This window comes from Chiloscyllium punctatum, chromosome 7 (assembly GCF_047496795.1).
Source record: "Chiloscyllium punctatum isolate Juve2018m chromosome 7, sChiPun1.3, whole genome shotgun sequence".
Lineage (NCBI taxonomy): Eukaryota > Metazoa > Chordata > Chondrichthyes > Orectolobiformes > Hemiscylliidae > Chiloscyllium > Chiloscyllium punctatum.
The window spans coordinates 54,837,003-54,902,756 of NC_092745.1; the positions used below are offsets into that span (position 1 = coordinate 54,837,003).

General features: G+C 40.3%; 1 protein-coding gene across 2 annotated transcripts; it reads right to left on the reverse strand.

Annotated features, from left to right (window-relative positions):
• Positions 1-30,280: 30,280 nt before the first annotated feature.
• Positions 30,281-57,006, reverse strand: LOC140479659 (3-keto-steroid reductase/17-beta-hydroxysteroid dehydrogenase 7-like). 2 transcript variants are annotated; one of them, XM_072573600.1, is made up of 9 exons: positions 56,816-57,006; positions 52,497-52,700; positions 48,570-48,662; positions 47,287-47,401; positions 40,699-40,893; positions 39,437-39,541; positions 39,287-39,343; positions 35,273-35,371; positions 30,281-34,906 (listed from the first exon to the last, which is right to left on the reverse strand). In XM_072573600.1, the coding sequence occupies exons 1-9, from the start codon at positions 56,854-56,856 to the stop codon at positions 34,805-34,807; spliced, it is 1,011 nt and encodes a 336-aa protein (XP_072429701.1). In that variant the 5' UTR covers positions 56,857-57,006; the 3' UTR covers positions 30,281-34,804. The 2 variants fall into 2 exon arrangements, with proteins under 2 accessions (XP_072429701.1, XP_072429702.1); XM_072573601.1 differs by lacking the exon at positions 30,281-34,906 and adding an exon at positions 34,965-35,101.
• Positions 57,007-65,754: the final 8,748 nt, after the last annotated feature.

Consider the following 65,754-nt stretch of genomic DNA (forward strand, 5'->3'; position numbering starts at 1 on the left):
AAATGATATTGGGGTTTACATTTTCAGGTGTGGGGAACCAATTTTTGACTAATACAGAGTTCAGAAATAGTATGTATACCTAGGGTGGGGTGCAGGATGCGGTGAGTGGGGGATCAGGGTAGTAGAAGGAGGAACTGTGTAAACTACAGCTGGAATGCTGTCAACACAGTTACTGTGACTGTATTATAAGAGAGACACCTCCAGCACTTGGACACAATTATATTATACAATAAAAATCTCGACATTGATTGAGGTAAAATTAGTCAGTAAATGACCATGTTTGAAAATTTAAAATGTTAATTGATTGGCACAATCAGCAAATTTAATATTCTGCTACAGCACAAATGGCTGGACTGCAGGGAGAGCCTATGAGCCCTCAGGGATCTACAGTTAGAGGGGAGCAGTCTGAGCTTGGCAACAAATTGTGGATTTCCTGGTCACTTTAGGAGGCATATATTGGTCCAGGTGTTTGTGCTGAGGAGGATTACAAGAAATGATAGCTGGGTTCCAAGGGTTAAACTGGAGCCAAATATTTCAGGAATCAAATTAAGAACCAGTTCCACATGAAAAAGATGGTAGAAGTTTAAACCCCTCTTCTGCAAATGGGAATTGGTGCTGGATCAGTTGTTAATTTTCAATCTGTGATTGATAGACATTTATTATCTAAAGATATTAAGGGCTTTATTGTGGGTTTTAATAAGGTTGCAGATCAGCAGTGATAGTTCCAACAGTCAAATTAATGTCTCTAACCCCTCTCTGTCTCTCTGCATCTTAACATATTTTGATCCAGCACTCTTGAAAGTGTAAATTAACCCCGGGCCAACTTGTAGTTGCTGTGGTCTCTAAACTTGCTGGAACTTGTAGCATTAAGTGATATTTATCTTGTGGCATCTTTTCAAGACGAAAATCAATCATTCACTGGCCGTTGCATTTCCTGATGAAGGCTGATATCTGACATTACAATTGTACTTATTGGGTTACAATCAGTTGTGATGTCACAGAGACGTAATTCTTTTTTATGAGTCATGAAAGGTTTTCAGCCATAATGACTTGTTATGAGTCAAAGTTAAAAATCTCGCAACACCAGGTTATAGTCCAACAGGTTTAATTGGAAGCACTAGCTTTTGGAGCACGAAACCTGTTGGACTATAACCTGGCGTTGTGTGATTTTTAATTTTGTACACCCCAGTCCAACACCGGCATCTCCAAATCATGATTGTTATGAGTCATTAATGTCACAGAAGACATGATAGCACGGTTTGGTCAAGTATTAAAAACCTCTTCCCTTGTCTCTTCTCTCTGATCACCCTATTCTTTTTCCTCATTCTTCTCTCCGTGAATGGCCATGTCAGCACTTAAAATGTGTAACATGCCATCGCAAGATGGGAGTAGGAGCCTGTTCCAATACCAATCATAACTGATCTGCAACCTAACTAATACTGCCTTTGCACCCTAAATCCTTTAATACCTTTGCAAATCTCACCACAACAGGTTATAGTCCAACAGGTTAATTGGAAGCACTAGCTTTCGGATCCCTGCTCCTTCATCAGGTGGTTGTCATCAGCTAGTGCTTCCAATTAAACCTGTTGGACTATAACCTGGTGTCATGTGATTTTTAACTTTGTACATTCCAGTCCAACACTGGCATCTCCAAATCATTTGTGAAACTCATATCAATCGATCTCAGATACAAAATTAACAATTGATCTGGTACCAATTGTCATTGGTGAAAGAAAGGTCTAAATTTCCACCATGTTTTTCATGTTGAAATATTTACAAAATTCATTCCTGAAAGACTTGGCTCTAATATTTAAACTATGCCTCTTTCTACTCAATCTCTTCCCCTCAATATCTTGAAAACTGATCAAATCACAAATAATCTTCTAAATTCCAGGAAATACATTCCGAGCTTGTATAATCTCTCTTCGTAATTTAACCTGTGGAATCCAGCTATTACTGTTGTCGCCCTCCCCTGCACAGTTTCCAAAGTTAACACGTCCTTCCTAATGAGTGGTAACCAGAATTGTTAACAGTACTCCTGGTGTGGTTTAATCAGGGCTCTGTAAGCAGAAGCATGATTTCTTAGCCTGACTAAAATTTACACAAGCGCCAAATTAAAAGCAAGTGTATGGATTATAAATGAATGACACCCATACAACATTACAATTGCCAATCACGGTCCTTCTAACAAAAAAAACCTGGAAATCCAGGGCAGAAAACAGGAGAACCTGGAACTGTACGGCATCTCAATCAGCAGCTGAAAATAAAACTACTTTAGTATTTTGGAGATGAGAAATGGAATTGCAAGTAATTCTGTCACTTTGGTGCTGAGCGATTTGTTCAGCAATCATTGCATTGTATTTTTTTATTTATACTGTCTCTGATATATTACATTGTGTTGTCTCCATTGTTCTGTTCTTCAATATTGTGCCTGCATTGAATTGTGCTAACATATAACAGTATATAAGCAGGCTGTTGGCATATTGAGTCTGTGCCAATTCTTTCAAACTACCATCTAGCTCGTCCTTTTTACTTTTTTCTAGATCCTGATTACTTTTTTTTCCTGTTTATTTATCCAATTTTCTTGTTAAGTTTTCAATTGTATCTGATTGCACCTTCCTATTTGGCATTACATTCCAAAACCTAAAGACATCTTTGATAGACACATGTGTGAAATTCTTTACCCAACAATGTAGATAGTTTTTGGTTAAAGGAGACAGAATTAAAAAGCACTTTACAGAAACACACCAGGCACTCAAAGAAATTAACTGCATTAATATAGAAAGAGCATTATCATGATACGAGTGGACAGGTGGAAAATGGTCAATACCTTTATCAACTGATCTGTGATGATGACTACTCTGTTAGGATTAGGTTTAGGTTTGAATTACAATTATAATTAGAGTCACAGTTACAATTACAGTTAGCAGTAGGATTCAGATTACTTTATTTGTTACTATTTGGTGACCAGAATATATACAACTATTAGCTATTACAAATGTTACTGTGACTGAATTGTAAGAGAAACAGCTCAAGCACTTGGACACAATTATACAATAAAAATTTCGGCATTGGTTGAGGTAAAATTAGTCAATAATGACCATGATTCAGAATTTAACGTGTAATTGGTTAGCATGATCAGCCAATTGAACATTCTGCTGCCACACACATGGCTGGACTGCAGAGAGAGCCTATGAGGATCTACAGACAGGGGAGCAGTCTGAGCCTGCATAGCAACAAACTGTGGATCTCCTGGCCACTTTCTGAACTTTCACTGCAGGAGTAAGAGATTGGGTGACTTCTCGTGCTGCAGTAGAAGCTAAGTAAACAACCTCCCAATGCTCCATTACAGTTGGATCAGCTCAAGCTGCCATAAAACAGGCCATCACTTGCTGGTGGGAAGTAACTCTGCAGAATGCCCCCTGCCACACTGCAGCCTGCAGACGTACACACTCCGTGGCAATGCCAGACTGGAACCTACCAGCATCTTAGCTTGAATGCGCATCAGCAATCTCCTATGGGTCAAGAGTTGGTGCTTCCTCATGAAATGGTGTGAGTTTTTTTTCTCTCACTCTCTCCATCATGTGTGTGGCAAGCCATGTGACAGGCTTTGGGTTTCTGAAAGCAGAAAAGCCTACAGAGGAGGGTTGTGGTGGGGACTAGAGACTGGGGTGAAAACTGAGGAGGATCATAAGGCAATAGCATGCCATAATCAAGAATATTCTCAATGATGCAAGATACCACACCTACATTGCAGCTGGCCTGTTGATTCTCAGCACGATCGGACTCCATAGATGAATGCATGCCTGATCGCACTCCATTTGGGTAATGTGACTACCGTAGTTGAATGGCTTTAGGAATGTGGAAGCAAATATGTGGAAGGTAGGTGTGAAGCTGGGAATCAGTGAAAAATCTGCAAGGGTGAGGAGAATTTTATGAATAAAGATGTGAGTCCTGATTTCTAGGGACTGCTGGTTGTTGAGTGGTTGTGGGTCTGGCCAGTTGAACCCAGCCAGAGTTTTGCGATGTAATAGATGGGAGACTTCATGTGAAGATGCATTCGCTGACCTTGATCCCAACTCAATAAGGTCATTTGAAATTCTTGCAGCATCGTTCTGTCATTCCCTCTGAGAATTCACCTCCTCGACCAGCTGCTCCCAATCTCTTCGAAAGATTTTTCTTGAGGGTCTCCTGTTTACTCCTGCATCTCTCCTCCTGCCCACCTCCATAACAAGATCAACCAGCACTGCAAATGGTGAATCATAGAGCCCTCACTATCTGGTTTGCTCTTGGTTGCAATCACAGAAATAGAGTTCAACAGCAGCCTTGTGTGCTTCTCTTTCAGAGAGATGGACAGTCTTTAGGAGCTGGAGACTATCAAGGTGGAACATACACTAACCTCATGCATTAATAACATCCAGCCACTGTTGTGTACGTAACCAGCTGGCAGTGCAGGTTATACTGAGCCGAATGATTAAATCACTTAGGTGAGGAGGTAGCATTAGATTGCTGTCTGCTTCAAGAAGCAGAAGCACAGGCAGGGTGGGAATTGCAACCCCTGCCCCCAAACCTCCAACCTACCACTCTGCCCACAAGCTCCTATCCAGATTCCAAAACATGTGCAAACTACAGTTTCCTCTGAAGAAATTTATATCTCAGCAGAAACAATTTTGAACAATGTTTAGCATTAAGGAACAGGCTGATAATTAACACAGTGGAAAAATGGACTCTTAATAGTGGGTGTCTCATGGAAGTGTTCCTTGAATCAATTATTTTTAATTTGTGGGCAGCTCATTTATGTAGTCTGATGAGAGTTGTGGAAATATAGCTGTAGGCTAGGAAACTATTGAAGTTTGGATGACCTTTTAATCAGACCATATTTCACTAAAACAATAAAGCCATTTGGTTCTGCATCTCCTAATATCCTTGCTTAAAAATAACATCAATCCCAGTTTCAAACTTTCTGTTGATCCCCAAACTCAATAGTTTTGATTCAGATTTCTACCATCTTTCCTTTTGTGCAAAGAAATACTCCGTAATGTTTAGTGTAATTTTATCCACATTGTCTTGTTTCTGTTTCAGCAAGTTATGTCTTCCCTTCTTCTCTCATCCCTGTCTTTGCAGGACTTATACTTCGTTCCCATTTTTGTCACCCTGGGCTCCATTCTCTTTTTCCATCTCCTTTTTCATCTGAAGCAGTATCGATTTTCCCTGACCTTTTGATGCCTTTTTTACTCTGTAATAAATGTGGCGCGTATGTATTCATTAGTTTGAATCTATAGAAGTATCTCTACCACGTTAACAAAAATTCATCTAATATCATGGATCGGGCTCATTATTTTAAATAGAGTAATTCAACTCAATGGAAAATAGCCACTGAATGGTTACTCATTCTTTATCTTTGCCAACATTAATATTTCGATTAAAATGCTAAATTACTGAAAGATTAGCTTGCATGTAATGTGACTAGCGTATCCAACCTATGCTGCATAATCTTTAAGTAACTTTTAAAACAAAGTAACTTCATTGTTCTAAGGGAGATATGATACCATTCATTATGTAAGAACTTTCAGATCCCAGTGTTCTTTCACCAGGTTAGGAAGGCAATTATTAGTTCACTCTATTTAATTTTGAAGCAGGCTGTGCAGGGAAGATTTTCAGTCTAACAATTAAGATCATAATTTAGCTGGTTAACAAAATACAGAAAAGGACTGTTAGTTTATTTACCAGTAACTTGAGATGTGCTTGTTCATCACCTGGCTAATGGAATCCATTAACGTTTAATGATACTTTTCTCTGACAGTCTGCTGTGAGAGAGGGAACAAACTCTGTCCAGATTTCCTCTAATCTTTTAAACAAATTGAATTGTGATCCGGATCTGAAGTGAGATGGAAGGTGTAAACAGGAAACTCCATGATCCCAAGCATTCATCTTGATCATTTTAGTTGCAAACATTTGAATGTGGCAATCCAAGATATTTCCATTAATGAGTGTCAAATCCAAAGGAAGCTGTGATGAGGCAAGCGATAAGGAAACAGATACTGATCAAAGGAAGAGCACTATGCATTTCTCACACTTGAAAGGATCTTCTTTTGCTTTGGATAATGGAGACAAGCTAGCTAGTTCTCATGGCAACCATACATTAGCTTTAACCCACAGCTTGTCTTCTAGCTCAACTACTGTACAGGTCAATCCATCACCAACATCCCAGTTAAAACGTTGTTGGATACCAATTTCAGCCAGTGAGAGGTCCAACGGAGAACGGGCAATGGGCCACATGACAACAACTTCAGTTTTTGACGTTACACCACAACCATTACTCCATGACTGCACCAACTGGAATGGGAATTTGACCAGTTCAGCCTGTGCATCTGATCCATCAAACAAAGGTAATTTAGTTACACAGATAATTTTGTATCTGGAGTGTGACATGCTTATCGACTGGCTAGCTGGAGGCAGAGCTGAAAATGTGTTGCTGGAAAAGCACAGCAGGTCAGGCAGCATCCAAGGAACAGGAGAATCGACGTTTCGGGCATCAGCCCTTCTTCAGGATGATGCCCGAAACGTCGATTCTCCTCTTCCTTGGATGCTGCCTGACCTGCTGCGCTTTTCCAGCAACACATTTTCAGCTCTGATCTCCAGCATCTGCAGTCCTCACTTTCTCCTAGCTGGAGGCAGAACCAGGATGGCAAAAATAATTTCAGAGTAGTTTATAAATTACCTGGAGTCATTAGGACCAGCAAAAAGACATGGGGGTTTGTAAGAATTGGGACTGTGCTGCTGTTCAGCTCAGGAAAGCTTAGAAAGTGGGATGAAATACATTTTATATCATGGGAGCCTTTTTCTAAAGATTTGCTTGGAGATCTCTGACATGTGCTTGGGTTTATTGGAGAATATAAATTTCTAAGAGACAATAACTCTTGAATACAAAATGTAGTGCATTGTAAGTCTGTCCCACAAAATGACACACCTAATTGACAACAATGTGTGAACAATGTCAGCACAGAACCTTGGAAAATCAGTCCATTCAGCTATATAGATGTTCAATATTCTGTTTCCTATTTATTTGTTTCCCACACAATTTAACTAATGCTGAATATTGTGAGTCATATTAATTATGAATTCTTAAAAGATGCTTCGTGAGATATTTCTGATTCTTTAAAGATTCCTGTTCAATTTGTGGCCACTAATTTCACCAAAATTACTTTCTGGTCATGAAGCTCTCCACTGAACATGAGTAAGAATAAACTATATGGTGCATTAAACTTTGACATCAACTCCTCATACCAACCTTATTTTAATGTTCCTTGATTCCCTTAATGCCCAAAAATCCATTGATCTCAATCTTGAATATTCTTAAGCACTAAATTTCTACAGCTCGTTGATATAGAGAATTCCACAGACACTGGACATCTGAGCAAATAGAATTAAGGTGAATCCAAAGGGTTTTTACAAATGTATTAAGGACAAAAGGGTAACGAAGGAGAGAATAGGGCCCCTCAATGATCAGCAAGGTGGCCTTTGTGTGAAGCCGCAGAAAATGGGGGAGATACTAAATGAATATTTTGCATCAGTATTTACAGTGAAAAAAGGTATGGCAGATATGGACTGCAGGGAAATAGATGGTGACATCTTGCAAAATGTCCAGATTACAGAGGAGGAAGTGCTGGATGTCTTGAAATGGGTAAAGGTGGATGATTCCCAGGCCCTGATCAGGTGTACCCGAGAACTCTATGGGAAGCCAGAGAAGTGATTGCTGGGCCTCTTGCTGAGATATTTGCATCATCGATAGTCACAGGTGAGGTGCTGGAAGACTGGAGGTTGGCAAACGTGCCACTGTTTAAGAAGGGCGGTAAGGACAAGCCAGGGAACTATAGACTGGTAAGCCTGACCTCAGTGGTGGGCAGGCTGTTGGAGGGAATCCTGAGGGACAGGATGTACATGTATTTGGAAAGGCAATGACTGATTCAGGATAGTCAACATGGCTTTGTGCGTGGGAAATCATGTCTCACAAACTTGATTGGGTTTTTGAAGAAGTAACAAAGAGGATTGATGAGGGCAGAGCAGTAGATGTGATCTATATGGACTTCAGTAAGGCGTTCGACAAGGTTCCCCATGGGAGACTGATTAGCAAGGTTAAATCTCATAGAATACAGGGAGAACTAACCATTTTGTATACAGAACTGGCTCAAAGGTAGAAGACAGAGGGTGGTGGTGGAGGGTTGCTTTTCAGACTGGAGGTCTGTGACCAGTGGAGTGCCACAAGAATCGGTGCTGGGTCCTCTACTTTTTGTCATTTACATAAATAGTTTGGATGCGAGCATAAGAGGTACAGTTAGTAAGTTTGCAGATGACACCAAAATTGGAGGTGTAGTGGACAGTGAAGAGGGTTACCTCAGATTACAACAGGACCTTGACCAGGTGGGCCAATGGGCTGAGAAGTGGCAGATGGAGTTTAATCCAGATGAATGCGAAGTGCTACATTTTGGGAAAGCAAATCTTAGCAGGACTTATACAAGTAATGGAAAGGTCCTAGGGTATGTTGCTGAACAAAGAGACCTTGGAGTGTAGGTTCATAGCTCCTTGAAAATGGAGTCACAGGTAGATAGGATAGTGAAGAAGGTGTTTGGTATGCTTTCCTTTATTGGTCAGAGTATTGAGTACAGGAGTTGGGAGGTCATGTTGCGGCTGTACAGGACATTGGTTAGGCCACTGTTGGAATATTGCGTGCAATTCAGGTCTCCTTCCTCTCAGAAAGATGCTGTGAAACTTGAAAGGGTTCAGAAAAGATTTACAAGGATGTTGCCAGGGTTGGAGGATTTGAGCTATAGGGAGAGGCTGAACAGGCTGGGTTTATTTTCCCTGGAATGTCGGAGGCTGAGGGATGACCTTATAGAGGTTTACAAAATTATGAGGGGCATGGATAGGATAAATAGGCAAAGTCTTTTCCCTGGGGTTGGGAGTCCAGAACTAGAGGGCATAGGTTTAGTGTGAGAGGGGAAAGATATTAAAGAGACCTCAGGGGCAACTTTTTCACACAGAGGGTGGGTACATGTATGGAATGAGCTGCCAGAGGAAGTGGTGGAGACTGGTACAATTGCAACATTTAAGAGGCATTTCCATGGGTATATGAATAGGAAGGGTTTGGAGGGATATGGGCCGATTGCTGGCAGGTGGGACTAGATTGGGTTGGGATATCTGGTCGGTATGGACAGGTTGGACCGAAGGACCTGTTTCCAAGCTGTACATCTCTATGACTCTATCTATGACTCTATAACATGGAATCCTAAATCACCAACCCTTTAGCCTGAAACAGTGGTCCTTAGTTTTAGATTCTTCAATCGATTCAAACATATCTCAGGCTCTACCCTGACAAGCCATTGAAAAATTCTTTGTTTCAATTAAACATATCTCATTCTTCAAGACTCCAGAGAGTATAGGCCCATTCCACTCACACTACCTTCATAGAGAGCTGTTTCATTCTAAAATTAATCTAATGGACCTTCATCATACCTGTCTCAGACTGAAGGTTCTCATTCCTTATGTACAGAAATTTAAAACTATACAGAGTACTCTCAACAAAGTCCTGAGTGATTGCAGGTAGTCTTCCTTACTTTTCTTCTATAAAAGTTAATGTATCATTTGCCTTGCAGTACCTACATGTAACTCTCTGTGATTAGGTGTATATGGAGACCAATATCTCTCTGACTACCAACATTGACTGATTCCTTACAGTTTAGAAATATTCTGAGACCTTGGGGTGCAGGTTCTTAGTTTCTTGAAAGTGGAGTGCAGGTAGACAGGATAGTGAAGAAAGCATTTGGTATGCTTACTTTTATTGGTCAATCCATGAGAATAGGAATTGGGAGGTCATGTTGCTGCTGTGCAGGACATTAATTAGGCCACTTTTGGAATACTGTGTTCTATTCTGGTCTCCCTGCTATATGAAGGGTGTTGTGAAACTTGAAAGGGGTCAGAAAAGATTGACAAGGAATGTTGCCAGGATTTGGAGGGTTTGAGCTATCGGGAGAAGCTGAATATGCTGGGACTATTTTCCCTGGAATGTCCGAGGCTGAGGGTGAACTTACAGAAGATTATAAAATCATGAGTGGCATGGATATGATGACTAGTCAAGGTGTTTTCCCTGAGGTAGGGGGGGTACTAAACTAGAGGACATAGGTTTTCAGTGAGAGGGGAAGAGTTAAAAGGGACTTAAGGGGCAACTTTTTCATGCAGAGGATGGTACATGTATGGAATGAGCTGCCAGAGGAAGCGATGGAGGCTGGTACAATTGCAACATTTATAAGCCATCTGGATGGGTATATGAATAGGAAGGGTTCAGAGGCATATGGGGCAAATGCTGGAAAATGGGACCCAATTAATTTAGGATGTCTAGTCAATTTGGATGAGTTGGACAGAAAGGTCTGTTTTCATGCTGTACAGCTCTATAACTCTATTGAAGGGTGAATAGGATCTGATAAATATGAGGAAATTAAGCAAAATAATATTAAATTTTAAAGAAAGGGTATGGAAGGAATCAATGATATTAAAAGCTGAGAAATCCCCAGATGTGGCTTTCTACACCCATTATTTGTACATATTATGTACCTGATCATTAATTTCACTAACTCTCCAAATTATCAATGCAGAAATTCCCAAACTGAGTTATCTTGCATACTTCTGCTTGTTCTTTTATATGTTTTTCTTCTTTTCCTTTTCTGCCTCTTCTTTTTTCTTTCTTTCAGTCTCTAATGTGATGATGACATATTCAAGACAAAGTCACCATTATCTTACTAGACCACAGTGATGCTCTCTCATTAGATCCACCGCCCCCCCCCCCCCCCCATTTATCTCTCCATCCCGGAGGCTCCCTGCCTCATTCCTGATGAAGTGCTTTTGCCCAAAACGTTGATATCCCTGCTTTTTGGATGCTGCCTGACCTGCTGTGCTTTTCCAGCACCACTCTAATCTTGACTCTGATCCTCAGCATCTACAGTCCTCACTTTCACCTATTAAGAGAATGACAACAGGTGGTGGTTTAGCCTGAAGGTCACTTTGCCTCAGGCAAGGGGAGATCACAAGAAGGAGAGTCTATCATGGTTGCGCAGGAATTAGACCCACACTATTGGTACCACTCTGCATTGCAAACCGGCTAACCAGCTCACGGAGCTAACCAGTCTTTATCTGACTAATTAATTCTTCGCTGTATTACAGAACTGTAAAAATTGCAGAAGGAAGACATTCACCTCCATTGTATCTGTACCAGCCTTCTGGGTATTTTAATTTAGTGCTAACCTCCTGCCTTTTTCCCATGCCATTACACATTATTCAATCATAAACACTCATCCAATGCCCTCTTGAATGCCTCAACTGAACTTGATTGCACCACACTTTCAGGCAGTGCATTCCACACTCACTGCAGGAAAAGTTTTTTTCTCCCCTTGCATTAGACACTCTGAAACTGTGCTCTCTGGTTCTCAATCCATCTAGTGTCTCCCTAGCTACTCTGGCTAGGCCCCTCATGATTCTGAAAACTTTTATCAAATCTCCTCTTAGCCTTCCAATCTCAATGAAAATAATTCCAATTTCCACAATATTTCCTCATTACTGAAGTATCTCATCTTGCAACTGTTCTTATAAATTGTGTTTGCACTCTATCCAATACATTCACATCCTTCCTATTGTATGGCATTCAGAACCACATACAGTACTCCAGCTGAGGTCCAACAAGTGTCTTAGTGTTAGTTCATTGTAACCTCTGTGCTCTTTTACTCTATGCCTCTAGTTATAAAGCCTAGAATAGGGCATACATTATTAGTAGCTCTCTCTACTTGTCCTGACACCATTAATAACTTATGTATATGTACACCCAGATCTTTCTGCTCCTGCACACCATTTAGAATCGTATCTTTTGTTCGATACTCTCTTCATGTTCTTTGTGCTAAAATGCATCACCTTAAACTTCTCTGCATTTACCTTCAATGTCCAGCTATCTACTCATTGACCAATGTGCCGATATCCTTTTGAAATTCCACACTGCCTTTCTCAGTTCTCAATTCTGCCTAGTTTTGTGTCATCTCCAAACTTTATAACTGTCCCTTGCACCAAGATCGAGATCATTTATAAGGGACCCAAATACCAATTTCTGGGGAACACCACTACATACATTCTACCAGCCTGAAAAGTGTTAGTTATGCATTTTTTGTGTTTCTCAGTCAATCTTGATATTCACATTGCTTCCACGACCTAAATCCTTCCTCACAGGTCTGTTGTGTGACACTGTATTGAATACCTTTTGGAAGTCCAAATACACCATATCCACAGCTTTCTCTTCAAAAAACACCAGCAAGTTAGATAGACTCGATTTACCCTTATCAATCCTAAAGTTAACTCTTCAAAATCAATCCACATTTTTCCATGTGACGTCATTAACATGATGCACTACTATTGTATCTTGTTCTTACTTTCATTGTTCAGCAGTTCTGGAGAACTAGCAGAGCTTGTTATAATTATTTCTTGGCTGTTGAACTTATGTTTGCAGAACAATGAAAGTAAGAACAAGACACCATGGTAGTGTATCATGTTAATAATGAATGACATCTAATATCTGCAATTTTACAGAAAGGTTTATTCTGACACACTGTCTCCCTATCAAACATATGCATCTTCATCAATTACCAAATCAAACAATCTGAATTCTTTCTTGCAGTCAGCTGGATTATGTACTCATTTGATGGCGTTGAGACAAAAGTCAAGTTTAATGTTAGCCAGTTCAAAAAAGTTATTTACCTATGCCACATTTATGTAATTTAAAAGGAGAAGATGAAATATATACTAAAAGCAAGCATGTCTTGAAATTACAGGGTCATGGAATAATACAAACCAGCCAACCATAGCCCCATGTCATTTTTGGTTTCTTACTCTGCTTGCAGTTTTTCAAAATTGTATCTGTAACTGCAACAAGGTATTCCTGTTTTATTCAATCATTACTAAGTCCACACTTCTTCTAACTAGGCTATTTAAATATTTATGGCTCATTTCTTTGTTTCTCTGTTTTCTGATCCTCTATTGTGGTTTAAACATTTAGTGGTTAACATGTTTTAGCTCATTCATTCCTTCTACTATCCATTTCAAGGGTCTATCCTCCCAAACAAATTCTGCCTTTGCCTTTCACCAATTCTCAGACAAATCTATCTCATCAACCAAGTGCCACATACTTGAACACATAATCCAGGCCAGGACCTCAACTCCATTGTGGAAGTCATGTTGCATTGATGGAGCTGCCATCTTTCAAGTGTGGCTAAAACCTGAGGCACTATTTACCCTCTCACATTGATGTTAAAAAAAAAGCATTATTTCAAAGAAAAGTGATGAAGTTCTCGTGGGTGTCCTGGACAAGACTAATCCCTCAATCAATATGATTAAAACAGGCTATTTGGCATGACCATATTCTTGCTTCTGGGGCCTTGTTGGATTTTTACATCAAAACAATGAACACATATCCTTTTAGATCATCCCGAGCTTTTGAATGGCATTGAATAAAAACAAGATCGTTCTGACATAAGAAGCTTAATCATCCCCCATTTTCATTTAAATTGGTTAACACAGACATTTTGGACTAAATGGCAGCCTAACTGGATCTTTCTAAACCATATGAATAAACAATTGATTTTTCTTTAGTTTACAATTCAGCTGAACAATTAATTATCTAAACATCTTGCTAGATTTTGGTTAATAGCTACAAAATGTTCAATCCTGAATTAATATTGAAATACATTTTAAGTGACTGTTATTAAAGATTGCAGGAAGCTAAAATGCATTTGTTGAAAATTTTATCAGTAAGTCATTTAAATATCTAACAGCAATTATTAAAATGCAAATGACTGAGAATATTTCCTTGGCAGGCAGGTTGCTTGGACACTTTGCTATCAATCTTCCTTGAACTCTTTGAGAACCACTCTCCCTCCCCTTCGATATGATTAATACAAATATATATTTGGCGATGTAAATTTTGTAGGAGTAAGCCACACAGGCCCTTGACCATGCTCTGTCATTCAATAAGATCACTGACCTGATTACTCCACTTTCCCACATATCCACAATAATCAGCCAAGTGTATTCCTGTCAAGAATCTATCTAAATCTAAATATTCAAGGACTTTCTTTCCACCTCATTTTGACTCACAATCCTTTGTATGCAAAAACAAAATTCTCCTATCTTTGGTCTCAAATGTTTCCCATTTTTAAACAGTGACTCCTACTTTTGGATTTGCCTGCAGTAGGAACCAGCCTTTCCACATGAACCCTCTCTCAAGACTGTTCAGGATCTTTCACGTTTCAATCAAGTTGCCTCTTGCTGTTTTAAAGTCCAGTGATTATAAAGCTAGATTGCCCAACCTTTGCTGATAAGACAATTCACCCCTTCTAGATATTAGTTTCGTAAACCTTCTCTGAACTGCTTCCAATGCATTTACATCTTGCTTTACATAAGGAGACCAATGCTATACACAGATGTGGTCCCAAGAATGCCTTGTATTACTGCCCAACTTTTGTACCTAATTCACCTCACTGTACAAAGTAAGTTAAAAATTGCACAATGTCAGGTTATAGTCCAGCAGGTTTAATTGGAAGCATTAGCTTTCAGAGCGCTGCTCTTTCATCCGACTATAACCTGGTGTAGTGTGATTTTTAACTTTGTCCATCCCAATTCAACACTAGCCTCTCCATATTCTGCAAAGTAACATTGTATTAGTTTTTCTAATTTCTTGCTGTTCACGCATACTAACTTCTAACGATTCATACACTAAGACACCCAGATCCCTCCATGTCTCAGAGTTCTGTAATCCCTCGCCATTTAGATAATATGCTTTCTTATTTACTGCTTCTGACAAAATAGACAATTACAAAGTTTCCCATGTTATACTCCATTTGCCAAATCTTTGCACCCTCATTTAACATCAATTAAGCTGCACTCACCTGAGGTATGAGAAAGATCTTTACCACAAATGTATTCAAAAAGCCCCCATCAAATCAAATCAAGTTATCACCCAGGATAGGTTATAAAATTGTTTCACAGTTCACCATTACTACCTGAATGGCAATAGTCCATTGCTATTGGCAATGACTGTGTCCAGTTCTGGTCACCCAGCTATCGAAGGACAGTATCTGGCTGGAGAGGATTCAGAAGAGATTTAACAGGATGTTGCCAAATATGGAAGGTTTGAATTATAAAGAAAGGCTGGATAGGCTGGGACATTTTTCACTGGAGAGTAGGAGGTTGAGAGATGATCAGATAGAAGTTTATAAAATCATGAGGGGTATAGATAGAGTTGATGGTATTTGGCTTTTCCCTAGGATAGGTGATTTCAAGATGAGGGAGCACATCTTTAAGGTGAGAGCAGAGACATGAGGCAAAGTTTTACAGAGAGGGTGGTTCACATATGGAATAAACTTCCTGAAAAAGTTGTGGATGTGGGTACAATTATAACGTTTAAAAGACATTTGGAGAGATTCATGATTAGGAAAGATTTGAAGAGATAGGGGCCAGGAGCAGGCAGGTGAGATTAGTTTAATTTGGATTATGTTCGGCATGGACTGGTTGGACCGAAGGGTTTGTTTGTCACTGAGTGACTCTATGACTCTATGGCTATATCATTAGCTTTATATATAATACATAAAATGTCTTTTCTTTGAAAGGTATGAACCTACAGCGAAAACATATTACAACACTAAAAATCTTTGTTTTTATAGTATTTAAATATAATTCAAAGAAGGCAGATTTACGCATTGTTGGTAGATAATGCTGCCTGTATAACTCATGGATCAACTATTTAACAACAGAAATTAAATTGTCAGCAGTACATATTGAATGGTTGGTAGTGTAAAAACCCATAACACAGGCAAATGATGATTCCAGCATCTGCAGTTTTTTTATATCTCTAACTGTTAATACTTGTCAATGTAAATATTTAACTTCTGTTCAGTATTTTCTTGAACTGAGAGAGGAATTTAGATGGAAATGGAGCTCTATCAAAGGGTCCCCAAAAGTCAATAGGATTCCCAAGCAGGTGGAAATGGGCAGGCTGACTGCAATCAAACCATTCATTGTACCAGACCATTTGTACACCCAGAATCTGACCTGACAGTCCCCCTGGATGCATTCCCTCTTCCCCCATTCTACATCTGTAACCCAACCCACTTCCTCCGCTTGTGGACTCAGCACCCTCTTAGAGTCATAGAGATGTGCAGCACGGAAACAGACCTTCAGTCCAACTTGACAATGCCAACCAGATATCCTAACCTAATCTAGTCCCATTTACTAGCACTTGGCCCATATCCCATTAAACCCTTCCTATTCACATACCCATCTAAATGCCTTTTAAATGTTATAACTGTACTAGCCTCCACCACTTCCTCTGGCAGCTCATTCCATGCACGCACTACTCTCTATGTGAAAAAGTTGTCCCTTACGTCCCTTTTATGTCTTTCCCCTCTCACCCTAAACCTATGCCCTCCAGTTATGGACTACCCCACCCCAGGGAAAAGACCTTGTCTATCTTATCCATGCCCGTCATGATTTTATAAACCTCCATATGGTCACCCCTCAACCTCCGACGCTCCAGGGAAAACAGCCCCAGCCTATTCAACCTCTTCCTATAGCTCATATCCTCCAACCCTGGCAACATCATTTCTGAACCCTTTCAAATTTCACAACATCCTTCCGACTGGAAGGAGACCAGAATTGCATGCAATATTCCAACAGTGGCCTAACCAATGTCCTGTGCAGCCGCAACATGACCTCCCAACTCCTATACTCAATTTGGGATATGCTGAGGTTATGGTAGGCATCATGTAAATCCAAGTCTTTCTTTAATTAGATGTATCCCAACCCTATCAACCCCTACCATGAACTCATTCCAAACCTATCCACCCCTACCTTGAACATATTTCAACCCTATCCACCCCTACCATGAACACATTGCACCCCTGCACCAATTGCCCCCTTAAAGGCAAAAGGTAATCCATTTGGGAGGCAGGCAGAAAACCTGCTCCAAGTTCCTTGGGTTTCTCATGCCATTTAATTAATACTTAACTGGCATCCTACTCCTAACTTCACTCTTATTTAGAGTCATAGAGTTATAGACCTGTACAGCATAGAGACAGACCCTTTGGTCCAACACACCCATGCCGACCAGATATCTAAATTAATCTAGTCCCATTTGCCAGAACTTGGCCCATATCCCTCTAAATCCTTCCTATTCATATCCCCACCAGATACCTTTTAAATGCTGTAATTGTACCAGCCTCCACCACTTCCTCTGGCAACTTATTCCATGCACATACCACCCTCTGCGTGAAAAAGTTGCTCCTTAGGTCTCTTTTATATCTTTCCTCTCTCATCTTAAACCTATGCCCTCTAGTTTTAGACTTCCCTACCCCAGGGAAAAGACCTTGTCTATTTACTCTATCCATGCCCCTCATGATTTTATGAACTTCCTCAGCCTCCAACACTCCAGTGAGAATAGCCCCAGCCTATTCATCCTCTTCCTGTAGCTCAAATCCTCCAACCTTGGCAACATTCTTGTCAATCTTTTCTGAACCTTTTCAAGTTTCACAACATCCTTCCTATAGGAGGAAGACTAGAATTGCATACAATATTTCAAAAGTGGCATAACGAATGTCCTGTACAACTGCAACATGACCTCCTAACTCCTATACTCACTGCACTGACCGATAAAGGCGTTTATATAGCACCGTACCACCTACCCCATTGGCTATCTTCCCCTGCCTCCCCTGCCCTTTATCAAGCTGGCATCATAGTCCCTTCCCGTTGGCATCCTCCATCCCTGGTGTTTTATGTAACCAGCTGGAACTCTGGCACCCTACAACCAGGCAACCTACCTACCTGGCAAACTGGCCCCCACTCAGCCACAATCCTAACATCATATTTATTTCATGTACTAATGGGTTGGCAGCAACTGTCAAAGTGGCTGTCAAGACCTTTAAGTGTCAGAATACAGCAGCTGTCTGCTGTTAAAAAGGGGTGTGCTTTGCTCCCCAACAGGTCTGCACTTCTGAAGGAGCCTTGAATGGAGTCTCCTCTCGGAAACGCGGTGCTCCCTTCTTTTGTAAAGTGGTGAGAGGTTGCTATTCCTCTGTAGTGTTTGTGGAAAGAACAGCACCAATCGTGTTCTGTACCAGGCTACTAGAAGATTACTCTGAGTAAAAAATGATGTGATTATAATCTATAAATTTGTTTTGCTCTGGGATCATTTTTATGGTATGTATTTCAGGCTCTAGTGTCAAAGAGGTCATGCTGTACTAGGACTAATTTGACAAAACGTAGTTGTAGTGAATTGTGAGACCATTTTAGAACAGCCAGCCTTGGGTAATATTTCAATTTGAGGGCATTGCCTGGGACACATTTGCAGCAGACATCATTCTTATACATTAGGTAAGTTTAGGTACCACCTCCGGATTTGACATTCCATTCCGTTCCACTCAGACTACTCCATCAGGCATTCCCCACTTTGGTCTGTCCACCTCAGATTGCAACTTTGTGAAACCTTTCTGTCTGTGACATTTCTGGAGAGGAGAATATGCCATCAATCTCTTTCCTTTGATTTAATCAGTTCAGGGTGGTAGGGGATCAACCAATATTGAGTCTTAATAAGAGGCTCTTGTTTTCTTATCAAGATGTAGTTTATTGCATGAGAATAATTAGGTGCAGTTCTGTTATCTAATTAGATATTGTTACTAAGACTATGATCACACGTAGGATGTAGACTGAGCTCTTTAAAATTCAAGTCAGTAAATAATCATCATAGAATTTAGAATAGTACAGCACAGGAATGGGCATTTCAGCCCATGATGTTATGCTGAACATGATGTCAAATTTAACTAATCCCTTCTGTCAGTTCTTGGTGCAGTGCCTCCATTCCTTGCATATTCATGTGCTTATCTAAAAGTCCCTTAAATGTCCCTATTGTATCTACCTCCACCACCACCCACCCAGACTCCCACCACACTGTTTAAAAAGCATGCCCCTCACATCTCCTTCAAAATTTTCCCCTCTCACCTTAAATGCATGCCCCCCAGTATTAGACATTTCAACTCTGGGAAAAAGATTTTGACTGTCAACCATATCTATGCACCTCATAATTTTATAGACTTCTATCCAGTCTCCCCTCAGCATTTGCCACTCCAGAGAAAACAGCCCAAGTTTTTCTAGCATCCCCTTATAGCTCATAATCCAGGGAGCATCCTGGTAAACCTCTTCTGCATTCTCTCCAAAGCCTCCAAATCTTTCCAATAATGTGGTGACCAAAATTGAATGGAAAACTCTAAGCATGGCCTACCCAAAGTCTTATAAAGCTGCAATCATGACTCTTGTACTCAATCCCCCAACCAATAAAGGCAAGCATGCCATATACCTTCTTTACCACCCTATCTACTTGTGTGGTCACTTTCAGGGAGCTGAAATAATCAGATATGGTGGAGCTTGATGTAGTCTCCACCATTAATACTCTCAGAATCATTATTTAACACTTCCTTCCTACCAAAGATTAGGACAAAAAATCTGCAGATGCTGGAATTCAAAATGGACAGGCGGGAGGCTAGAAGAACACAGCAAATCAGGCAGCAGGTGGAGGTGTAGAAATTGACGTTTCAATTGTCACCCTTCTTCAGGACCAGGGGTTGGTTTGGGGAGAGCTGCAGATCAAAGGGGGTGGCAGGGCAGATTGGTGGTGGGGATAGGTGAAGACAGATAGAGGGTATGACCTGGTTGGTCAATGAGAGGAATGGAGGGGAAGGGAGGTTCTAACCAGGTTTACTGCTTGGTGTGCTCCCGGTGTGGTCTTCTCCACATCACGGAGACCGAACATAAACTTAGGGAACAGTTTGGCAAAGATCACAGCTGGGTCTGCAGGGTCACCGCCCAAGACAATTCCCCTTCCCACTCCCTTTCTGACATGACCATCCTCGGCCTCCTCCATTGCCACAATAAACCACACCACAAATTGGAGGAACAACACCTCATCTTCCGCCTGGGCAGCCTACAGCCTGGAGGACTCAACATTGAGTTCTCCAATTTCAATAACCTCCACTTCCATTCCACTGCTCCCTGCCACCAACTGGATTCATTCCTTCCATTGACCAACCAGATCATACCCTCTACCTGTCTTCATCTATCCCCACTTCACGAACCTGCCAGTCACCACTCCCTTTATCTTCAGCTCCCCCCCCATACCCATCCCCAGTTATGAAGAATGATTACATTCAAAATGTCGACCTCCTGATTTTGCCTGGCTTGCTGTATCCTTCCAGCCTCCTGCCTGTCTATTTCCTGTGAAAGATGGCAACAAAATAACTGAATTTCCACCTACCAGTTCAACACAGCCACCTTTCACATCCCTCCTCAAAATTTGCTTTGGTGGGTTGAAAACTAAGTTCAGCCCCGAAATTTGATTTTGAGGTTTTTCGTGGAGTTGTTGTCCAGCATTAGGCATGTGTGAAAAATCAATCCATGTTGTTGTGGTTTTCTCAAACCCTTTCGATTGTAACAAAAAAAGTTCAAGACATTTTTTTGTTTTATTAAACAATAGAATTTACAAAACAATTAACATTAACAGCTGTATACAGCAATTTACAAGGGAGAGGAGTGGCAAAGCCAGGCCCCAAACCTCACCATTTAACCAGTTTTCAGGGAAATGAGGACAAACCTCAAATCCCACTTTCAGTCGTCACAAAACAGTAACAGATACATATAAGACAGTCCAATTAGATTAAAAAAAATGAAGACTTTTTAAAATCTGTGCTTTTAATTTGCAGTGGGAGACTGAAGTATGGAGATGGTAAGCTCCATATCAAACAGCAATTATTTTTAATCTACTCAGGAATGAAGTCTCACCGAAATGGCAAGAACAAAGACATCTGCGATGCTGCATATGGGGTATGAATCTTTGAACAAGTCTTTTAAAAATCTAATATGAGTTTACATGGAAATACAATTTCAAGGAACTAGTCTCTGGGATGAGAGAATAATTTCTTTTTCAGGTAATAGTGGATTCCAGACATCCAAGTTTAGCTGTACAAGCACTGAGGTGTCCAATCTGCCACACCATCATGACAAAGATTTCACAAGTCTCTTCTGGCCTTGATTGTGTGGACAGAATCTCTCAAGGAAGTGCTTTGCACGTGTCAAATCCTGAAATGAATGAACAGCTACATGTGAACAATGTTCAACAGTTTAGGTTCAGAGCCAAAGGAAACATAAGACCATTTAGAAGAATATTAACCTTGTACACAAGGTTAACTCAATATACAAACTCTTGGCTCATTTTATGGACTACAGGAGGCTTATGTCATCATTGCTATGTTATCACTTTAATATGTTGCCTAACAATTATTATTGTATTGATCCTAGTTCTCATCACTCAAATTATTTTCAGGTAATGCCTGATAAATACTGAAGAACTTATTTAATATAATTGTGCAATTTACAGAACCTTAGTTGAAGTGATGAAATGCCAACTTAATTTAAGCATTACATAATACAATGGACAGATACAACCTGATTGTGAATAATTAGTGGTTTATTTTCAAGTACCAATGTAGTTTATGAATTGCAGTTCTCAATTGTGTAGCAACTCTGATTTCATTGATGAAAAGCATCAGTCCCACTAGTCTGGAAATGGGAAGAAACAAATCCTGAATTTCCAGTGACAGAGTGATTTGTTATTACTCCCATTAAAGTCAGCTATCTGGAAGGTCTCTAAGGTTCTTTAAGTGCAAGATGTTTGTCGTTCAATAAATCTGTTCATGATATGTATGTTTTCCAGAGTTTTGGTTTTAAGATGAATGAGCTCCATCTCAAACATTGATACTTCCTTAACAGTTAAGGTATGGGAAGAGGGCACAAGGGAGCTAGTCAGTGGGATCACACAAGTCGCCTACAATGGGATTAAGGTTGAGACCCATTGCAGATCTGCAGAAACAATAGGAAACTTCAAGAAATGTACAAAGATAGGAGGAAAAATAAACTGAAGAGGATGAATAGAGTCGCAAGAGAACCAAGAACAAATTTGAAACAGAAAGACTAATTAGAGAAACAATAAAGAGAAAATATTCAGAGTTAAAATAAAACTATCAAAATGGAGGAATCTGTGTTGCTATGTTCCCAATTTAATGATTTTCTTAACATTGATTTCTTTGAAGTAAGATGCAATGAATGGAAGAGCATTAGAAATGGAAGCAAGAATGCACCATAAGGAGGGTTATACCTGAAATGTTGACTTCTCCACCTCCTGATGCTGCCTGGCTTTACTATGTTCTTCCAGCCTCCTGTCTGTCCATATGTCCCTTCAAGCTTATTCCATTATTCAATATAATCATGGCTGATGTTTCACCCCAATACTACTTTCCCACCTGCTTTCCCTATCCCTGAGACCAAAAATCTGTCGATGTCATTGTTAAATATACTCAAAAATGAGCTTCCACAAACCTCGGGTACAGCATTCCCATGCATCATAATCCTCTGTGTGACTAAATGTCTCCTTGTCCGAAAAGATCACCCCTTATCCTGCAAATGTGCTGAAAAGTTCGAGATAACATCATCTCAGTGTTTGGTCTGACAAGTCCTTTCGGAATCTTCAATAAAATCATCTCCTGCAGTATTAAATTCTAGTGTTTACTCAATTTACTCAGCCTTATGTTATTAGACAACCCTTATCCCAGAAACCAATCTATTGAACCTTCATGGCACAATCTTCATGGCAAATATATCTTCCCTTCCTGAGATATGAAGACCAATTTGAAAGATAATACTCACTAGAACCTTATATAATTGAAGTTAGACTTCCTTAATCTTTTATTCCAGTCACTTTGCAATAAATGCCAATTTTCCACTTGCCTTTCTAATTGCTTGTTGTATCCACTTACTAACTCTTGGTGATAAAGTCAGAAAGTGCTGGAAAAATTCAGCATCTTTTGAGTGAGAGACAGAGTTCATGTTTGGAGTCCAATAGTTTTCATCAGAACTCAGTACTAATTTTCTGCAACTATTCTCTGAACATCAACATTTCAAAGCTTGACACCATTTAAAAATATTTTCACTTTCAACTTTTACTACCAAAGTGAATAATCTCACACTTCCTACATCATACTCCATCTGCCACCTTGGAGTTAACCTGTCCATATTACGTTTCAGCCCCATACCTTACATTTCCTTTTCTCTACCAGAAGGCAAATCCATAAGACCATAAAACATAGGAATAGAAATTAGGCCATTCAGCCCATCAAGTCTTCTCCACCATTCAATCATGGCTAATAAATTTCTCAACCCCATTCTACTACTTTCTCACTGTAACACTAGATCCCCTTGATACTCAAGAACTGATCTATCGCTCTCTTAAATATACTCAATGACCTGGCCTCCACAGCCTTCTGTGGCAATGAATTCCGTAGATTCATCACTCTCTGACTGAAGAAGTTTCTCCTTATCTCCATTCTAAAAGGTCTTCCCTTTACTCTAAGGTTATGCCCTTGGATCCTCGTCTCTCCTACTAACGGAAACATCTTCCCAACATCTACTCTGTCCAGGCATTCAGTATTCTGTATGTTTCAATTAGATCCCACCTCATCCTTCTAAACTCTGTCAAGTATAAACCCAGAGACCTCAAATATTCCTCATATGTTAAGCTTTTCATTCCTGGGACCATTCTTGTGAACCTCCTCTGGACACGCTTCAGGGCCAGTACATCCTTCCTGAAATATGGGACCCAAAACTGTGCACAACACTCCAAATGTGGCCTGACCAGAGACTTATTGAGCATTAGAGGTAATCCCTGCTTTTATATTCAAGTCCTCTCAAAATAAATGCCATCGTTGCATTTGCCTTCCTAACTACTGACTCAACTTGCAAGTTTACCTTGAGAGAATCCTGGACTACAACTCCCAAGTCTGTTTGCACTTCAGACTTTTGATTTTTCTCCCCATTTAGATAATAGTTGATGCCTCTATTCTTCCTACCAAAGTGCATGACCTCACAATTTCCACATTGTACTCCATCTGCCACTTTGCTCACTCTCCTAACCTGTTCAAATCCATCTTCAGCCTCCCTGTCTCTTCAATGCTATCTGTCCCTTTTCCTATCTTTGTATCATCTGCAAAATAAGCCAGAATGCCCTCAGTTCTTTCATTTAGATCGTTAATGTAGAAAGTGAAAAGTTGTGGTCACAACACTGAGCCTTGTGGAATCCTGAGAAGGACCCTTTTATTCCTACGCTTTGCTTTCTGCCAGACAGCCAAGCTTCTATCCATGCTAGCACCTTACCACTGACACTATGGGTCCTTATCTTACTCAGTAGCCTGATGTGCGGCATCTTTTCAAAGGCCTTCTTGAAGTTCAGGTTGATAACATCATTGGCTCTTCATGGTCTAAACTGCTCACTACTTCTCAAAGAATCCTAGCAGATTTGTCAGGCATGATCTGCCCTTGTTGAAACCATGCTGACTTTGCCTGATTTTACCATACACTTCCAAGTATTCAGAAATCTCATCCTTCACAATGGATTCCAGGATCTTACCCACGACTGAGGTTAGGCTAATCGGCCTGTAATTTTCCATCTTTTGCCTTATTCACTTTTTAAACAAGGATGTCACATTAGCGATTTTCCAGTCCTCTGGGACCCTCCCTGATTCTAGTGATTCCTGAAAGATTACCCCTAATGCCTCCACTATCTCTTCAGCTATCTCCCTTAGAACTCTGGGCTGTAGTCCAAGTGGTCCAGGTGGTTTATCCACCTTCAGGCCATTCAATTTTTCTAGCACCTTCTCTTTGGTGATAGCCACCATACTCAGCTCTGCCCCTCACTCTTTAATTTTTGAGATATTACTTGTGTCTTCTACCATGAAGACTGATGTGAACTAATTATTCAGTTTCTCAGCCACTTCCTTGTTCCCCACTAGTATCTCTCCAGTGCCATTTTCCAGTGGCCCAATGTTCACTTTTGCCTCTCTTTTGCTCTTTATATATCTAAAGAAACTCTTACAATCTTCCTTTATATTACTGGCTAGCTTGCCCTCATACTTAATCTTCTCCATCCTTATTTATTTTCTTTGTTACCCTTTATTGGTCTTTGTAAGCATCCCAATTCTCTGGGCTCCCACTGCCCTTCGCCATATTATATGCTTTCTCTTTTGACTTTAATGCTATCCCTAACTTCCCTAGACAGCCATGGTTGCCTCAATCTCCCTGTACCATGCTCTATTTCCTCGGGATGAATCTCTGCTGTGTCTCCTGAATTACTCCCAGAAGCTCCTGCCATTGCTGTTCCACCGTCTTTCTTGCTAAGCACCTTTCCCTGTCAATTCTACCGAGCTCCTCCATTATGCCTTTATTCAGCTGTAATACTGTTACCTCTGATTCTATATTCTTCCTCTAAAACATTGCAGAGTAAATTCAATCATATTATGATCACTGCTTCCTAAGGGTTGCACAATATCAGGTTATTGTCCAACAGGTTTATTTGGAAGTAATGGTTTTTGGAGTGCTGCTCCTTTGTCAGGTAGCTAGAGGGGCAGGAGCATAAGACACAGAATCTACAGCACAAGATCATAGTGTCATGCAACTGATACAATATATTGAACAAACCTAGACTGCTGTTAAGTCTTTCATCTTTTAGAATGGGTTGCAGGTTTCAATTCATTAATATGTAAATCTGAGAACTTTCTCAAGTTACATTCCGGAGATAACTTAAGGTTTTATATTAAAAAAATCTCAGCTCAGACAATGCATTAAAGGTGTGAGGTTAGAGTCTGTCTGCATTCCAATCTTGAGTCAGACTGGTTCTAATTCCAAAGCAGGAATTTATAAAATGTCTCATGGATTGACTGCCTGCCCTAGTACTACTTCCAAATAAACGTGTTGGACCTGGTGTTGTGTGATTTTAACTTTGTCCACCTCAGTCCAACATCCAGCACCTCTTCAACCTAAGGGCTCCTTCATCTTAAGCTCTCTTGTCAAGTCTGCCTCATTGCACAACACTGAATCCAGTTTTGCCTGTTCCCTAGTGGACTCTACCATAAGCTGCTCCAAAAAACCATCTCCTAGACATTCCACAAATTCCTTTTCTTGCAATCCAGTGATTTTCCCAGTCCACCACCAAGTGTATGGCAGGGAAGGATGTCCTGAATCCATCCCACCAGAATGGAGATTGAACATTGTGTTGGTGGTGGCTCCAATCCAATTTTTTTTTACACTTTGTTTACGTGACATGGCTGCCTATAAATCTCTCCCGCCCTTTCTGCCTGCTATTGGCATGTATTGAAAGGATTTACAAGTTGATATTCACCCTATTTTTGGCTGACTGATTAACAGACACATCTTCCTCAAATCTTGGGGTGGGACTTGATCCTGAAGCTTCTGACTCAGAGGGAGGGAATGCTACCCACTGCTCCAAAAGACCTCAAGCTTGCACAAGGTTCCAGCATAAACAGAAAATTCCCTTACCATTTGTATGACCCCAGTTTGGGTTATACATTCCTAGATTTTTATCTGAATCTCAAGATGGATGATATCACATCATTGCATCACTACTGTTAAGTATTTGAAAACATTACAAGGCCAAATTGATCACCTTTTCCTCAAACTACAGAATATTCAGAATAAGGAATCAGTGTTATGTATCTGAACAACTATGGTCAACAAATAAGGTAAGAGATGATATCAAGCTGTAGAAAATTTCCAGAAAAACAAATTGAGGTAGACATTTAACAAACCGCAGAGCAGGAAAAGCCAAAAAGGCAAGTACAAAATTACAAAAAGAGTAATAACAGATTAAACAGGAATGAAAACTTGCAACATACATCCAAGCTAATAGGAACCAGGTGTTGAAGGCAATGACAACCTGGTAAAGAGCAACCATTGACAAAGCAATAATAGACAATATGAATTTGGCAGCCTGACTAAACAGATACAATGTGGGAGAAGATAAAACACCAGTTGAATAAAGAAACATAAACATTTATCAAAGAAAATGTCTTTAATTCAACTGAATAAAAAGGGGAAAAAAATGGGACATTGACAAATTGTCAGTGGATAATTGATTTCCACTTGAGCAATTGGTGAGGAAATTGCAAACATAGTAATTGATTTTGTTTTCGAGGTTCAGAAATTGTGCCTTTGCATTGGAAGAGCACAGGTGACATTCCATTATTTAAAAAAGGAAACCCAATAACTACAGATCTGTCAATTTAACATTGGTTGTAGGAAAAAATACTAGATTCTATTGTCAGAGACTAAGTGTGTGAGCACTTGGATGACCATCAGCTGGTCAATGTGTGTTGGTATGGGTGTTGATGCCGTCAGTACTGACTTCCAGAAGGCATCTGTTTTGGATTGAGTAGCAAAAGTGAAATACTCAATACTTGAAATAACCTCTTTGCATGGATTGGAAATTAGTTGAAGCTTAGGAAATAGAGATAAAGGTGGCATTCTATGACTGTGACAAGTGATGCTCCCCAAAGATGTATACTGGGAGCTCAGCTTTTCACCATGTATATTAATAACTGATTAAGAACTACAGCATTGTGCATCCAAGTTTGCAGTTGAAACTAACATAAGCACAGTAAAATGTGGAGATGGGAGGAGGAAGTTACAAATCAGTAAAAATTAATGACAAGCAAACCATAGTACTTAGAAAATTTAAAAAACTTCAGTCTAGATATTAATTGGGTACATCTTTTATTAAGACACTAAACAAATCAATACATTACATTATATAATGGCAACAGTTTATAGCACTGAATGGTTACCATCCATCCAATTACCATCCATCCACAGAGAAAGGTACATTGTCTTGTATCTAGCTCGGCATAATGCCTGCCTACACAAGCTAGGTATCTTCACCCTCCCTTCTACTTCAATATCTGACTGTTTAACAAACCTTTGTTGCACAAAGGTCAAATCATATGATTCAATAAGTTCAATCACTTTTGACCACATTAGTGTGAACTCTAGTTTTTGGCTTAACCAGCAAGTCTAGGTGATGTCTAAATCTGCTGTACCAGACATTTCCTGATCTTGAACATCATTTTGCAGAGTTTATGGAACTCTGTTTATCCTGTTTATCTACCTTCTTTGTCTGGTTCCAAAGTTCCAATTGTTCCAAGCTATAACTTATTTTACTGATCTTTACCAAATATTAATAATTGCTGATGTGACTCAGAAGCTTTGGTTACTTATTAATCATAAGACCATCAGCATATGGCTGTATTGTCAAGCATAGTCTTATCTTTGCAACAGTATAAATGCTGAAAATGTGTTGCTGGAAAAGCGCAGCAGGGCAGGTAGCATCCAAGGAACAGGAGAATGGATGTTTCGGGCATAAGCCCTTCTTCAGGAACAGTATAAATGCTCAGTTAAACAATTATCGGTAAATTATTCCTTGGAGTTCAGATGTGGCACCAATCAGTAAGATTGGGCCATGGACTGCAATGATGAGGGCAGCCTCATGTGTGTAAATATGATTGTTGGGGGGCTCAAGGGAGATTGGTCATTGATGAAGATTCTCCATCAAGTGCGGTCCCGCATACACATTTGAGGAGACCAGCAGCTGGGGCACATTGGGTTGCCCATCTCTGTACCATCAGTGCAACTGACCAGTCAATACTACAGAGTGTAGTGTGCATTTTGTGTGTGGTGTTATCGTGTTCTTGCATCTATCAAATGCAATGCAATGTATAACCCTGTCAGGTTGGCAACTCTTTCTTTGGAGGAGTTCATGCAATCAAATGCTTGACATATGGCAGAGTACATCTTATTAATGGATTTCTCCATACTCTGCCCACTATTGTGTGTATCAAGAAACTCTGACATTTGGACACTTATTTGCGATTGCTGGTCCATAAAGTCCCACCTCGATGTGACGCCTTACCCAATGTGGCTCTAAACATCTGCTCAACTGAGCTTGGCAGTCTCTATCCACTATCATTGGGGTAGGGTTTGCTGTGAATGGCTGCTTCAGTTTTTCTCATCACTCCCTGCTCACATGCAAGGGCCACCCTATGCTTTGCGTTCTACATTTGTGAAGCCCTAAAGAAGTGAGCATTTTATGTTCTGGTAGAGGGTGCAGTAATTATTGTGACAGTATTGATTCAGATGCATTCTCCTCCTTTGAACTTCTCCTTGGTGGTACAGTGGTATGATAAGGTTGCTCCTCCACAGCAAATCTTGTGGTAAACATAAAGATTAAGTTTGGCAATTTCCCCTCTGTTGCTGATTCCACAGAGCTGTGGCAATTCCATGACAATGGGTTAGTGTCCACATGAAGTAACTGAGGAGGAGGAAACTCCATCCCTGTTGTCAAGTGATTATGGTAAGACCTTTTCATTCTATTATCAACAAACACTTGATACCAAAACTGATTTCCTGCTGCGTTACTACCATCAATTTGAAGGTCTTTCTCCTCCATAGCTGTCAGCATGATGATCTGAACCACTTCAATGACCCTAGTATCATGTGTGTTCATTTGTTCCTTTAAGGTCAAAAGAAAGAGACTGAAGACTATCAACATAAACAATGACTCACTCACATGTGCTGTCCATGTCTCCACTGTGCTTGTTGTTTGAGCTTTTCCAACACTTGAGCGTGCACCCTCAGTACACAACTAAAACTATTCCCGATCACCATGTCCCCAAGGCTGCAATGTTTGTTTGTGCTGCCTTTCCTGTCTGTAGCACTGGCTGCTGTGGGGAGACTGTCTCCATGAAGTTGGCTGCCCATGCAGTAGTAGTGGCGTCTTCCCGCCAGTGTTTATAATGGCTTTAATAGGGTCCTAATTATAAGCTGCCCATCTTTGTAGTGTGGTAAGTCACCCAGCACCCCAGCCCACCTCCTGCCTGCCACTGGGAACCTCTCATGGTAGTAGGACCACATCAGGAATCTGTGACAACAGCATCCTCTTTGGTTCACCAGCCTCCTACCAGCTGGAGGTCTGTGAAACTCAAGCCATTTAGTCTATTTCTCTCCACAGAGATGCTTCCACGTCGGCTGAAAAACTCCAACATCTTGTGTGCTTTAATAAAAATGTGCTTCTCAATGTGAAATTCTTTTCCCTGGAAAACAGATAGGTCTTTGACAGAAAACCATATCCAGATCACTTATTGCACGGTGGTGCAGGCTTGAAGGGCAGGATGACATAATCCTGCTCCCAAGTTCAAACCTTCTATGTCTTGTGTTATTAAAAATTTCACATTACCAGAATGAATGTATACAGCAATATTTTATTTAGTTCCAAACATTAAACACAATTAATCAAGCTAATAAATCATCTTGTGATAAGGAAACAAATAACATTTAAGAGATAAAGAAGACTTTTCACAAAAATTATATGCTTCCTATTAATCAAAGTAAAAAGGAAAAGCTGCATTTGTAAAGTATTTTTCAGATTCACTGGATGTCTCAGTGCCAAGCAGAAGATTCCATAACAAACAATGATGTGCTTTTTTGAAACCTAGTCACCATTGTAATGTCAGAAATGTGGTAGCCAATTTCCTCCTCAGCTAACTCTGACAAATATAAACTGGATTATGACCAGATAATTTTTTTTGTTATGTTGGTTGAAGAATAAATATTGGCCAGGACACTGGGGATGACTCAGCTGCTCTTCTTCAAAACAATCATGCTTAAAGCTGTTTAGAAAAGCTCAGAATCAAAGTCTGGATTGTGTGCTTTGGTTGACATAATTATTTAATAGAAGCAAAAATACAATTTTAAACTGTATCTAAATGTATAGTCAAACAACCGTTTTTAACTACATTCAGGTGGCTGCTGTACTGTGTCCATGTACATGGGAGATAAAGGGGAGACAAAGGGAGAAGGATGATTGGCCTATACTCCACAGCAGTAACACAGCTGGACGTTTGTCATAGAAAGGGAGTGTGCAGATTGGGGGTCAAGGCTTAGAGGTGGGAGATTGAGAAACTGGACCCAGCAGTGGTAGAGTTCAGAATACCTGTTGCCAAAGTACCAATTTTGTTTTGAATGGGATTGGTTTTCTCTGAAAAAGCAAACCAACATTGCAGTAGGTACCCAGATAACCCCTATTTGTATATATAAATGGTCAGTTTGAAGTCACAAGAGGCTGCATAACTCCTAAACATAGGTTAAATTCAGCTGTGCAGCAACCAATGTAAATTTAAACCGAACGAACAATTAACCAAGAAAATACATTGGCTATTATTGTCAGATAATAATATCAATTATATAAACTGGCTATACTCATAGGGAGTCTAGAATCCACAGGGCAGAGAATCAGTCAAGTGATTCAATCATCATTGAACTATTTCCCCATTCTTTAATTTTTGTCCAATGAATGGTTACACTCACTGGAGGTTGAGGTTGGCGTTTCAGAATACGGAGTCAGTTGAGCTTTTAAAGAGTCCTCTTTAGTACATCAACTGACTTTCATACAACAAAATAGAAAGCATTTGAAGGAAATGCTGCAGCAGTTTATAGGAAATCCTATAACTCACCTCCTCACTGAGTTAGTTTGTCTGCCATAAAAGTAAAGTTCCAGGACTATTTGTTGTTGTTAAATTCCCAAACCTAGGTTATGAGAAGATCTAAAATAAGAATGTAGATTATGTAATCATGAACTGAACACCACACAGTGCTCAGCTCAATTATTTACATGTAGGTTTATACTCAATTTATTTCTGGCAACCAGAACAACTTAAAACGGAGACTAAACAGTGTAAAATATTTATTGGGACCGATAGCATGGATGAAGTTTCAGATGGTAGCATTTATTACCAGAATGAGACCTTTGTGACCTCAAGGCTTGTGACAAATTTGAGACCTTTAGCTAGGCTGACACTGCAGTGCACTATTGATTGAGGTCTTCGTTATCAGGGACTCTTTGTTTTGCAAAAGATGTTATAGAGAAGCGGAGATGGAGAAGATTCCTTTGCATTCAGAAGCACAGAGGAATTTTCCTTGTAATGTTTCCCAGAGACAATATTTATTTTTCAACCACCACTACCAGCAGAAAAGTGATCATTTGTTTAACTTGCTGTTTGCAGAATCTTACTTTTTAAAATTTGGTTGTTACATTTGATTATTTAACAATAGTAACCACAGTACTTTGAAAAGTAATTGATTTTTAAGCACCTCTGGATTTCCTGAATAAAGGTAAATGCAAGCTTTTTCTTTGGAAAGTAAGGCGTTATAGTCCCTTGTCTTTCTTCAAATCTCCTAAGATATTACTATCTATGCATTAAAGCATGAAGTATGAACTTCTAAGTCATTGTTAATATTAATCATCAGCTTACTACCAACAAAAATGGACATAATTAAAAATCAAATGCATGATGCTGGAAGATTGTGATCAGTTAGAAATTAATTGCATTTAACTGTTCTTATTTAAAAACTACTGCATGAACTATACAGGTGAACACGAAGGCAGCTGGGGAAGGTATTCGCACCACCAACCTGTGTGACTGCACCACCCCACTTACAGGCCATTTTTCTAGTGGGGCACAGGGATGGGGAGACTTCTCACGAGAGACTGCTAGCTACCAATTAAGAGCATTTAAAGGCTACCTAAGTTCTCTTGTCAGGAGCTGGCCTGAACCCTGGGAAAGTAAAAGCATGGAAGTGCTGGAGAAACGCAGCAGGTCTGGCAACATCACAACGTTGGAAGGGTTAACAGTCTACTTGAATGGTTCTGCAGAGAAAAATTGAAACAGGACGTTGTGTCGCAACCTCAACGCAACAGATGATGTCGCATGGAATTAAGGACCTGCAGATATCGTCATTCCTGCTTGGTGGAGGAAGAGGTCATCCTTGCAAACCAATGGGCATGGCCGGTACCCTTAGGCATGGCTTGCAAAAGTGTGGATCCCAGAACAAGGACTTTAAGATAGCAGGAAAAGTTAAGTAGCTTAACATTGGAATGAATGAAGCAGCAAGATATATTCTCTTGAGATACCTCTTGCATACTCATCAAAATAACCAACACTGAAACACACCCATACCTCAGTGTCATCTCACAGCCATTATTTACAGTTACCATTCCATTTCTCAAACATGTTTCTGTTGTTTTCATTCTGCTGGCACACCTCCAAAGAACCCCTTAACCAGTGCAAAGGAGGAAACCTTAGAGTAGCAGAAGGCATTATGGAAGGCAGAGCCTAATCTCAGAAAACTTGGTGATTAAATCAGATATTACAATACCACTTGCACATGATAATCACTCCTTTTGAATTGTAGTCACAATTTACTGACTACTAATTGTGCAGATCTTGAAATTACAATTTGGACTACAAATCCTTTCCCATTTTCAGTTCTAATTTTTCTTTTATCTCCCCCACAGATCCTTCAAGGGTTGTGGAGAAGGCTGAAGACACCTTCAAGGAAGGTGCGCACTCTGAGGGAGCACTGTCACATGACTTAAGCACACCTTGCACTGGGGCAGAAACAGACATTGCAATGGGATATCCAACTGAGATAGTTTGATTAGAGATGAGGAAGAGTAGATAACGCGAATGCGAGCAGCAGCAGCAGCAGCAGAAAATGTATGAGGCTGTGACTACACTTCTGAGGGCATTGTGCACTTTGAGAGAGATTAGAGGAGTCTAGCTCTACCACGAGTGTCATGTTCTTCATGTGTTTGTAGTGATATTCTTATCTATGGAAAGTGGTCACCTTTACACAACATCAGATACAATAGACAACCGAAAATATGCAGAATGAGACTGACACTTTAAACACTTTAAATGAAGGAAAGTCTCACATTGACTATTTAAGCCTCAATGGAATGCAACAATGTACTCTTCAACTCTTAGCTAGCAGGAAAGTGCAGGATAGCCATGACAGGGAAGACAGGGAAAGGACAAATCAAAGTGAGGTCTCTTCTGAAGGAGCTCCCACTTCTCATTCCTTGTTCCAATCACCTTGCCCCAGAGACTGCCACATTGCTTCCTGCCACAATAGCAGAGACTTCCTTGGCAGAGGTGTGGTGATCTTTAATGGGAATGTCATGGCTTCTTAAAATCGAGCAGACATCTAACATAAACATCTGCAGCTAACAGAGTGAGTAACTTGCCTCCATCTCTGCTCTGCGGAAACCAGAGGGGATTATATTCCTTAGGAGTTATAGAAAGCAGAAGATGAAGGCTCATCAGTTGCATAAGGGGTTACACTTGGATGCTGATTGTAGGAATATGCCCATTTACCTTGTATTTGTGAGATCATAGTACAATAAGTTTAAACAACTTTTCTTTCTGCTGAAAAAAAAGAGCACTTTGTAAAGTTTGAGAAGCTGATGCAACAAGTCCAGTGAACACAAGTCTTTCACATAGGTAGGGTATGGACTTTAAAAATTATAATTTTACATTAAAGGCATAAGTAATTGGATAGTTACACATTTAAATACAGACCCAGTAGCTTCATTGAGGTTACCCTTTGATAAAAGCCTTAGCAAGGCAGTAGAATCACATTGGTTTTCCAACATATTAGCAAATCTTTTAGTGATTTAACCTTGCACCAGAATCCATTTCCCCTTAGCAGTTAAAATTCTTTCCATAATGCCAGTAGGCATTTCAGAGGTAAATTCGATAATAGTAAACCTGAAGTTCTGTAAAAATACTGAAGTTGTTTTGAATCAAGCACAAAATAATTCCATGATTAAAGAGTTGATTCAAGTATTATGAATACTATCTTTCCAAATCAACTTTAATAAACAAAGTTTTATTTGCTCCCATTAGGAAGTGTTGTGTGCAATGTTAAGAATATTACAGTATTAACTACGGTCACCAGCAACTTTATTCTTTTCTTCCATCTGGACCTCAAGCTTTAACAACTCTTGATAAAATATTTCAGCTGTTTCAACATTGATGTCCATCTAATAAGAACAAAAATGGCCTGTTATCTTAATGCAAGCTGTAATAGACAAGGCAGCACAATTATTTCCACTAATTTACAAAAATAAAATCTATGGCAGTCTTCTGAATAGCAATGTTGCCTGTTGTTGGTTTGTGGGGACAATTTCTCAGGTAGCAAGAGTTCTGATCTATTTGGATTAATTGTGATGGTAATACTGAAATATAGAAAATGTTTATTTCACCAAGTATTCAATTTACAACCACTAACTATTGTAAGATCCAATATATATGTATTATTTTTTGTTGTAAATATTTATTGGAATAAGTTATAATACTAGTGGTAACAGTCACTGCATTTTATTGTATTATGTTCATAAGCACCTGACCTTGCACAGGGTTACGTAATTGTTCCCAAATCCAGATGTACAGCTGAGATATTTCTTCATTGGGTCCAGCGATTCCGGCTTCTGTGAGAACAACCAGATCTAGAAAATTGAAAGAGGACAGAAATGGAAGAAACTGAGTGGGAATCTCTACATAAAAGTTATTTTTCCTTTTAAAAACACACAAAAAAAACTGGAAGGAAAGCTTGAACAAAATGTGGCATTTCTCTTGCCATTTACTAACTGTTGCATCAAGGGACCTCAGCAAAATCTCTGCAAATTGCACTCATTCCTGGCACACAGAAAGATGTTGGGGCTGTTGGAGGTCAGTCATCTGAGCTGCAGGAATTCCTCAGGCTAGATATTCTCTAGTAAACTTGTTCAGATCTGGAGCAGGTGGAGCTTTAACCTGGGCCTCCTTTTTTTTAAAAAAAGAGGTAGGGGCAAGACCACTCCACCACAAAAGCTGTTCAAGAACTCCTCAGCGTAGTTTTTGGAGCCCAAACACCTTTCGTTGCTTCATGAATGATCTTCCCTCGATAGTGAAGCCAGTAATAGGGATTTTGCCGATAACTGCACACTGTTCAGCACCATTCGTGACCCTTTCAGGTACTAAGGTAGTCCATGTTCAAGTGTAGCAAGACCAACCTTGGGCTGACAAGTAGTAAATAATATTTGCAGCACAAATGCAAATGTCATCACCAATGAGAAGGAATCTCATCATCGCTCCTGGTCACTCAATGGCACTACCATTACTGAATTCCGCACTGGGTAAAGTCACCATAGTCCTGTCAGACCAATGGACTGTTCTCTCATTATAGAGAGGAGACTGGTGGTGGCTTAACCAGAGGGTCACCCTGCCTCAAGCAAGGGGAGAGATGAAGAAGGAAAGTCCTTCATGGTAACCTTAGCCATTGTGGGAACTGAATCTATGGCTGTCAGGGCCACTGTTGATTGCAAACCAGCCAGTTAAGCTAAAATTATCCCCTCCCCACTATGAACAAAGCAGCGCACACAAAATTGCAGGTTATTGGCCTGTGCTCGCTTTTCTGTAGCAAAATTGTTCCCATAAATTGTATAAGTCAAGTGAAACAAACTTTTGTTTTTCTATTTGCAATGAATAGGATTTGAAGTTGCAACTTGTAGCAACATACCATATACATATTCATTCTTTCCTAGTCATAATGGCTAAAATAATCTTTTTGCTATTAAAATGCTTGCTGGAGATTTTAACCATGAAGTGAGAAATGAAGTTGGAAAAGTCAAGAGTACAACAGGTCTGAACTAATTTGGAAGAAAGTGCCTTAAATAAATGAATAGAGTGAGTGAGTGAGTGAGTAAGTAAGTACTTTGTATCTGTGGAGCAGGATATGGGAGGTAGAGAACATGGGGAAATAAGTAGTGGCATCTTGAAACATGTCAATATTACAGAGGTGGTGGTGCTGGATGGCTTAAAATGCATAAAGGTGGATAAATCCCCAGGACCTGATCAGGTGTACCCCAGAATTCAGTGAGAAGCTAAGGAAGTCATTGCTGGGCCCCTTGCTGAGATATTTGTACCATCAGTAGTCACAGCTGAGGTGCCGGAAGACTGGAGGTTGGTTAACATAATGCCACTATTTAAGAAAGCTGGTAAGAAAAAGACAAAGAACAATAGACTGGTGAGTCTTACATTGCAAGTTGTTGGAGGGAATTCTGAGGGACAGGATTTACATGTATTTGGAAAGGCAAGGACTGGTTAGGGATAGTCAGAATAGCTTTGTGCATGGGAAATCATGTCTCATGAACTTGATTGAGTTTTCTGAAGAAGTAACAGAGGACTGATCAGGGCAAAGCAGTAGACGTGATCTATAAGGACTTCAGTAAGGCATTCGACAAGGTTCCTCATAGTAGACTGGTTTGCGAGGTTAGATCACAGGGACAACTAGCCATTTGGATACCAAACTGGTTCAAAGGTAGAAGACAGAGTGTAGTAGTGTTGGGTTGCTTTTCAGATTGGAAGCCCGTGACCAGTGGTGTGCCACAAGGATTGGTTTTGGGTCCACTGCTTTTTGTCATTTATATAAATTATTTGGATATGAACATAGAAGGTATGGTTAGTAAATTTACAATGACAACAAAATTGGAGGTGAAGTGGATAGTGAAGAAGATTATTTCAGAGTACAATGGGATCTTGATCAGGTGGGCCAATGGGCCAAAGGAATGGTAGATGGAGTTTAATTTAGATAAATGCGAGATGCTGCATTTTGGAAAGGTAAATCAGGCAGGATTCATACACCTATTGGTAAAGTAATTGAACAAAGAGATGTTGGATTGCAGGTTCATAGTTCCTTGAAAGTGGAGTTGCAGGTAGACCGGAGAGTGAAGGAAGTGTTTGGGATGCTTGTCTTTATGGGCAGGCCACTTTTGGAACACTGTGTGCAATTCTGGTCTCCCTGCTATAGGGAATATGTTGTTAAACTTAAAAGAGAAGATTTACAAGGATGTTGCCAGGGTTGGAGAGTTTGAATAATAGAGAGAGGTTGAATAGGCTGGGGCCGTTTTCCCTTGGGCATCAAATGGCTGAAGGGTGACCGTATAGAGGTTTAGAAAATCATGAGAGACATGGATAGGGTAAAAAATGGGGTGAGGGAGTCCAGAACTAGAGGGCATAGGTTAAAGGTGAGAGGAGAAAGATTTTAAAAAAGGGACCTAAAAGGCAACCTTTTCCACACAGAAGGTGGTGCGTGTATAGAATGAGCTGCAGTGGAAGGGTTGGAGGCTGGTAGAATTACAACATTTAAAAAGGTATCTCGATGGGTACATGAATAGGATAGGTTGAGAGTATTTGGGCCAAATGCTGGCAGATGAGACTAGATTTAGAAGAAGAATCCCTACAGTGCAGAAACAGGCCATTCAGCCCAACAAGTCCACACCAACCCACCCAGACCCATTCCCCCACCCCATCACTCCATATTTACCCCTGACTAATGTACCTAACCCACACATCCCTGAACACTATGGGCTATTTAGTATGACCAATTCACCTAACCAGCATATCTTTGGATTGTGGGAGGAAACCGGAGCACCCAGAGGAAACCCATGCAGACAGAGGGAGAACGTGCAAACTCCATACAGACAGTTGCCAAAGACTGGAATTGAACCTGGGAACCTAACCACTGAGCCACTGTGATATATTTAAGATATCTGGTTGGCATTAACAAGTTGGATCGTGGGGCTGGTTTTCATGTTGTTAAGCTCAGTGACTCTGAGTGAGTGTGGAATCTTTTGAGTCTTGGGCTATTTTCAGAAATTAGGAACAATTTCTTCTCAAATGAAATAGTCAGCTCAGCCATATAAAAGGGAAGCTCATAGTTACCTATTTTTCCAAAGCATTAAGTGTGTGACAAAAGCCTCTTGTGAATAGCATTATTGAATAACAGTATCTTAACCAGCAAAGAATTTTATGCTTTAAATTTGTATGTGTTTAAGTTTGCACTTCACCTGATGCATATGTGCTCATTGGAATTTACCTGACTTGCCTGTATGTGTAATTAAACAGATGAAAACATCTAATGATTTTCATTTGGGAATTAAATTTGGCCAGTAAAGATTTTAAAACTTTAGTGTTATACATCTTGAGAGTTCATAGAATCCCTACAGTGTGGAAACAGCCATTTGGCCCAACAAGTCCACACCAACCCTCCAAAGAGTATCCCACCCTGACTCATTCCCCTACCCTACAACCCTCCATTTCTCATGACTAATGCACCTAATCTACACATTCCTGAACACTGAGCAAATTTAGCATGGCCAATTTACCTAACTTGGACTGTGGGAGGAAACTGGAGCATCCGGAGGAAACCAGTGTAGACATGGGGAGAATGTGCAAACTCCACACAGTCAGCCAAGGCTGGAATCGAACCTGGGTCCCTGGCACTGTGAGGTAACATTGCTAGCTACTGAACCACTGTGTGAGTTATTGATGACAATAAAGGATTGAAATGTTTCCAAATGATCAAGACTCAGGCTACATACCAATGCTTCTGTTCCATTGTAAGGGCTCAGTGTAAACGAATTTATGAATACACGAATCTGAAGGACAGAACAAATAATGAATGTTGTTAAAAGTGCAAATTGATCAAAACTGCTGCTCGGATTTGGAAATGTCAAAGATATTTTACTCACCAGCCACATAATGGGTGTAATTAATGTCCAGAAGAAAGAAGGAAAGATACCATAGGTCAAATTAGTCAAAACAAGACCTGGACAGACCACACTAGAAAACAGACCCTGGAAGTAAGAGTAGATGGAAAGACTAAGTTAAATTTGCATGTGGATAAATCAAAAATCTTTTCTCACGTTGGAAGACAGCAGTATACTGTGACCACAAACATTAATTGATAATATGTTCTTTTGTCAATGAAGCCAAGTACAAGGAAAAATTCCTCCCACGATACGCATGACACCCAAACTATAGCTCCAGTCAAAAACAGCTTTGAACATTAAACGATTTGTGAATTTGTAAGTTAACCAGGAATGATTTCTCTGCCAGTCTTTTGACAATGAAGGCAAACTTGCCTCTACCTTATTTTCATATGGAAAGTAATGGCAGCAAACTACAGACTGCATTAAACATACCACTTTTCTTCCTCTTGTACTAAACAATGGAAGCAAATGCTGTAAATACACTTCTTCCCTCCTTAATCTCATGCTTTGCTCTTTTCAGAGACTGAATTTCATAAGACACCATAACACTATGCAATCTGGGAACAAAAACTGGTGAAAAAAATTCACAACTTGTTCATATGATTCCATACAGGGCATTCAGCCCATCACATCCTCTGAACAGCATCCCACCCAGGCCAAGACCCTACCTTATCCCCGTAACCATGCACTTCCCATAGCTGATTCACCTAGCTTGCACACTATGGCCATGTTAAATTGCCCAGTCTACCTAACCTGTACATGGTTGGACTGTGGGAGGAAACCAATGCACCCGGAGGAAAACCATGCAGACATGGGGAGCATGTGCAAACAGACAGACAGTCACCCGATAGTGGAATCGAACCCAGTTCCCTAGCACCGTGGGGCAGCACTGCTGACTACTGAGCCACCATGTAGCACACATATACACACAGATCAATCTTACTGACAGGAAAGTTAAGGAGGGAAACACAATACACAGTGTTCCTTGGCTTAAATTGCCATAGTTGTTAGCGGATAGAAAAAAAAATCTTAGACATCCCAATTAATTTCTAAACACTTCTTTAGCTTCTTAAAACAGGCTAATAAAGATGTCCATTCAGGAAATTACTTGCAGAATTGTTTGTAAGTTGATAAAGTTTGTACATGAATCAATGTTACTTTTCATAAACATTAATAAAGTCTCATCACAGTCTTTATAAATTTTCATCTTAGCATGTTGCAACAATTGATACCAAATTTACCTTGTTATTGTAGTGCTTATTCAAACCTACGCTAAGTAGATCAGTTGCATATTTAGAAGAACTGTATGATTCCTGGCCTTGACTATGCTGGTAGTCAGTCAGACTGAAGGCAGACTTCCCTGCATTGCGAGAAGATGTCCAAACTACATGTGACACACAATCAGCTTGACAGAGTACAGGCTCCAGGTTGCGAATCTAGGAATAGACATTCTTAATATTAAAAATTAACAGTTTGGTTGTACACCATAATTTGCATTGTTTCCATCTCTTCAATATTTTCTTTATAATGGTTTTCACTTTCTCATTGTGCCTTGTAAAAGACCAAGATATTAAATTCACACATTCTAGTCACATGAGATGCTTCCTTGAAAATGTATAAATCTCCATCAAATTTAAGATAATGTATTTTCATTTTCTGATTAACCTCTTTGTACAGTTTAATTTGTTTTCTTTGGAGAAACAAAATCGAAACCAAAAAATTGTAATGTAATTTATAAGATTAGGCAGAGGAAATAAAGGAAATTATGTAGATGCACTTTAAATATAAATTAATGCATTTAAAAGTGAAAATTCATTATGAAATTACAATTTATATGATTTTAACTTTTAATATACCAATCATTAAGTGCCAGAGGTGAAGCTGTAGAGGTATCCAGAAGTTGATTGGCTTTCTGGTGGCACATAATAGGTTTGAAAGTTCTGCTTAGGTCCACTTGGAAACAGAAACTGTGCACATTCTGTTTTCACTTGACAATAGTTAGGAACGGGGAGGGAGGAAATGGGAACAGGAAACGAAGTTTAAGAGATGGGAAGAAGGTGAGGCAAAGAGGGTTAATAAAATGAGCTTGGTTTCCTCAATAATTCAACTGGAAACACTTTTGGCTCACCCAAGACAAAATATTGAATAAGTAATACTGACAACACAGTGGAAATGGAGCAGTTAGGTGTTGTCAGTGTATACTGTATGTGAAAGCAGACCCCATTGTCTGTGGATGATATTGTCAATGGACAGCATGCAGATGAGGAAGAGGAGGGCGGTCAAGTAGAGATACTTGGGGACTTGGTGGTAATCATATGAATCAGAAAGAGAAGCCAGATAAACCTGGATTATAATGGAATTGACATTTCCTATCTTAATTGGAATCATGTGAGAGCAATTCCAGAGTTAGACAACAGCAGAAATGTGAAGGATGTGAGTCTTTTCCACATGATCCAGATAGCCTTGTTCCCATTTGCAACCTCCTTCCCCCCCCCCCCCCCCGCATTGTTGTACTTAGCCATTTGAATGAAGGAGAAAACAACATGACCACAGGAGTTTCTTTGTTGCTACTTTTATTCCTTCAAGTTCCCTACTGATACCAACACCAGTTGCTTGAAAATATTCTGCAGCCCTCAGGCTGATACTTACAAATATACAGAACAACCTCGATTATCCAAATTTCAGATTATCCAAACAAGATCTCAAGGTCCCATAAAAATGGCAGTAGGCAACTCAGCAGTCAGTTAAAGGGCATTATGGGTACATTGCCAGATAACCGAGGCACTCAAATTACCGCTTGTTTATGATCAGATCAATTATTGGAATGATCAATTATCTGAACAAAATACCCCCCGCCGGTCTTCTTTAGATAATCAAGGTTGTTTTGTACACTGAATTGTGGTGATCTAGTGGTATTACCACTGGGCTATTAATCCAAAGATCCCAGATAATGCTCTGGGGTCCCAAGTTCAAATCCCACCATGGCAGATAGTAGAATTTGAATTAAAGTAAAAAAAAATGGAGTTAAGAATCTAATGTCCATGAATCCACTGTCGATTGTTGGAAAACTAATGTCCTTCAGGGAAAGAAACTGCCATGCTTACCTGGTCTGGCCTACATGTGACACTAGACCCATAGCAATGTGGTTAATTCTTAACTGCCCTCTGGGATGGCCAATAAATGTGATTCTCTTATCCTGTTGATGAATTTTTTAAAAAGTTCCTTCTTTAAACTCGTCGCCAATTGCTTCATTTTATTTAAAAAACAATATCGCAAGTACATGGCTTGTTGATTTAGTGCAGAGTTCTGGCAATAAACTCAGCTGGTAGTTTCTCTGGCTAGGTAAAAACAAGGACTGCAGATGCTGGAAACCAGATTCTAGATTAGAGTGGTGCTGGAAAAGCACAGCAGTTCAGGCAGCATCCGAGGAGCAGGAAAATCAACGTTTCGGCCAAAAGCCCTTCATCAGGAATAGAGGCAAAGTGGTTGAAGAGCTTCAGGGCAGAGGAAATGGCCTGGGAGTTGCAGTGGGAGAGGGACTCCCTGAGATTCTTGTAGAGAGAGGAGAAAAACTTCAAGGCAGGCATCCTCTGGCTGCCTATTGTGTTTTCTTCATTATTGTGAAATCGGCTTGTGGTGTTCAGGGACAAGGTTGATCGGCTGTTCCCTCGACCATGACCCCACCCCCCATCACCAAACCATCATCTCCCAGACCATACAGAACCTCATCACCTCAGGAGATCTCCCACCCACAGCTTCCAACCTCATAGTCCAGGAACCCCGCACTGCCCGGTTCTACCTCCTTCCCAAGATCCACAAGCCTGACCACCCTGGCCGACCCATTGTCTCAGCATGCTCCTGCCCCACTGAACTCATCTCTACCTACCTTGACACTGTCCTATCCCCCCTAGTCCAGGAACTCCCCACATACGTTCGAGACACCACCCACGCCCTCCCCCTCCTCCAAGACTTCCGTTTCCCCGGGCCCCAACGCCTTATCTTCACCATGGATATCCAATCTCTCTACACCTCCATTCGCCATGACCAGGGCCTCCAAGCCCTCCGTTTTTTCCTCTCCAGACCTCCCCAATAGTACCCTTCCACTGACACTCTCATTTGTTTGGCCGAACTGGTCCTCACCCTTAACAATTTCTCCTTTGAATCCTCCCACTTCCTCCAGACCAAAGGCGTAGCCATGGGCACACGTATGGGCCCCAGCTATGCCTGTCTCTTTGTTGGCTATGGAGAACAGTTGATCTTCCGTAATTACACCGGCACCACTCCCCACCTCTTCCTCCGCTACATTAATGACTGCATTGGCGCCACCTCGTGCTCCCGCGAGGAGGTTGAGCAATTCATCAACTTCACCAACACATTCCACTCTGAAATTTACCTGGACTATCTCTGACACCTCGATCCCCTTCCTGGACCTCTCCATCTCCATTAGTGACGACCGACTTGACACTGACATTTTTTACAAACCCACCGACTCCCATAGCTACCTGGATTACACCTCTTCCCACCCTACCTCTTGCAAAAATGCCATCCCGTATTCCCAATTTCTCCGCCTCCGCCGTATCTGCTCCCAGGAGGACCAGTTCCACCATAGGACACACCAGATGGCCTCCTTCTTTAGAGACCGCAATTTCCCTTCCCACGTGGTTAAAGATGCCCTCCAACGCATCTCGTCCACATCCCGCACCCCCGCACTCAGACCCCACCCCTCCCACCGTAACAAGGACAGAACGCCCCTGGTGCTCACCTTCCACCCTACAAACCTTCACATCAACCAAATCATCCACCGACATTTCCGCCACCTCCAAAAAGGCCCCACCACCAGGGATAATATTTCCCTCCCCACCCCTTTCCGCCTTCCGCAAAGACCGTTCCCTCCGTGACTACCTGGTCAGGTCCACACCCCCCTACGACCCACCCTCCCATTCTGGCACTTTCCCCTGCCACCGCAGGAACTGTAAAACCTGTGCCCACACCTCCTCCCTCACCTCTATCCAAGGCCCTAAAGGAGCCTTCCACATCCATCAAAGTTTCACCTGCACATCCACCAATATCATTTATTGTATCCGTTGCTCCCGATGTGGTCTCCTCTACATTGGGGAGACTGGGCACCTCCTAGCAGAGCGCTTTAGGGAACATCTCCGAGACACCCGCACCAATCAAACAAACCGCCCCGTGGCCCAACATTTCAACTCCCCCTCCCACTCTGCCGAGGACATGGAGGTCCTGGGCCTCCTTCACCGCCGCTCCCTCACCACCAGACGCCTGGAGGAAGAACGCCTCATCTTCCGCCTCGGAACACTTCAACCCCGGGGCATCAATGTGGACTTCAACAGCTTCCTCATTTCCCCTTCCCCCACCTCATCCTAGTTTCAAACTTCCAGCTCAGTTACTGTCTCCTTGACTTGTCTGACCTGCCTATCTTCTTTTCCACCTATCCACTCCACCCTCTCCTCCTTGACCCATCACCTTCATCTCCTCCCCCACTCACCCATTGTACTCTATGCTACTCTCTCCCCACCCCCACCCTCCTCTAGCTTATCTCTCCATGCTTCAGGCTCACTGCCTTTATTCCTGATGAAGGGCTTTTGCCCGAAACGTTGATTTCGCTGCTTGTTGGATGCTGCCTGAACTGCTGTGCTCTTCCAGCACCACTAATCCAGTGATCGGCTGTTTGTGTTTATAACAAAAGCCCGCTTCCCTACTCGACAATCAAATAAGTTAATGTTCATGAAATCACAAGAGCTCTGTAAGTGTCTGCCCACTTACAGAAAAAAAATGGCCGAACCAGCCATTTTATTAAAAATACACGTCTTATAATAGAATTAGTTGTGAAATTATATGCTTTTTGCCTACTTTTTTGGGGGTGAACATTGCTGGCAAGGCAAGCATGTATTGTACATCCTAAATGATTACAGCATGATGAAGATGCTTTTTTAAATGGATGCCAACCACTATATTGGTTTTGATATAACCGAGTTGTGTGTTAGGATATTTCAGAAGTAGTTTTTAGATTAGATTCCCTACAGTGTGGAAACAGGCCCTTTGGCCCAACCAGTCCACACCGACCCTCCAAAGAGTAACCCACCCAGACCCATTTCACTCTAACCAATGCACCTAACATGATGGGCAATTTAGCATGGCCAATTCACCTGACCTGCACATCTTTGGACTGTGGGAGGAAACCCACGCAGACATGGGGAGAATGTGTGGAGTTTGCACAGTCACCAAAGGCTGGAATTGAACCTGGGACCCTGCTGCTGTGAGGCTGCAGTGCTAACCACTGAGCCACCTTGCCACCCCTTTCAGATACACCTCTTTCGTGGGACAGGAGTTTGAATGAACGAGGACAGTAAGTTTCTTTCCCTAAAGGAAATTAGTGAACTGTGAGGAGTAAAAAGAAACCAAGTAAAACTTGGAAATGATGGTCTGACCTGGAGCTCCATTTAGAGGTATGCAAGATTCATTCAGTCCAGTCTCATCAGCTATGTTGGATTTCGTACTAATCCAGGAATGTTATGGTCGTCATTACTGAAAATAGCAACAGCAGAATTATGCTGAAGGAAGTTAGTGTTGTGAATTGCATCAAAGATTTGGACCAAGGTCAAGGAGATCAAAGGCCTAACATAGTCAGACTCATAAAGCATGTCATTTTGTTTCAGAGTTCCAGCATTTGCAGTTCTTTATTTTATTTTATTTTTTAATATAATTTGTGATGTAAGAGTAGTTCCACTTCTGTGATAGTGAATAGAGACTGGAGTACAAATAATTTGCATGAATTTGGAAGCTGACAGCATGTTCAAGAAGTTTGAACTGGAAAGGGAGGTTGAAAAAGGGCCTGTAGCTGGGAAAGACAATGCTAATATCGATTTTTCTCTTCACAAGACTTGATGGGGAAAAGAAATGGATTTATATTTAAATATTTTACTCTAAAATGTAATAATTATTAAAATAAGAAACATAATTTAGAATTGAAGTTCTTAATCAAACAGCTAGGGCTTTGGTGTTAATAATGTTCTTCAACTATACTTATGGTTTTCACATTTTTTTAAGAAGGACTGCATCTTTTTATTTTTCTGTATTTTTGATTGTGGACTGAATGGGGAAAGAACTAATTTTTAAAAAATCACGTATTGTGGAATGGAATACTGCACTTTGTTAAAAAAAGTTATCTAACTGTCATTGCAAATGTTGGTTACACTGCTGCTTGTTCAGGCAACTGGTGGGGGGGTGGAATTCTAATCACAGATGAGCTGGAGCCTTTGTACACAGTAGGTGTATACGAAGTGAGATTTAGACAGCAAAAACGAAGCTGATTGGTCTGTGAAATGGTGGCCAGTTGTTGATGACAAAGGCCTTCTGCCTAGCAACAACTATGTGATTGGCTCCCAGATAGTTGAACAGCTTGTGAATGTGAATGTTTGGGCAGAAAGCATCAGACCTCTGGAAAAGAAGGAACTGTTCTTTCTCTGCAGTTAAAAAAACCTCAAGCCTGAAGAAAGCCAATTTATTTTCCTCATCTGTTTCTCAGTTCTGAATACTAGATTTGTGTCTAGTGTGGGTTCCTATTGCTGGTCGCATTTACTCCAGCAAAGGGTCAATGTTTTTTAGCTTTGCAGCCCATCTATGATAAAATACTGGGAAAATAAGAAACACGAGGAATGCAATGCGAAACTCCTGTAACTACTCCACTGAACATGCAGATCAAGAATCTTTTGCAAGGCTTTAGTTAGTACAAACTCCCTGGCAGTACACAATAAGTAATCTTTATATGACAGCACATTTACTTGCAATGAGTAGACATACATTCTTACCAGTAAGAAGTGACCAAAGACATTGGTCATAAAGACTTGCTGTAGTCCATCATCAGTAAGCCAATCTTCTTGAGTGAGCAATCCCTGCCCAGTTTGAAACATGACGAAAACTTTTCTTTAAAATGAAAACACCATCACAAGATAACATGAGTATTAGCTTTAATTTATCCTGAACACAATAGATAACACTTGCTCTTCCATTCATTAGTTCACATTAAGACATCCAGGTCTCGATTCCCAGTAGAATATACAACTGTGTAAGATCTCATTATTTGGCCTAAAGATTCTTGACTAGTTATGAATGGCACAATAATTTAGACACTGTTTCAATATATGTAGTATACCATCAGCGATTATTAAATACCAGTACAAACTCAAAATGCTACTGGTTACTCAGATGTCCTGCAAACCAGGGTCCATCTCACATCACCAATCTTTTGACGGATCTTCAAGCATGTCTCTGAACTGGCTGACCAACCAACTCTACCTACTGTAGTAAAAACATTATTTTCCCCAAACGTCCTTTGTCTCACTATCTTGTTATGGCTGTGTGCCATTGAAAATATTAACACTTTTTGGCCAATTTAATTGATTTTAATTAAGGCTCAATTAAAAAGTTCCTGTAATGTGCTTATATTAAAAATATTCTTTTTAAAATGCTGAAAATATGCTTTACAAACATTAAATGAGCGTCAATTAAATCTTCATTTGGGAACGATGAGGGCTGAGCAAGCAAAAGAAAGTAGCAACAATGACAGGTGCAGGGCATCACAGATCAGATTTTAGGTGAACATGTGGTTGTATCAAAGAGGTACAAATTGGGAGATTGTAAAGGTAAACAAAGCACAAATATCAATTTAATATAACTTTAATATTCCAGGCTCCAATGGAGAGCAACATAAGATGGGTGTAAAATAGGCACCTGAGCCAATCCACCCTGTTTCTACTGTTGGGTTTGATTAAGATCAAAGCTATGATTATACAGTTACAGGTTATTCTGTAATAATGTGTTTGTTAATATGGTCTAAAGCGCAAACTTTTAAAATGTGTGTTGGCTGTAATGTGATTACATTAAAAACAGAGCTTGAAGTGTTGGCAAAGTGTGATTTTTCTACAGCATGGGGTTGCACAAGTAAAGTAGAACTATTACCTGTATTTACATAATAACCCAAACAATGGATTAGAAAAACAAGAAACAGACATTTTAGTCACTTTAATTTTTTTACTCTTGTTCACTATAAATCAGCAATTTAAGCAACTGGTTATTTCTCTTGGCACAATACCTGGACAACAGGCTACTTAGAAAGGCTTTCAAACTGAAATGAGGATTTGGCATAATTCCAGCATTCAGGTAGAGATAATCTACATGCTGATACCTGCATCAAAACAAAGTATTTACACATTAATGAAAACAGACTTTTATACAATCACCATACAATGCAATTTTTTTTCCTGTTAACAATTAATTAAATGTGAGATGGCAGTTGGTTGATTAGACTTTTAGGTAAAAACAATGACTGCAGATGCTGGAAACCAGATTCTGGATTAGTGGTGCTGGAAGAGCATAGCAGATCAGGCAGCATCCAAGGAGCAGTAAAAATCGACGTTTCTGGCAAAAGCCCTTCATCAGGAATACAGCTTTTAGGTTTACAAATACTGTTCGATTGAATGAAACAAGTAGAAGTTTCCATAGGTTGGTTATTTATCAGGGTAAAAACAATGACTGCAGATGCTGAAAACCAAATACTGGATTAGTGGTGCTGGAAGAGCACAGCAGTTCAGGCAGCATCCAACGAGCAGCGAAATCGACGTTTCAGGCAAAAGCCCTTCATCAGGAATAAAAGCAGGTCAGACCAGGACACAAAATTAAGAATGCTCCTAAATCTCAAACTCTCAAAACTATTCCCTTGCAGCTGGGCCAAAGGCCACCACCTCTGAAAAGTTCCAGGTCTACCTCAAATTATTCTGGAAAGTCAGTACATCAAACCTTTGAACAACAGGTTAAAAAGGTATCCATTTCAAGCTGCTAATATTGTTAAGAAGAGGTGGGTGTACTTTAAGAGAGCGTTAAAAGCAGCAGAACTACTGAACATAGCACCAAGTGTTCTCAATAAAGGCAACAATGTATGTAACACTTGGTCAAACAACTTGATTAGCTCGATGCCTGGAGACAATAATAAATTCGAATTTAGCCAATCAGTTTAAATTATACCCAGAAAAATAAATTTCCAATCAAGTTTTAATTGAGTATATTGACAATCTTAAAAGCCAATGACACAATCCGATACTCTGGGGGTATAAGACCGGGGGGAAATTGAACAGTTTAGAGGAGAACTGCCAAGTCCCAGCATATAAACAGACTGCTTCAAAAAGTATCTCTCTTAAAAGTACTTTTTCAATCAGTAATGTGTAACACAGAAATTCCTAACAAGGAGAAAAGAAGACACAAAGATCTGAAGACAAGAACCTACAGCCACCTGGTTTTGAGATAAGAAGTGTTGTTTTGTAAATCTTAATGGAGTTTTATCGGACTAGTATTATAGAAGGAAAGGAAAAAGATAGGTTAGAGAAAGCAATTGTAATTATAGTGGTTGGTTAATTATTCTCTGTTATACTTTAAGAAATAAAGTTGTTAATTTTTCCTTTGCATAGTCCTTGGCCACTCGAATTTTTACAGATTACTGCATGGGATAAATCTTTTGTGTTGCTGGTTTTAAATTAAGCAGGAGTGTTTAACCCATGTCGTAACAATATACAGTGACTATGCAAGTGGTATTTCCACTGTAAGGATGTTGCTTTCAGTCTAGAAAGAAGCTCTGTCCCACGCATTTGAATAGTATCATATATGAACGTTAGTAATGTTACATAGACTCTGTGTCCTAATAAGTAGCTGATCAAATAAACCAGCATATTCCTTCAGTTGTTGTGATTGGAAAGGTATAGACAATACCTTTTCAGCCCATGTTTACACAAGCCCATTGGATGATATTTGCTGAACAATCCTGACTGTATTACTATCAAAACTAAACAGCTAACTTAAATCAGTTCAGCTCGTCATGTGGCTTATTTATGTTTTCCAGAAGAAAAATTTATCCTGATCACTATAGATAACACATGGTCTTCCATTTATTAATTCACATTAAGACATCCAGGCATTGATTCCCAGCAGAATATATAATTGCATAAGATCCTATTAATTGGTCTCATGAGTCTGACCTCGAATTTCAAGCAAAATACAGAGACACATTCTCTGAAAATAGAAAGAAAACTTTCAAGCCTGCCACATTTCTGAACTACCAGGGAGCTTCAGAAGCTTTTAGTTTTGCATTGCTTTCTCTATGGCAATACCTTAGCCAATTAATTAGCATCATTGTCACTTACAGTATAAATTATTTCGATTGTGTGAAATTTGGTATTCTTGCATTTGTCCTGAGTGTAAGCCAAAAAGATTCAGCAACATATCTCTCTATACAGCAATATTCAAAATATTCTTATTGATTTTACATTTCAAAGCATTGTAGTTATCTTCCTTATCTTCAGTTTTAGGGTGGACCAGAGAATTCTATTCTTTGCACCTATTTGGGCTATACTGTATATCTTAGGTGTGTCTGGTGCTAAACTTGAATTCCATAAACAGAAAATGTTCCAATCATTTGCATAAAGACTATTCTCCTGATGAGTTTAAAAAGTGCAAAAAAAAAGAACATGACATTCTCCTAGTCGCTATTGCCTTACTGCGAAGCCTTTTCCAACGATTGGAGGTCCCAGCGTGGGACTGAGGTGGTCCAAATTAAAAATCACAACACCAGGTTATAGTCTAACAGGTTTATTTGGAAGCTCTAGCTTTCGAAGAGCTGCTTCTTCATCAGGTGGATGAAGAAGCAATGCTTCAAAAGCTAGCGGTTCCAAAATAAACCTGTTGGACTATAACTTGGTGTTATGTGATTTTTAACTTCTTCCAAGGATGCCTATCTTGAAGTTCTCCTCCCTCGACAAGGATCTCTATCACTGCATCCTCTGTCCTGAAGCTCTTCAGCCATGCACTGAAGCAGACTGGCTATTGCAGCACACTTTCTCTTTAATTGCTTTGTTGCATGCAATCTAATTTGATTATCACATGTGGTTGTTGGACTATCAGAACTCAATATCAAATCAGTCTGTAGTTCAAATTATGACCAAAGGTCATTGATTGCCATGAAATATTACATATGGAGAGAGAAACCAGGGTACTAATCGGCTTGCTGAATATTACCAGTATTTTCTGAATTTCAGGAAGTAACACAATGCTCTGCTAGCTAACATGTGGCTCACGCTGATGCTGCTATAACATTAGAGTACATCACTTTGTGCTGTGACTGAATAGTAGAAAACAGCAATTGCCTGCTAAACGTGGGACGAAATACAAAGTATTATGAGGTAGATCTTGGATGGTGATAGGAAGATGGTGATAGTCTAAAGCTCATTTCACACTAAGTTTAAATTCCATTGAAGTCAATGGTATAAAGCCAAGGTCTTCTCCTCCAGTTTTTAACTTACAGCAAAGGGCTGATTAAGAAACCCAATGCAAACATGATCATTTCTATCAAATGCTGAGCTAGAATCAGACGAGACAGTTCAGAAATTACAGAATCGGTCACACAAAATATGCAAACTGACAAGAAAAAGCTGAAGTAGTATCAGTTACTGTACACAGGAAGACTAACTAAGCATAACTTCTTCATGAATAGCATTGAAATAGCTAAAGATAAAGTTGAAAAGTGCCCAGTCTCATGCTGGAAATGTTGAAACAATGCATAGCAACAATTAATAAAACCAATAGAATATTGACCTACATATTGAGCAGAAAAATTCAATTCAGAGGGTGTAGTGATCAAACTGTGCAGTACCCTGTCAAACCACAAATTGAATACTGGATCTTGGAGATACTAATGACACATTCAAACATTGAAGGCTGAGCAGAGAATCACCACCAGGCAATAAGTATACTCACAAAATATAAACTTAAAGAATGAAAATGACTTTACATAAACTTGAAAGATTTCTTCAAACCTATAGCAAATGTATTTCATTCCAGCTACACAATGTGGGGGGCACCAAGAAACTTGTTTTATATTGATCTGCTGGAATAATCATTGAAAATCAACTTGCAAATATCAAGCAATTAAATTTGTTACGTGTTAACAATATTCATAATAATGACACTGTAGTACCTTTGCTTTATTTCTTCTGCCGCTTTGATAACAGATTTAACATTCCCAACATCTACTTTCAAAAGGCTAATATCAGCTCCAGGATGTGTCAGAAGAAGTTCAGACTTAGCAGCTTCAGCTTTTTGCATGTTGCGACATGCCATACACAGATGTATCTGGTTATCTTCAGATAGTATGCGTTCACAAAGTGCCAAACCTATGCCACTGGGAAGGGAATAAAGCAATAATCAATTGCAAAGACAACACAATTAATGACAAGATTCATACAGTTCAGTGATAAAAATATAATGCTTAGGTATTACCTTCAAAGGATATTGAGCAAGATTGAATTCAACCAAAAAAGCTTCAAAGCCAGGCCCCCTTGGAATGTGACAGAACACAAACCAACTGGAAGCAGGCACATGGAAAATGTTGAGAGAAATTAAATAAATAATATAGACATTTTTGTTAGTGCTTTATTGCAACCTTAAGAACTTCTCTAAAGTTGTTAATTGTTTTACATTGTTTACACCACATTTATACACTGCATAATCTTCACTATTAAAACTTCAAAGGATAAAACGTCAATTATAATTAAGGGTGTGGAGATACCGATGGAGAAGAGAAGGAACTACATTCTGCCTGAGACAGAAAGTAATTACAACAGAACAGAGAACAAAAGGATCTCTAACAAGATGATCTATTTAACATAGATAAAGCAGGTTTGCTAGGGGAAATGATTTGTCTTATGTCAACAATCTTTCATTTAAGTCTGATACGTCCCTCCAGCTTCGGAGGACTGTCTGTGTGAAATTTGCACATTCTCTCAGTGTCTGCATCGGTTTCCTCTGGGTGCTTCGATTTCTGCCCACTGTCCAAAGATGTGCAGGTTAGGTGAATTAGTCATGATAAATTGCCCAGGGAGAAAATGTGAGGACTGCAGATGCTGGAGATTAGAATTGAAAAGTGTGGTGCTGGAAAAGCATAGTCAGTCAGGTATCATCCAAAGACAAATTGCCCACAAAGGTGGGGATATGTAGGTTAGGTGGATTAGCTATGGGGATTATAGGGATGGAGCAGGTGAGTCTGGATGGATTGTTCTTTGGAGAGTTGGTGTGGACTTGTTGGACCAAATGGCCTGTTTCCACACTGTAGGGATTCTATGGAAGTACTTTAGAAACAAAGCAATTATCCCTGAAGTAGAAAATTCAGTTTTCATAGCATACAAATGTTTGCTCACCCAACAAACTTGTAACATATATACCTAGTACTATTTGCTGATTTGGCTCCATTTTATCAAAGCTGCAAGTAGAATGCTGACCTTGTCCTTGCACTGACCATACTTTGTCCAAAATGATGTTATCGTAACTATTATTTGCAGAGAATATAACTATCTACAAATACAAATCTTTTATGGTATGATTAATTTTGTTGATTAAAGTAGATCTGAAAACTCAATGAATGAAATGGAAATATTTTACATTAATTCTAAAATGGTGAATCAAACTGGCTTAAGACTGGTATGTGTGATATTGCAGACCTCACGGGGAAGACAAGATGGATCATCAACTCTGTAGTCTGGCTGAAGATGATGGCAAATGCTTCAACCTTGCATTTTTTTTTTGATTAGATTAAATTACATTACAGTGTGGAAACAGGCCCTTCGGCCCAACAAGTCCACACCGACCTGCCGAAGCGTAACCCACCCATACCCCTACATTTACCCCTTACCTAACACTACGGGCAATTTAACATGGCCACTTCACCTGACCTGCACATCTTTGGACTGTGGAAGCAAACTGAAGCACCCGGAGGAAACCCAGGCAGACACGGGGAGAACATGCAAACTCCACACAGTCAATCAGTCACCTGAGGCGGGAATTGAACCCAGGTCTCTGGTGCTGTGAGGCAGCAGTGCTAACCACTGTACCACCGTGCCGCCCATTTTGGACATATGTGCTAAGTTCTGCCATCACTGAAGATGGGGATACCTGTAGACCCTCCTTCTCCTGTTGGTTGTTTAACTGTCGGCCATTGTTCACAACTTGATATGAAGTACTGCAGATTTGACGCATTGGTTGAGGCACTACTTAGCTTCTGCAGTTTAACATGTAGACCTGTATTGTAGCTGACATTCATTTTGTAGTACACTTGGTGTTGTTTCTAGAGTGCCCTCAGAGTTGATCCCGTGACTCAATGGTAATGATAGATAGAGGGATATGCCAATTCACAAGGAAACTGACTGTGGTTGAATACAATTCTGCTCCTGATGATGAATGCCTAGTTGTGAGCTGCCAGATCTGTTCTGAATGGATCCCATTTAGCATGGCCACAACAGAGTTAATGTAATCATCAGTGCGAAGACATGACTGTCTCCAAAAGGATCAATAATGTCAAGGACAAATGCATCTATGACAGGTAGACTGGTAACTGTGAGGTCTAGTAGGTTTTTTTCTCTTGGTGGTTCCTTCATCACTTACTGCAGACCCAATCTAGCAGCTACTGTATTTCAGCTAGCTCAGTCAGTAGTGGTTCTCCAGTGAAGGGCTCTCTATGCGGGGGTCCTCCCTCTTTCTCTCGGGGATCTGGAGTGGAGGGTGCTGCACGCAGCGGTCCCCTGCAACCACAGATTGCGGTGGTTCACGGACTCCCATCCCAACTGCTTGTTCTGTGGTGCTGTGGAGTCCATAGACCATGTATATCTTGGGTGTGGGCATTTGCACTCCCTTTTTGATTTTCTCAAAAACCTCCTTCTCTGCTTTTGGTTGCACTTCAGTCCCACGCTCCTGATCTTCAGGCACCCGGTTCGGAGGGGGGAGGGCAGGTCCGAAGACCTCCTCGTGGGTCTGCTCCTGGGCTTGACCAAACTGGCCATAAACAGGTCCAGGCAGCGGGCAGTGGAGGGGGTCGTTAGGGCCAACTGCCTGCCCCTCTTCCGCAGTTACGTTAGAGCCCGGGTGTCTCTGGAAAAGGAGCACGCGGTGTCCACCAACACCCTGGAGTTGTTCAGGGACAGGAAGGCACCACAGGGAGTGGAGTGCATTATTTCCCCCTCCAACTCTAGTTTCATTTAATCCCTACCCTTCCCTTCACTGTTTGATCACACAGCATTGCCCCACTGGCCACTCGGGTGTTTCCTTTCTTCTTGGTGGTGCAAATTTGAATAAAGATTTGTGCACCTTGTGTCTTTCACTGTGTCTCACACCTGCACACACACAACATGGGTGCAGGGGAAAAAAATAAGCAAAGAAAAAACAAAAGCTCGGTCAGTAGTGGTGCTACTGAGCCAATCCAAGTGATGAACATTGAAACTCCTACCCAGAATACATTCTGCACTCTTCTCACCCTCAACATTTTCTCAAAATGGCATTTGACATGGACAAATACTAAGTCAGCGCTCGAGGCAGGGCAGTTGTTTTAAACAACAGGAGTTTCCCTTGCCCATGTTCAACCTGATGTCATGAGACTTCATGGGGTCAAATCAAACTTGCAATGCCATTCGTACTATAGCCAATAAGTGAAGCCATGATTATAATGTAGAAAAATTTAGCAACCACTGTGCACATAAAGTATCACCAACAGTGAAGAAATAAATATTTAAATGTGGCTCATATTTCATGGTCAGCGATGAATGAAAAGTTATCAGTCATTCACTAACATTTGCTTACAGACACTCTCACATATATACTGATGGCTGCACTTCCAACTATTAATACATATAGGCTGCCAGCAAATAGTGCATTTTCCTTCCAGTCCCTCCTTCTTAGTTTCCTTTCTGCAACAAGGCAATGGTAAGCCTAGGTATAGATCAAACAGTGCTTAGGCAGCCTGCCCAAGACCTCATTTTTCAATTATGAAGAAGGACCATACAGACAATGCTGCCAAAATGTGGCCTGTATTCAAGGCATACTTTCATAGCAGCAGTCAGCACTGGAATAATTGTCCAAGGGTGTGGGCTACAAGCACCCTCTTAGCTCCTCCTGCATCCACACCTTTCTGACTTAACGTTTTAGATATTTTCCACATCAATCTGTTCAGTTGGGGTGGAGGCCCAGGTTCGAGTCCCATCACCTCCAGGGACAAAACCAGTGTAGAATTCTCATTTCACAGCTCAGATAGTTGCTTAACAGCTTGTTCAGAAACATTATGCCTCAACACTGGTGGCAAGTGGCACTTGAACCCGGGGGTCTCCTGGCCCAGGGGCAGGGCCGCTACCATCACTGTACAGCCCCGCCACAAGTGCATCCCCTCATGCTGGTGCCTCTCCAAAGATACAGATGCCTTTCGCCTCGTCCCATCCCTGCCGCTAGGGGGCCACTGGCTCCCGTCTCCATGGTTACCTGTTGGCTCCCGTTACCAGGACAACCCTGCGCGCGGCCATCACTCGGGGGACCAGACTCGCCCACGGCTCGGCTCTTCTTCCTTCACCTTGTCAAGGTTGGTCGGCGGCCGGTTAAATTGCCCGCTCCGTGTCTGCTCACGACTCTGACTCCTTTCTCCTCCCTGTGTGTGTGTGTGTTTGTACATGTGCGTGTCAGCGACTCCGCCTCCTCGCACCATATCGCGTCACCGCCGCCTGAGGTCGGAGCCGAGCCCTCGCAGCGGCGAACCAGCCAGTCAGGGACGGCGGGCACCGCCCACCATAAATTAGAGGCGCCGCCTCGTTGCGTGGGTCTCTAAACCGCTCGACCTATCAGTAACGACAAAATTGTATTTGCAGTTAACATTCTATTTTGTTCAAAACGCACACAATCTGTCGGCAGTAAATTTTTTTCATATTCCATGTGACATTTTGTAAGTTTCTGCTTTGGAAATAGAACCAGTCTGAGTCGAGATTGGGATACAGACTCTAACCTCACACCCTTAATGCACTGCCTGAGCTGGGATGTCACTTTTTTAAAATATAAAACCTTAAGTTATCTCAGGAATGTGACTTGAAAGAAGTTCTGGGATTTACATATTAATGAATTGAAACCTGCAACCCATTCTAAAAGATGAAAGACGTAACCGTAATCTAGGTTTGTTTAATATATTGCATCAGCGTATGACACCATGGTCTTTTGCTATAAATTCTGTGTTCTATGATCCTACTCCTAGCTATCTGAGGAAGAAACAGTGCTCCGAAAGCTTGTACTTCCAAATAAACCTGTTGGATTATAACCTGGTGTGGTGTGATTTTTAACTTTGTCCACCCCAGTCCAACACCTGCATCTACACTACAAAGCTATCGACCTCTTGCTTTTCTTCTCCAGCAGCAGCTTCAGTATGTTTTTTTCCTTTGTTCATTTATTGCCCATCCCTAATTGCATGAGGGCAGCTAGAAGTCCTGGAGTCATGCAACCACATTACTGTGGGTCTGGAGTCACATGTAGGTCAGACCAGTTGAGGATGGCAGTTTCATTCCTGTGGGATATAGCAAGAGATAAATAGCCGGGTTTAGAGTAGTGGGAAATGTAAACAGGGGAGGAGCAATGAGAGGAGGGAAAGAGGAATGAATTGTATAAAATGTTACGTACTTGTTAAACTCAGTGTGCCGATCTTGTAGATACCATGGTTGCAAGCGTATAATAAATGATACTGCTGCTTCAGATCTTGTCTCGGACTGAAATTATTGAAGTGACGAAGAAACTCAATATGGGCTGCGCAGCGGGTAAAGAAAAAGCCTCCAGGAAAAAAAAAGAAATGGAAGTGGAGGCGGGGTCCCTGACAAAATACCTCCAGAAAGTCCAGTGGGGAGGATGTTCACCTGGGTTTGATTGGGGTTTGATTTAGAATTGCTTTGGTGACTGGGAGTGTGATACCTGTCAAATTAAGGGATTAGCGGGTTGACCACTATGGGAGGCAAAGGAAGCAAAAATGAGGCACCTGAGATAGAGGGTAAAGAAGTCACAGAAGACATCTCTCCAGAAAGTCCCTTGGGACGGATGTTGAAAAATTGGAAAAATAATACTTATACAAGGGGAAAAGATAGGAAAAAGATGATTAAATATTGTTGCTTTGTATGGACTAAGGAATCCATTCTTCATCCTGCCGTCTTCTGGCCAAAGTACCGGTTGAAGACTGGGTTTGTAAATATTTTAATTTATATGTCAATGGAAAACAGCCTTACAGTCAGGAGGGATCAGATTATGCTTCGTGTCAGAGAGTACACTTTGGAACTTAAATCATGGCCAGACATCCAGAAAAATATACAAAAGATAGAAAAGTGAAGCGAGAAGCCTCTAGAGCAGTTGTTGCGGGAAGCTTAGAAAGTGTCTGTGAGATACGGTGTGTGTGTGTGTGTGTGTGAGAGAGAGAGAGAGAGAGAAAAGAGCTGTACAGCTGGTAGAAAATTTAACCCTTTATGATTTGGTTTGAATGCACATTTTATTGTTGGTGATTGAGTGTTTGTGCTTTGTTCCCTATGGCTTGAGATCCAGGACTTTTTTGAATCTGATTTCTATTATGGAAATTTAAATTTAACATGATTTATTTTAAGGTTAAGGATTTTACAGTGATTATGAAATAAAATGTTAACTCCTGTTCTTTTTACAGGCCATGACTGCCTTTATATCAGTTTCTAACTAACCTCTTTTATCCTTGCATAAAAGCGATTTATGGAGGACAGTTGAAGTTTCAGTTCAACATTAGATTGTAATAAAAAAAATCCTATGGTTAATATCTGTGACCTTGGATTCGGCCATTATTCATGAATTAGAAGTTTTTTTTAACTTGAATAGATAAATCCTTTTAAGACAGGTCCAGTTATTTCACGACCTATAGCATTGTAATTGAGTAATGACTGGTCAGAAATACTTAAGAAAATTAATTTTGAATTTAAATTAAGGAGCTAAAACTGGGTAATTATAGTGGATTTCAAAGTTGGGAACTGTATGCATTTTACATTTTAAATATTAAATACTAAATAAATGAATTTATAATATATAAATATATATTTATAAGTAAGGTTCCAAAATGTATAGTTAGGAACAGGCTTTAAAGTTAGACAAGCATAAATTGATGCGTTGGTATTTGAAGTTGTAGGGAGCAAGAAATATTGCAATATTTCTTCAAAAAAAAATTCAAGGTCTAAACAAACATCTGGCAACGTAACATGAGAAGCAGAAACAAAAGGCAAAAATAATGATAGCCGCGGCTGATGAGGTAATAGAGAAAAGGAGAACACTAAAAGGAAAAGGAAACAGGAATGGTGGCGGGCAGCATGTTGAAAATAAAGGGAGGAGATGTTAAGGGGTTTGGTGGACAGGGACAGGTATCGAGGTGGAAACCCCCACAGGCGGGATGTAATTACTGTGGAAAGACAGGTCACTTTAAGTGGGAGTGTCCGGATCTGAAAAGAGAAGAGAGGGCGATATTGCTAATGAATTTCGATGATGAATAGGGGTGTCAGGGGTTCCTGCCCCCCGAGACCCACCAGGAACCCTTGATAAATTTAAAGATGGGACCTTACAAAAAGGACGTAGTTTTCCTAGTCGACACAGGGCAGCAAGGTCATCCTTACATTTTAAGCCCAAGGCAACGGGAATGAAAGAGTTAATTGGATTATGGCGACAGTTTTGTGATGAGAGGCACGAAGAATCAGATTTGCGCTCATGACAAGATACTGCCACCAAATTGGGGATTGAATTAACTGCAAATGGTGCTATGAAATCTGTTGAGGTTCTTAAAAATGAATGTGCTCGAGCAAAACAATTACAGAAACACAATGAGAAGCCACAAGTGACTGGGAAGCAAACAGAACTGCGCAATTACAGTTTTAAAAATGTTTTAGTCATTTGTTGCATTTCCACCATGAATTACAGATAATGATTATTTTACTTATGTAATATATATATAATTATTAATTAATATTTATAATAAATCGATTGTGTTAGCTTGAATCGATATTAATTGGCAGGATTCCTTCACACATTCTCAGTGACCTATCATATTGATTCATGGTTAATTTAAAACATGACTGCTTTAATTCATTGTTAATTAAAGAATGGAAAGTTACATTACTGGCCAGTGTGTGCAGGCAGTGGTAGCAACAGCCTTATTGGTAGAGGAGAGTTGGAAACTTACATCAGGGGAGCCACTGGGGAGTGCAAGCTATGTGTGATTTAGTCTTAAGGAAATATGGATGCAAAGGGATATATACGATAGCTAAACACATATGTGAGGGATACATAACATGTAAAAAAAAGTAAACAAGAAAGTGTTAAGGAAACAAGTCCCAGGAGGAAGAAACCCAGGATTGAGACCCCTGCAGAGTATACAAGTAGATTATACTGAATTACCCCGAGTGGGAAGACTGAGGTTTATGTTGGTAATGGTTGATCATTTATCCTGATGGGTGGCAGCATATCATCTGGCTACTGCCAATCCCAGAAACTAAAGATTTGTTCTTAAAGAAGTATATACTGGGCTTGTCCTCCTCTTTGTCTTTCCTCAGGAAACAGGGTTTATTGGCACAGACTTGAATTCGCTGTTCAACCGATTCGACCAGGAGATTGGGTCTTAGTAAAATCATGGACAGAGACTAAGTTGCAACTGGACTGGGAAGGGCTGTACCAGGCTCTCTTGACCACTGAAACAGCGATAAGAATGGCAGAAAAAGGCTGGACTCACTACACTCAGATCAAAGGGCCAGTGGATTCTTCAGTTGGGGAAGAAGTCTGGATAACCGAATCAACGCAAGAACCGCTGAAGAGGCTAAAGAGACTTTACAAATGCTGGGGTTGAATGGGTAAAGTATACTGTAAAAAGTCTGAGTAAGAGCAATTGCTATGCATGTTGCCTCCGGTAGGCCAGTGGCCCAGGTGGTCCCCTTTCCGCTTGGGTGGAAGCGAGACGGGAAGGGCATGAAATGTATGATAGCCCTGTATCAGGATAAGACTGCATGGAATGATAGGAATTGTACATCCCTATCTCTGATATTACCTCCCTTGGAGAAGAAAGACTTAAAAGCTCCCCCTACATTTTCAGCCGCCGTTGGAAATCACACGTCTTGTGTGTGTAGACGAGGTACAAATCGGTGTAGAGATTTGGGGGAGCTGAAATTATGCACAGAAATTAAGAATGTCACCGAAACGGACAAGGGAGGGAACTACTCAGCACTAAAGATTCCCCGAGCGGATCTGTGGTGGTACTGTGGAGGCAAAATATTGAGACCCACCCTACCTCCAGATTGGAGGGATATGTGCAATTGTACAATTGGCAATTCCATTTACCCTGGCATTTGAGATGGAAAAGATAGTAGGGGAAAAGGGAAGGAGTAAGAGATCACTGTTAGACACTTCTTTTGATGACAGGATTTATCTCGATTCTATCGGAGTCCCTAGGGGGGTATCTGATGAGTTCAAGGCTCGCAACCAGATTGCAGCAGGCTTTGAGTCAGCTCTCTTTTGGTAACAATTAATAAAAATGTAGATTGAATAAATTACATTTTCTATAATCAACAGCGATTTATAAATTATACAAGAGATACGGTTAAAGGAATATCAGAACAGCTTGATGCGACAATAGGATGGCATGGGAAAACAGAATGGCCCTTGATATGATATTAGCGGAAAAAGGGGGTGGTGGTTTCCATCTTTACTTCCCTGATAGTAGTAGCCGGGGTATTGGTAGCCATTGGCTGTTGCATCATACCCTGTATACGAGGGCTCACCCAAAGATTGAATTGAGACAACCTTAATGAAACAAATGTCCCAAAGAGCAATCAGAGAAAAGGGCTCTACCTGTTAAACAATGAAGGAATATGTGACCTTGGGGAGATTTCCAAAATAAATGAAATTTCGGGAAAGATGCTTGTCAATTTGGAAGTAACATATAAGAAAAATGCAGAAGATAACAAGTGATAGTTAAAGAAAAAGGGGGAAGTTGTGGGATATAGGTAAAGCAGTGTTACTTCTGCAATCATAATTGCTTATGTAAGCTAAATGAACTTACACCAGTGTATAATTGTTTCAGCCAAGAGCTGAGTTAACAAGAATGAAAACTATGTGAAGGAAATACATAATTGCTTTTGCATTAGCTAAAATTTGCATACAAGAATGAAATGTGACTGCAAAGAATAGTAGATGTTACAGACAAATAGATAAGGTGCTGTGAGGGGAGGGTTGTAGGTTAAGCTAGATATGCCTGTACAAACAGTTACAAGCATCTGATTCCCACTTCTGTAAAAACAAAAAATACCACAATCAAGAGGTCATAAGGCTCAGTATGGGCAAAGAATGGAAGGGAATATTGCTTTAGCAAGCAAGGAATTAGATGGCAGTGGAGGAGGATATATAACAATGGACCATAGTGGGATGTGGTGAAATGGCCAAGTAAAACTTGTACTTTGTTATGCACAAGGCTGGATGAGGCAAGAGATAAACAGCCAGGTTTAGAGTAGGGGGAGATGTAAACAGGGGATGAGCAATGGGAGGAGGGAAAGAGGAATGAACTGTATAAAAAGTTGTGTACTTGTTAAACTTAGTGTGCCTATCTTATACCCACCACGCTTGCAAGCTTATACTAAATGATATTGCTGCTTCAGACCTTGTCTTGGACTGAAATTATTGAAGTGAGTGGGTTCTATTTCTCAAAATTCCCTAAAGGACATCCGTGAACCAGATGGTTTTCCCCCATCAATGAAGCTATGGTCATCATTAGATTCTTAATTCCAGATACTTATTGAATTCAAATTTGACCCTCTGCTGTGGCAGGATTTAAACCCACGTTCCCAGAACATTATCTGGATTTCTGGATTAATAGTCCAGTAATAATGCTATCATCTCCCCCTTCAGTATGGTGCCTGTATTTGAAGTATTCAGTTGGTTGCTTGCGCCTCCTCCCCACTCCCCCCAACCATCTAGTATTCAAATTTTAGGTTTCTTTTAGGTACAGTTCTTGTTGTCCAGACTTCGCTCTTTAAAATGCTGTGGAACTGCTGTACAGAGGAACTTCAATTATCCGAAGAACTCGGGCAGGGAGTATTTTGTTCGGTTCATTGAATTTTGGATAACATAGTTTAGCCAAGCATTGGGACCTTGCGATCTTGCTGGATAATCCAATATTCAGATAGTTGATTGCCAGATAATCAAGTTTTCCCTGTATATGAATTCATTTCAGTTTCAGATGTCCAGCATCTGCATGTTTTTAACAGAAGAACGAGCAATACTAAGATCTGGTCAGTAGGTGTCAGTGCTGTTCACTTCAAGCTCTTAGAATATTTATAATGTAATTTATTGATATTAGAGATGCAGGATGAGAACATAATGAATCTATCAGCGGTTCCCATATATTGATTGATTACATTCACCATTACTCCTTCCACAAAGTGAGAAAATCATGAATTTAAACCACACTCAAGAACACTGTCAATGAATGAAGAATTATTTGAAAATTCTGAGCAGAAGTTCAGAGGAATTTAATGTTCGATATGTCCGAGCCTGTCTCATAAAATTGTTAAGTGCTACAGAAATGGAAGAAAAGGAATACCACCAAAGCTAAACATTGCTTATGACAGAATTCCTTATCAAATCTGGGTCTCACATTCAAAGGAGGGAAAAATAAACATGCTTCATAATGAATGGCAATTATCTATAATTGAAATAGAGAATATGTACAAGCTGTTGCATAGGTTTGACTCAATAACATAGATTGCTATTTAATCTCAGAATTGCACTTCTCAACTTTTTGAACACCCAAATAGATGGGAATCTGAAGGCTGTTCAGAAAGTGTTTTTTGGCAACACTTCTGACAATTGTCCCTTTTTTTGTCATTATAAGTCCGGAAGAGCAGTCTGTCAGAATAGAATTGGTCCAGAACAAGACAATAACTTACTGCAGATTCTTCTACCAACACAGTTACTCATAACTACTGAGGTTGAGAAGAACACTTGAGGCTAATTACAAGAAAGGGGTTAGTAATAATGTCATAGGCGAAACAGTAATCTGTATGCCAAGCAGCCAAAGATCTGTCATTATGGTAGAATTGTACAATAGCATCATGCCATCAATGGGACTTCAAATCTAAATGTGATAACTAAAACCTTAATTACTGGTTTAACATGGGTGGCTGTTATACTGTTAATAACAAGTTCTTGACATTTTTAGCCCATCTTAACCACTTACCACCATGCATCTTAATTCCACTCCAGCTAATACATTACCTGCTCAACACCATAATACTTACCTTACAGAAGCATTTACCTATTCAGGTATATTATGACACACATCCAGGTCAAGTGGGCTTTGAACCAGGTAGTTCTGGCCCAGAAGGCAGTGACACTACCACAATGTCACAAGAGTCCATGTAGATAGTGCTTTTAACAGGTCTGTACTATCTCTGTTCACTCATAAACATAGCGATTGATGTGAAACACATTCAAATGCATTCTCATGTTACTGAAGCCCAGTTTTCTTCTGAAAACTAAATATTGCACCTCCAACTTTTCTTGCCACACACAAAGAAAATTACCAACAAAACAGAGTTTTCCCTCTGGCTTAGATGAATGAATTTAACGCATTATAATTTTATGCCCAATGCACAATTTCCCCTCTAACTGAAGTGTGCATCATGAAAAATTATCTTTCAATCACTCAAGAGATTTTGAATGATATTCAAAGACTGTGGGCCATATTTGTAGCTGTTGGACTATGAGTGAAGTTTGAGAAACAATGATCCTACAAGCCATCCTAAGGGAATGTGTCCCAGTGAGTGATATGTTACCTTCATGCTGGCCAGACAGGATGACCTGATAAATCTTTGCACAACACATGTGGGAATCTAATTGAGATGTGGGGAAATATAACACTCTATGAGATCTCCCCTGTGTCTGGATTGGAATCATGTTGGGTGGTCCATTTACCTATCTTGAGTAGTGATCAAAAGATCTCACAATATGTAAACCATTAGGCAAATTACATACATCATATAAGTGAATTTGAAAAAAAACAAGATAAATGTATAATAGGACAGTTTTTTTTGTGTAACATTTAAGTTTTTATTTTTCGAGCACATTTAAATTGTGATTTTAAAAATAACTTTAAAATGTTTAATTTCACTTTGTGATTTCATTGCTTTCCAAATTATTTTCATATTGAAATATTTGGAGAATGTTCCTGTCAAATTAAAAGAGCTAATTGGAATAATTACAAAACTTAAACTGAATTGGAAGAATTTGATACGCATTGGAAGAAAAGATGATACGCATAGTTCTCCAGTTGCCTAGCATTAATGGGCTATGCAAGTTACTGAATTCCATGACTTGACCCATTTTCAAAATAAATGCTTGGGGTTTGTTTT

Bases quoted from the DNA above. Each gene is read 5' to 3' on its own strand.
- LOC140479659 (XM_072573600.1), bottom strand. From the start codon at position 56,856: ATGGCCGCGCGCAGGGTTGTCCTGGTAACGGGAGCCAACAG. The intron at 48,663-52,496 runs GTACTACAGTGT...GTTTTGATGCAG, and splicing joins GCAGAAGAAATAAAGCAAAG to GTATCAGCATGTAGATTATC. The intron at 35,372-39,286 runs GTATGTAGCCTG...TCAATTTTCTAG, and splicing joins ACAATGGAACAGAAGCATTG to ATCTGGTTGTTCTCACAGAA.